Source organism: Populus nigra, chromosome 14, assembly GCF_951802175.1.
Source record: "Populus nigra chromosome 14, ddPopNigr1.1, whole genome shotgun sequence".
Taxonomy (NCBI): domain Eukaryota; kingdom Viridiplantae; phylum Streptophyta; class Magnoliopsida; order Malpighiales; family Salicaceae; genus Populus; species Populus nigra.
Window position 1 is genome coordinate 4,652,753 of NC_084865.1, and position 69,440 is coordinate 4,722,192.

Below are 69,440 nucleotides of genomic sequence, written 5' to 3' on the forward strand. Positions count from 1 at the left end.
TTTCTTGCCAGACCTACAAGCGCTTGGTCTTAGCAATCGGATTAGCCCAACGGTGTTGTGTCCCCACCTTATCTCTGACCTTTCTATTCATTGGCCTTTCAAGAAAGTGAGTTAGATATAAATTATGTTGATCTATCAACACTCATGTTTTTTGTAATTGTCAATACAATTTCTTTTATACTTTTATTTAGGGTTTGGTTTTTGTTTAAATTATGGAAAGAATAAGAGAAATGGAAGTTGAGGGACTAAAAATGCTTCAGTCTTATTGTTTCAATTACTGTAATATTTTTTTCCAACACCTTTAAGTTTCTTATTGTTATTTGTAGAAGAAGAGGCTAAAGTGTTAGATGGAATGCATGGAATTTGTTAAGGAGCTAAAGGAAGAATTGTTAGCAAATCAGCAAAGATATGACCATGATGATTTCATTAATGGTAATTGCAATGAAATGGTAATATTTCTGTAGAATTTGTTATTATTGAGAATGGATTCTTATGACTTTAATGTTTAGTAATAAAATGTTTACTGATGTCAGATATTGAAATCTATGAATTCCAATTAGGATTTAATCCTTTCTCAAACATTATATTACATCTCGTTGTTACTACTAAAGCTTGTGTTGATAAAAATAAAATGAATAGCCACTTTAGATTTGAATGGGGTAATATGAATTCGAGTTCCATAAAGATCTTTTGGAGGTGATGATTTATAGACATAAGAATATTCTTTAATTTTATGGAATGTGCGTTGATGAAAATCATTGACACTTATTTGTGCATGTTTAGTATTGTGGTGCAGGTTACTTTTCAAAAAATGTTTCACTTAAAAATATATGAAAATAATTGTTTACATATTTTTTTATTTTTAACATCAATACATAAAAATCATTAAAAAAAGCATCACTTGATTTTTTAAAGGCAAATGCACTCAAACTAAGGGTTGGCAAAAAAACCAAAAAACCGATTAAACCAATTGGAATTTTAAAAACCGACTGGTTCGGTTTCGGTTTTATAAGCCTAAAACCGAAAAAATCAGCTGAACCAAACCCAAACCAGGAAAAAATGAGCCAAACCAAATCAAACCGAAAAAAACCGAGCCGGTCGGTTTGAACCGGTTGTTTTCCCAAAATAACCGAATTGAAACTAGTCGGTTTGAACCGGTTTTGGTTTTTTTTTTAAAAAAACTAGTTTTGGTTACTTTTTTTATTATAAAAACTGAATCGAACCGAAAATGATCACCCCTAACACAAGCACAGTTGGAAACTCACTCCCAAATAGACATGAAATGAAGGTTTATTTTGTGTTGTAGAAAAAGTGTTTAATGAAATATCACTATAAAAGTTTTAGGTCTTTTCTAATTTTTATCAAAGCTGTAATATTAGCTTGATATCAAAATAGTAATTGTCAGTTTAATAGCAAAGTTCTAATTTTAATATTGTAAGGGTTTTTTAGTCATTGATTAGAAAATAATAGTAAACTTGTAAATAATCCAATTTTTTTGTTGACTTTTCTTTTTATGCTAAAACTTGAGAATGTAAAGTGTTATAAAGATATTAAGTTGACGATATAAATTATAATTTCTCAAACAATGGAGGCAAAGTGAAAAAACATCAAACTATGGCTCAGTATAATTTCCCCTTTTTTTCTCAATACTAGGATAATAACATATTAGATCGACTTAAGATTCACGATTTAGCCCACCAAACTCGCGACTCGTGTCATGAACTCGACTAGATTTAATAATTTTTTTTAAGAAACTTTTTTTACTTAATGATATGATAAAAAAAATATAGATGTTTGCAAAATTAAGCAATAATCAAATAATGTGATGTTTGTTTGAGACTATGATAATTTCATTGAAAGCAAATCGAAACAAATTATAAATACTAATTCAAAATCAACAAAATACCGAAGGGTGAAATTGAAAAAAAAACAAAAAGGATTTAATTGAAAGAAAAAAAAAATTATAAGATGGAATTTAAAAGAAAAAATGAAAATGAAAAAAAAAGTCTGGCTTAGTGGGCCAACCTTTAAACCTCAATATATGATTCCTTACCTAACTCGAGTTTAAAATTAATCTATATAGGGGTTCCTTAATGTGACCTAATGAATTTAATGGGTTCAAAGTCAACCTTGATGATGGGTAAAAAACATGGTTTGAATTTACAGAATTTTAAGATGATTTTCTTTTTAATATTGAGATGACAATATATTGGATTGACTTGAGATTTGTAGTAGAACTTGGGCTTTTTAGCTTAACCTGTCCAATTCGTGACTAGGATTATGGACTTCACTAGGTTAAACAACTTTGTCGTTCTTTTTATTTTATTTTATTTAATGATATGATATAAAAAATGAAAGTTCATAAAATTGAGCACCGACTAAATATCAGGATGTTTGTTTGATACTAATAAAATCTCATAGAATGCAAACTGAAACAAATTATTAATATCAATTTAAAATTAACTAAATATTGAATGATAAAATTAAAAAAAATTCAATGAAAAAAAAATAAAATTATTTTTTAAAAAAAAATAGACAACTTGTAAAGGAGCTAAGTCTCCCCATTCTTTTAGTAGAGAAGTTAATAGACCTAGCAACAAAGTGAGTTAACAGTAAAATAGTTGATCATAACATTAACATTGAATGTTATTTTCATGGGGCTAATGAATTTCAATGGGCTTGGCTTATAGAAATCTAATTATTAGGTCCAGCCATCTAATTGGTGTTGCAATTTGCTAGTTCCATCATAAGCGAAGTTATAGGTTGAGATCTACATAATTTCTTATCTCTAAGAAATAAACCATTTTCCTCCTCCACCTAAGTTGTAATCATAAGCAAAGTTAGAAGTTAAGATAGTTTTTTTGATACGACGATGATAATCACAATTATAAATGATGATGTCACAATCCCATATATGTTAGAAGATGAGGGCCTTAATCGCTTATATAGCATAAAGATCACCTCTCTCGTTACGAGATGCTTTTGCATAGACAAAACATATCAAAGAATTATCCCAACCTAAAAATTTAAGCTAGTAGGTGAGGTTTCAATTTATGATTTATATTATTTTCTAACACATTCTCTCAAGTAAAAGTCTTTTGGGCTTGAAACTTGCACAGATCCATATTACCTTGTGTTATTAATTAATTTTAATTAGAAGAGAGAATGAAGATAATGAGATTCAAACTTATAACTATATATTTGGTCATCAAGACTTTGATATCATATCAAAGACCCATCTCAACCCAAAAGCTTAAGTTATTAGGTGAGGCTTCAATATATAATTGATATTAATCTCTAACAAAACCCCTACATGGATAAATCTACATTAACTAGAACAATATCTCTTGGAGATACTACTGTGTGCGGATTTGGACACACATTATCATTGGTGCTGTCTGTGGGACGCCAACCATACTGTGCTACCCAAGCCCCTTGCTTAAAGGGTTATAATGATGTCACTATCCCACATAGGCAAGGGAACGAGATTCTTAGTCACTTATATAGCATGAGGGTCACCTCTCTCCCCAAGAGACACCATTTCAAAGACAAAACTTACTATGTGGCTGAACCCCTGTTAGTTGGGACAATGCAGATGTGGACACACGTCATTATTCAATTGCTAACATTCTCACATATGGCACCAACGATGATGTGTGTCCACATCCGTATACGATAGACCTTGTAAGAGGTATTGTCCTAACTAATATGGGTTCAACCATGTAATGAATTTTGTCCTTAAAATGGTGCCTCTTAGAAAGAGAGGTGACCCTCGTGCTATTTAAGCGATTGGGATTCTTATCTTCTAATTGATGTGGAATGGTGACATCATTCATAGTTAAGAATTGCTAATGCAGGTTTTCAATCATAATTGCAATTATCATTGTCATAAATCATTAGTAATTCTGGATAAATCATAGTTATTTTTCAAATTATAGATTTACTAAATATATCTACAATTAAACTTGGTAATTAAATATCATATAAAAACATTCATTATAGATATAAAAAAGAGTGAAGAAGTGTGAAAGATAAACTCGGAATACCAAATCTTATTAATAAGCAAGTGATTGCATATTGGATTATTATTTTGACAATAATGATCAATAAAGACTGTTATGTTATTGCTATATAATGGTGTTAATAATCATTATTGTTGCAAATCATTGTTTCCAGTATTATAACACCGAGAAACCACACAAGTTTCCATTGACTCCCTTTCAGGTTCCCGTAATTTTGTTTTGACAAATAGGGAAAACCCAAACCCAACGAAACAAATAAAATCTACTAAGAGAATGTTTGAATTAGAGATTGTGGTTGTTTTTTAAAGTATTTTTTGTTTAAAAATTTATTAAAATAATTTGTTAAAAAATTTATTTTTAATATCAATACCTTAAAAGTATATAAAAAAATTAAAACAAAAAAATTAAAATTTTAAACCCCCTCCCCAAACAGCCCTTAGGAGAATTTATCCCACTGTGCCTAAAATACCTTGTACCAACAAAATCCTTACGCAGACACCCCGTGATCAAATATGGAGTCTCCAAAAAGAATTGTATATCGTTATAAAAACTAACTCTCATTATAGAGATTATTGGCTTCAGATACAATTATTTTTTAAATATAAAAAAATATTTAGATATTGCTGAAGTATTTTGTAGTAGTAAATGTTTTTAAAAATATGTTGGGGTTAATTTGATGTAACTTAATCTATTTGGCAAGTCAAAAAACAATTTGAATGACTAGTAAAAATATAGTTTTGCTAAAAAAAAATCAAGACAACTTTTTTAAAAAAAATTAAAACAACAAGATATTGGATACCTAGATTAACCTGAGTTAATCTGTCAAATTTATATTCTAGATTATGAGACCGTGATAACCATATAAAAAGTAAATTAAAACAAATCATGAAACATGAGTTCCAATCAACCTAATTTTGAAGGATAAAATTAGAAAAATTCCAATTAAAAAAAGGGACAAAAAAAAACTCAAGTCAACCTGTCAAATTAACTTGTCAATCAAATTATTAAGGTTATGAAATCGAGATAACATCATATGAAGCAATTCAATTAAATTATGAAGCACAATTTCTATTTAACTCAATATTGAAAGGTAAAATTAAAAAACAAATCAATTAAAAAGAAAAGAATAAAAAAAAACTAAGTCAATTCAAGTTAACCCGTCAAATACGTGACTCGAGTTATAAAACCAGCATGACCTCGTAAAAAATAAATCAAAATAAATTATGAAACTTAATATTCAATAAATTCAATATTAAAAAATAAAAATAAAGATAAAGATAAAAATAATAAAAAACCAAAGTACTTTTCTAATAAGTCATGCTTTAAGGAGGTAAATAATGAATTCACCTTACAATTTTATTTGAATTTGATGAATATTGATCTAATCCGACCCAAATAAATGAGTTTGTTTCGGATAATAATTATCTTATTCGATGAATAATGAATATTGTCAAACCTGATCTAAAACTTGACTCAAACCTAACCTAATATTTTTTTAATTCAATAATATATATATATATATATATATATATATATTTCAAATATGTATATTATAATTTTATATTTTTGTTGAAAAATAAATAATAATTGGATAATAGATACGTATATAAATACCCGAAGCTTAAGGAATAACATATGAATATTTAAAATTTCTACCTATTAGATAATAAATAAAATATAAATATAAAAAATCTTGACCCAATAGACACCCCTCCTCCTTTAGTTTTTGCTAATTAGTTGTTTTAAAGCGGTAACTTTAAAAACTATGACGAGTTCTAGAATCATCAAACATAATTTTTCATGCGTTTTGCCTGATCCAATACTTTTCACGAGGTGCATCTAGATGTGTTGATTTTTATGACAGAAGGTCCAGATCGATCGAGGGGGAAGTGAAGACAGAGCACTCGTCACGTGACTCGGCCCCTAAAATTGACCTTTATCATCACTTTGACAATAACGTATTTGGACCAAAATTATTATCCAAAAAATCATGCTAATGCCAAAGTGCTTTACTAGCATCTCTACCACTTTCTTTGAGTGACTTTTTTTGCATTAACTATTTTTTTTTATAAAAAAAAATAACATAATCTTTTTTTTTTTGACAAAATATCACAGTTTGGTGCACGTCAAACTTGAAAAACATGGTAACTTAAACTAGCACATTTCAAAACTACGACATCTTACCAAATAAATATTTGCATATCTTCTTATTTCCCTCCAAAATAATCACACCTCAAACCTATTTTCCACTATTTTCACTCGTAGATAAATCAAGGTAAACATTCTATATTACTCTTAATTTTATGGGTTTCATAGTTAATTTGTGATTGTTTGAGTTTTGATTGGATTATTGTTTAGGGTTGAGTTTGATATATTAGGGTGTTTTTTTTTTATTTAAGCTAAATTAAGATTTAGTTAATATAATTAGGCATGATTACATGTAATTGATGATGCATATAATATCAATTAGGTTTTGCCTTGAATTTTGGGACAAATTATCGTAATTGGGTATCTTGTTTTAATTGTGATAAATTAGCTTTGAATTGATACAATTATAATAAATTTCATGGAATTGAGCATGAAAGTAACATTAATTAGCTAGAAATTAGTTCAATTACACTTTGTGTTGAATTTTTAAATTAATTACTATAATTGAATATCTTGTTTTAATTGTAATAAATTAGCTACGAATTGGTGCAATTATGATTCATATCATGCAATTATGCATGAAAATAACATCAATTAGATAAAAATTAGATCAATTAGGTATTGCATTGAATTTTGAAATTGATTATCGTAATTGGGTATCTTGGTTTAATTTTGATAAAGTAGCTACAAATTGATGTAATTATGATTGATTTCATGCCATAGCATGATAATAGCATCAATAAAGTATAAATTAGACTAATTAGGCTTTGCATTGAATTTTAAAATTAATTATCGTATTTGGGTTTGTTTTAATTGTTATAAATTAGCTAAGAATGGATGCAATTATGATTGATATCATACAATTTAGAATGAAAATAACATCAAATAGGTAGAATTTAGATCAATTAGGCATTGCGTTGAATTTTTAAATTAATTTTTGTAATTGAGTATCTTATTTTAACATCAATTAGGAAGAAATTAGATCAATGGATGCAATTATGATTGATTTCATGCAATTTTATTTAAATTATGTCCAAATAATCAAAATGGATTTTTATTTGTAGAATGTCTTATAACATGTTTATGTTATATCATTACGGTTATACTGTTATTCCCGATGTGAACAATAATATAACTTACAATGGCAGAAGCAATGTGTTGTTGAATGCTAATTTAGGCATGTCGCTAGAAGTTATTAAAAAAAGTTATATGTTAAGTAGTTGGGTGGAATTATAATGATGTTGAAGTTGATATTACTTGAAAGTGTCATGTTAGGGAACATTTATATTATCCCATACTAATTTTATATAATGTGAGTTTTGGGACTATTATTGGATTGTTCATCCGATGTGGATTGAACATGATGGAGTTATATGTTGGTAGTCAACCTAAATAAATCAGCTCCTCCTTTAATATAGAGTGTGATCTAACTTTTATCTTCATCTTCATATCTACTCCAACACATAGAAAAGAATCACAATCTTCTAGTCTGTCTAGGACAATAAAAAGTGGATTAAACTTTTTATTGATGCATGATATGCTAAAGATAGGTGATTAAAGTATATTTGAGAACCATATGCTAAGCAACATAGGTATAACTCCTCCAAGCCTAGTAATAATAAAGATGATGATATTTTAGGTTTGGTTGAGACATTAAATAATAATGATGATGATGATGATGATATAAAAGAACTTCTTATTTATGAATTTGAGGATGATACTGGAGTTAATGACATGTTTTTTAATATTTGGACACTTAGTTATAAACATTTAATCAATGGTGCTTATTTGGTGGTTGAACAAATTTTCAACGCTAAGAATGATTTAGTGAATGGTTTATTGCATTTTCACTTGAATATCAAGTTTGACGTTTAACAACAATCTTTATGCAATTACAATGTATTTAAGCACCTGAATGTCAATTGTACTTACATAGGGGATGCCATAAAAGGTCAGATTTCTTTAAGATATAAAAGCTATAAGGTCCTCACACATGTATCACCATATTATACAAAAAGTAATGCACTACACATTATTAGTCATCCTGGAAAAAACAATGATTATGATTGGTTAAACCACTATCATACTTATATATCATAGTGGGTGACACAAATGAATGGAATCTTTATGGAGGTGCATTCTGTAATTATAAAGGAGGATTGTTTGATTTGGTATTTAGGTATAACACATTGAATCATAACACAAGATTTGTCATATATTCCTTCACAAAAGGACATAGAGTATAAACCACATGCATAGTAGATTCAAAATGCCACAAGTATTTGTTATTTTTTCAAAAATTATTATATGATAAATAATGTGTTTTATTTATGGATTAATACATGTATTTTTTTAATTTAGATTGGCTTGTTGTTATGGGAAGGTCGAGAAGCCAACACTGATCTTTGTGATCTCGATTATGATGACCCAAGATATTATTATGCATCTTATTGGTTTATCATTTGCCAAAATGCACTTCCAAACTTTAGATAGATGTTAAGTCATGATGATGTTATGAACATGGATAAGGTTGCCCAAACACGAGAAAGTCGTGCTATTGATGAAGTTCCATTCACTAGTCGATATAGGCACAAATAGACTTGTTTATATATTGTCAGGATATTATGTTGCTTTATTTTGTTAATGAGTTTGTATTTTATTTTACATGTATTTTAGTATACTTGTATAATTGTTTTTATAATTGTTTTAGCTTGGTCAGGTTGATATTTAAATATATAAATTTAAAGTAGTAGAATCTCAAATCAAAATTTTACACGTGGACATGCGAACAAAGACAATAAGGTTGAGTTTTGTTGGAATATTAGTATTGTTGAAGGTTTACCTGTTTGAGAAATTATTAATTTTCATTTGTTCTTGATTTTTATGTTTATGATTTTTAGCATTTAAACTAAAGCATTTATAGGTGACCGAAGTCAACATTGATTTGTTGTATTATTACCAAAACCAATTACTGTTATATAAGTAACAATAGAATAATTTACATGAATGTGCCTAAAAACCAAAGAAAGAAAATAAAAGAAATATTAGTTTAAAATGGGAAAAAATTGTAGTTTTTATGCAATTCACCCTAAATCAAAAAGGAAATTTTGATTATAAACTGCTTAAATTTCATTTGTAATTGGATAGCAAGTTTTAATTGTACATCAACAAGAGATTTTATAATTCTTAATTAGAGATTTTATTTTAGACTTCCATTTATTTATTTTTCTCTTAAAGAATGAAGTGAATGTGACAACTCACACCACACCAACCTTATTGTCCCTACCATATTAAATTACGTGTGTAATCACCTCAAAAATTTAAAGATTTTATTTTGAGGTTTGGGGTTTGGATTTTAAAGTTTAGGGTTAGTTTTTAATATTTAGTGTTTGGGTTTAGAATTTATAATTAGGTTAAGAGCTTGGAGTTTGGATTTTAGGGTTAATGTGAATTTGATATTGTAGTACAATTTGCTTTTTAAAAGTGTTTTTTAATTGAAAATGTATTAAAATGATGTTTTTATTTATTTTTTATATGAACACAGCAAAATCATCTAAAAAACATCAATTCAATGTTTTTCAAGTGAAAAACAATTTGAAAAACACTTTAGAAAGCATATTCTAATGGGAAAAAAATGTCTAATGTTTATTGTTTGGGCTTAGGTTAGGGTTAGGGTTAATTTAGGTTTTAGGTTATTGTTAATGTTTTGAGTTTGGATTGGGGTTAGGGGTTATGAAATTAAAGTTAGAGTTAGGAGCATGGATTACGATTAGGGTATTTTTTAAAGATTGTATTTAGGGTTAGCTTGGTGTTTGGTAAATGTCACAGTTCCTAAACACAAACATCTCTAAATATCACATTTAAGAACCACAATATATTTCAAATTATGTTATTTCATTAATTTTTTTTTATTTGACTAATAGTTTTTTAAATGGTGTTAAAATACCCTAAAACATTTTGATAATTTCTTGAAAACACTTTGAAAATCATTATTTTAATTTTTTTTATTCAAATATATTTTGAAAAGTATCTTAAATGTATTGAAATACTTAAGCATTTTTAACTATCTTGATTTCTTCCACTTATTTGAATTTTACATCAATTCAGACAACTTCAATATTAATTTAGAATCGTAATTAGAATTCCAGGACTATATATTTTTTTTAACTGAAACAGGAAAATTCTACCATTTTAATTTTAATATATTTCCTGAATTCCACATTTCACCACTTAAGGTCGGTCACGTGCATTCTCCACAACTTTGGGTGAACATTAAATGTAGCGAAGCCTAGGGAACTGCACCTAGCCACATTCACTATAAAGCCTAAAGAACACTGTATAGTATTGTTGTACTGTAAAGTTTCACATCTGAACTTCTTCGTTAGCACCAGCCATGGCCTCTCTCTCTGAATTCTTCTCCCACCTCTATACCATGTCCATAGTCTTCCTCAGTCTTCTGCTCGTTGAAATTGTAATTCTATTCCAGTCGGTCATCGGAAGTACCTTGAAGTCCAATAAACCAATAATTAGCACCACTCAGTATCTTAAACACATGGAAGAAAAAAATCCAAGCATTTCTTACAGTGAAAAATTGACGAGGCAACAAGGTTCGATGGAATGTGCTGTCTGTTTGTCCAAATTTTCGGAAGGCGAAAGTGTGAGGAAATTGAATTGCAAACATACATTCCACAAGGATTGCTTAGACAAATGGTTACAGCAATCTTTGGCTACATGCCCACTTTGCAGGGCTCAGGTTTTGCCAGATGAGATTGTAGCCAAGTATGATCGGATGCAAAATCAGATAGGGTATGATGGGAGTGACGAGGAGATGGCGCCCCTTTTGCTATCTGCACTACATGGTAATGGTCTGCAAAGAATATTTTAGTCTGTAATTCGTGTTGAACAAATTACTTGTTCTTATATTTTATAAACCACCATATAGATGCATTTCAATATGAACTTTAGTGGATGAGTTTCTTTAGATTTTCTCCTATAATTTTAATTTGGTACTGTATGCTTATACAGGTAATTAAATTTATTGTGGAAATCAAATGAAGCTCTTTTCAAATGTCCTATGCTGCAAAACTTTTTAGAATAATCTTATGGGAAAGAAAAAGGAGAAAGCTTGGATTTTGATGCGGACCCATATTATTTTTGTTGTTGTTTGTGTGTATGACAATAGTTATGTCTTCTTCTAACTGTAGAAACATTTCTTTGAGGGGGTCTTGGAAAATTCCGAGCATATCTATCCCTTCAATATAAATGGGTTGCAATTTTCTGGTGCAAATTAGATGAAGCTCTATGTCCGTTGGATGCCATCTACCTCAAAACTTTCTATACGTAGCAGTAATATCCTTATAAAAATTACTCTAATATTGTCTTATCTTTTGAATTTTCTTCCAATCTGCAGCAATACGATGGCGACAGATTGGGTACCAACTTATTTCGCATAGCCGAACCCGAAACACCTGTGGGTAGCATAACCTGTTTAACAAAGTATATATGCAACTAAGAATCTAAAATCCTTGATATTAATTAGAAAATATAAGAATGAAATTGTTACTACCATATCGGATATGGTCGTGAAACCTTTAAGAATGAGGTTGTTTTTCTTTTTCTTTTTTTTTTTTAGTTTAACGTGAGTGTCCGGGCCAGTTTGCGCGCACCTCGACTAATCCCACGGGCCCTGAAGTTAACAATCATGTAAGCCTCCAGTGGCCTATAAGCAACCACAGAGCTCGAACCTGAGACCACAGAGGAAGCAAACCTCTTGGTCCCAAACTTTTACCACTGAACCACTAGCATGAGGTTGTTTTTCTTACACGGTTGAGTGATGGTGATAACTAGATTTTTCGATGTACCTTAACAGAGATGGTGACCCTCCGATAATTAATCTAATATGAGAATTAAAGAGTTTTGCCTGAAAAGAAAATGACATGGTAATAGAGCTATATATTAAAGAAATAAGAAGAGAGAGGATGAGAGAGGAGGTTGTTTGCCTTAAATCCTAAGCCGTAATGTTGTTTTATATAGCAACGAGTCTTTAAAGTTGCATGGAAAGAGAGGTAAAACTGATTAAGAGATAAGCGTTTTTAATATGTACCTCGGTAGATGTGTTTAGTGATCAAATTTATGGATGGTTAAGGCAACCAGAGACGCCTGAAGTTGGTGGCAACATTAAGTGTATCCTCCACAATCTCAGTGGCTTTCCCTTGCTTATTCTAGGCCTTTTGGAGCCCAGACAAACAAGAATGCTATGAGTTACAGGAGCAGCAGATCAATACACCATTTATACGATGAATTGAGTCGAAGAAGCTATACTAGAATGCAATGTCTTGTTGCATGATCTTGCTTGATTGGAAATAAGGAAATAATACATACTTCAAGAAATCTGATGGGGGTGTGAGGCACTCTAAAAAAAAAGACCGGCTGTCTTATTTGATGGCGAAGGCTAGAAGAGGGGTGGATGAACACGTTTAACAACGTTCATAAATTTATGGCGCATTTGTTGAAACTTTCAATAGTACATAAACGTTAAATATGTTTCAAGATCGTTTAATTACACCTATCAAAATTTCATTTGCATAAATTGAAAGTCATGTGTTGAAACGCTAAACCTAAAGTCGTTGGTTAATTTGATATTCTGTATTTAATAATCAATTATCACTTACTACTTTTTTCTTTGAGAAGACATCACTTGTGGATGAGCTTTGAAAGCTATATTATTTCTTGTGACGAAGTCAGCTAGAAATCCAACATGTGAAAGATAAACATGATTATTAAACAAATTGTTTGTTTTCCTCTTCTTTCGTTGTCATCTACTGCTTATAAATGCCACCCACTTAGCTGAAAATTCTATATTGGAATGAAGAATCCTCTTGATATCTTGAATGTTCTTCACTCCCCCACTTTTACATAATGTTTAGTATTGTAATAGCTTTTATGGTTGTGGTTCGAAAAATATTATTTTATAAAAAACATTTTTTATTGATGTTGGTTTAGTATTTATATATGTTTGGTTAAAACCGTGGTTGAAATTGAGGTTGAACAAAAAGTAATTTAATGTGTTTGGTTAAAAATATTTTTCAAATTAAGGTTATAAAATAACTAAAAAAGATATATATTAATATTGATGATTTTTAATTTAAATATTATAGATTTAACTATTGCTATTATATCATGAAATAAATAATACTTTATATAAAATATTTTTTATTGTTCCATTAAACTATCTATAATTCTATCACGTACGAAATTCATCCGACAAGGACTACAGTTTTTATTGTTTTTTGAGCATACAACAAAATCAGGTAAAATATCATCATGAACAAAATTAGGATTATGATTAAATTCTGCAAATGTTACGTCATCATGCGATCTCCTTCTAATTTATATAGTGTCATTGAATACTATTAAACACTAGTTTTTCAAATAAAACACAATTAAAAATAAAAAAAATAGATTTTTTTTACTGGGTTGGACCTGGTCCAATGTATTTAGGTTTGGGCCGAACTCGATCCGACCATGAATAGTGAAGACATTCTTCATTATTCAATTTACAAGAGTGAATAGTGGAGAGTGAATCTCCACATACGGCATAAGAAGATAAGCAGCTTGAAGTTGATTTCGGTTAACCTGTATTTTAAAGGCAAATTAAACTGGGTTCCACAAATAGTAAATTATGTTTTATAATTTACCAAATAGTTTTTTTTATGAGTTGCTTTAAAAACAAAAGCAATCACATAAGCATATACCCTCTAAAATTTGGAGGTTTTATCCATGAGAGATACAAGTGTAAAGATATCAAAGGCTCTAGTCCTGCCACATGTCAAAAGATTAGATAATGAAATGGTTAGAAAGAAATGATCACAGAAACAATTTAGCATAACATTATTTTGCCTACAAATAGAATCATGTGCAAAGAATAAGCAAACAATAAACTGAAGAAACATCAACTATTATCAAAAATTCCAAAACTGGCAGATAACAGTAAATTCTGGACTTGTAATGGTTTCTTGTAAGAGTTTAGAGCTGTGTGTTTTTAAAAATCATAAAAACAAGAAATTTACAGTCACCGAGGCTTTTTAGTATGGCCTTCTGAAAATAGCTTTGGAAAGTGACAAAATATTTTTTTTATATTGTGCATATCAAAATAACAGTACAAGACTCGTATATAGCTATCAAACTCAGATTTACAAGGAAGGTAAATATTATATAGATTTAACGATCATGAATCATCTATAATAAACAATATTAAATATGAAAACTAAATATAATTTAATATCTCCTTCAAACTCAGGACAATAAAGTCCTTATGAGCTTAGTTTGAATGCTAAACCTTGAAAGTAAACAATGGGTAAGTACTGTATGAAGATAAATACAAGCTAATCACAGGGGATAAATGTACATTACCACGAGTAATATTTTTTTCAGACAAAATGATAATAATTTCCAATGTATTTCGTTTACTCATGAAAAACATTATTGTGATAAATTTGAATATATAGATATAGTTGCATAATAAAGTTGTATTCCCAAATCTTTTAAAAGCCAATGCAACCAAAGAATTTATGTTGTAGCATACCTAATGACTATAGTTTGCTTCTTACTATGCCAAGAATAAGGAGTTTTTTATTTTAAAAAAAAGAGAAAAATCACTCTAAAATATCTTACTTAAGATTAGGTTATTTGCATTTGTTTTTAAAAATAAATGATACCTAATATGCTTTCATGCTAAGAACTTGTCTAAACTATATGTATTTATTATTAAAGATAAAAGACTATAAAAACCTAAAACAGTGATTTGCAATTAAAGCCCAGCAACAAAGCTTAATCCTTATTTTTAAACTATAGGCATTGGATGTAAAAAGAATAATGGATGATAAGTTGGGCTTTGGCCCATTTCTTTGATCTAAAATGTATCCAAAGACCACTATTCACATGCAACGGGTTTTTATGGTGGCATGTTGACCTAGCCCAATCTTACTTGTAATGATAAGGAGAAGTATATCGGAAAATAAATTGCAAGCATTTCACACATAATAAATAATATGTTCATATATTTATTAGAAAAATATCTATAAAGTTTTTCAAAAAACCAATTCAACCTAATAACTTAAATTATTAGATGAATTCTCAAGATATAATTTATATTATTTTTTAACAAAGTCATATCAACCATCTTTTCAAAACAAACTTTTGATTTTTATGTATGAACAATAAAGTTTTAACTTCTTGAGAACAAGATTCTTATAAGAAATGGATCATTCTTGGATTAACTCTATGATAAAAAACCAAAAATAAAATCCTTTATTTATATTTTTAAAAATGACAGATTTCTAACTTCTCGAGGGCAAGATTTTTATGAGGAATATACTATCCTCAGGTTGATTACTTTATAAAACAAAAACAAAACTTTTTATTTATAATATTTTAAAAATAAAAAGGTTTTTAACTTATATTGATTATTTGATAAAAAAAATCAGCAAACAACCACACCTGGGAAATTAAAAAAATAACATATGATCATATCATTGAAATAAAATAAAAGCACAAATTTTACAAAAACCAAATATACACATTCACAAGTAGAATTTTTCCATTAAAGTTAAAAAAATTATACCTTGGATAATTCAAACTCATCCTCCCAACACAATTATTAATCCCAACATTATCATAGCTTGAAAGATAAATACTCGACGGCTCCTTACCCCCGCTTTTCCATGCAAAAACACAGTTCCCAACCCTTCAAATATTAAACAATACATATAAAAATCAACAACATATTACAAATCATTCAAAATAGACAAATCAATGCATTGGTTTACAAATATGACCTTCGAGAGCTGCTAACTTAGGCCGAAGACTGTTGGAATTGGACTGGAACAATGAAGTTGCGTGGCTTAACGTTCTGTCACTATTTTCGACGTGCGGGAGTACAAAAACAGAGGAAAGAAAAACAGAGGAGAAGAAAAAAAGGCAGAAAAAAAAAAAAGAAGCAGGAGAAGGAGAGATTGAAAGGGAAGGGAAGAGAGAAGAAGAAGGAGAGAGAAGGAAGGGAGGAACGAACCAAAAAGAAGAGAAGAGGAAACGGACCGAACCGTTGGAAACAGCCGCAGCGCCGCCTGGAGCCGCCGTCCGTGAGCCACGACACCGCCACCGGCCTCCGCCACAGCACCGCCAGAAACGCAGCAAGCCGCCGCCTGCTCCGCGCCAGGTAATTTTTCTTCCCCTCCGTTGCTGCATTTGGTTTTGTTTCCTGCATGCAGAACGAATAACGTTCTGCATGCAGGAGGGTGGGGGAAAATAATTCCCCCCGCCAGCTTTGTTGCTGGGCCAGGCTGGTCCTGGCCCAGCCTAATCTTCTGGGCCGGTTCCGGCCCAGAAGAAAGTAATAGTTTTTTTTTTGGGGCCGAAATCGGCCCAGTAAATTTTGGGCCGAAATCGGCCCAACACTTGGGGCTGAGACCGGCCCAACCCAGTTAGTTGGGCCGGCCCAGCCCGATTTAATATTATATATTATATATATTTTTGTTATATATATATATATATAAATTTAAGAAAATTCTGTAAAAATTATTTAAAAAATATATGTTTTTTTGGTAATTTTATTATTGTATTTTGATCACTTTTGGTTTGTATTTTTATGTTATAGAAATACAAAATTCAGTTTTAAAATACCCGGTTTTCGTCAAAACATCAAAGATTTTCAAAATAAAAATGTCTTTTGCTTTCAAAAATTTCCTAAATATCTTTAAAAATATTTGTGATTTTTCTACATATTTTCACCAAAATGGATTAATATTTGGTTGTACTTTTGTACCGTAAGAATACAAACCCGGTATTAAAGTACCCGATTTGCGTCAAAACAAAAAATATATACATAATTAAAAAATGTTTTTGTTTTAAAATACGGCCTAGTCTCTCCAATATATATATATAAATATTACAACATCATATTTTTCATACAACAAAGAAAATTTCAAAACAATATATGTATTAGCATGCATTTTGGCTTTAATAACCAGTTTATTCAAGCCATGAGAACTAGGCCAATATTTCAAAAATTCTAAAAAAAAATCTTTTTGTTTTATTTTTTAGATATGGGATTATGAATTTATACACAAAACTTTTTCCTGATGTTAAATATGTTTTTTTGTCATAGACATTAGCACGGTTAGGTTTTACCCGATAAGATAAGGACCTCCTTATTGAGGAGGACTTTTCTTGAACCATAGATGGACCAACAACTAGGAAACACAACGGGACCTTGATTTTATCAGACAAACAACAAAAGCAGCTTACCTTAGGTAGGGCGTATTTGGGGTGCTAAAACCTTCCCTTTACGCAACCAGTCCCCGTGCCCGATCTCTGAGACCAGTTAGGGTTCCTAGTGACCAAAATACTAGGTGGCGACTCCCACACCATTTTTCACTGCTAAGAGACAAAGAACTCCTTGTCTCACCATATTTACTAGATATATACCCCCCATACACACACCCCTGAGGGTGGACGATCGCCGCGACGTCGCGCACCCCGCGACAGAATGGCGACTCCACTGGGGACCTTGTGGACTAAGCTTTGTTTTTGTCTGATTTGTTTTTGTTTTCGTGTGTTTATTGTTAATATGCCTTTCCTTTTGTTATCTGCTTATATGCTTTAAATATTTTTACACATTGTTCATGCATTTGTATAGAACTGTCTCATACATCTTATAGAACTGTCACATGCCTCACATACTTTGATTATTGAGAGCATACACAAACTTTAAGTTAAGTGGGGGACTAGCAGCTTACCTTACGACTGTTAGTCAAGGTTTAAGTTTGTGTAAACCCCAACTCTTCGCTGAGTGCTTAGACTGGTAATAGTTGGTACATGTGCCATCTCATTGCCTACAAGCCCCCATATTGCCTCCACGAGGGCAATCACTGGGACAGCAAGAGACCCTTTTAGAGACTGAATAGCCAACCTACCCTCGTCAAGCATAAAAGAATTAGAACCGGCTATAGGGTGTATGCTCCACAAAATATTTTTGCATAAGACAAAACCTAACCATAAGGCGTTTGGTTTTCAGGTCTTTTCAGCTCACATCATATATGCATCATGCATTGTTCTTTATCATACATTCATTTACATTTTTCCACGCACGCCAGATCGTGAAACATAGGTCCCACATCCAAAGTCCACCACACCCGGTCTAGATCAAGAATGGAGAACGAAGAAAGAGCTCACTTAGAGTCACATTATCAGACCGAGTTGGAGTCCGTAAAAAATGAAGTTTCTCGGCTAACCGACTTACTCGAGCAGCTTTTAAGAGCTAAGAATGGGGAGGGAACATCAGCACAACATGAAGGAGCGCCAGTAGCTCACATCCCTCAAGCATCTCAAAACCAGGGGGCAAACTCGGCCAATGAACAACATTTTGTGCCTATCACCCCTATCCAGCCAACTCACGCTCCAATCACTGTGGACTTAACAGCGGAGGGAATCCCGGATAATAGGTCTCCTAGTTTGATGGACCAAGACAAGCTGTTTGCTTTGGAAGAAAGATTAAGGGTAGTTGAGGGTAATGACTGGTTTGACCCTATACGAGCATCCGAAGTATGTTTGGTACCAAACATTGCGGTGCCAAAAGATTTCCGGATACCAGAATTCATTAAGTATACCGGTTTGGAATGCCCAAACACTCACCTTCGATCCTACTGCAACAAAATGGCGGAAGTAATCCATAACGATAAATTGCTAATCTATTTCTTTCAAGATAGCCTAACAGGATCCGCTTTGAGCTGGTACATGAGGTTAGACAGTGTCAGGATCAGGAGCTGGAGAGACTTGATGGAGGCTTTCCTTAAGCAGTACAAGTTTAACATGGAAATCGCTCCTGATCGAACAAGTCTAATGTCAATGGAGAAAAGGAGCCAAGAGTCGGTAAGGGCCTATGCGCAAAGGTGGAGGGATGCGGCAATGCATGTCCAACCCCCTTTGATAGAAACGGAGATGGTGACCTTGTTTGCCAATACCTTTAAAACACCATATTATGAGCACCTAATGGGTAGCTCATCTCAGCATTTCTACGATGCGGTACGCATAGCTGAAAGAATAGAGCAAGGGATTAAAGCTGGACGTATAGTTGAGCCATTGGAGGCGAAGGGTTTTATTGGAAGAAAAATGGAAGGTCACATTTACGACTTTGAAGGTGGGTCCAAGGGCAATATAGTGGATTCACTCAACCCACAAATACCTACCTCTCATGTTGCCCACATAAACTTTAACAAACCATTTTCCTCTAATCGAGCAAATAACCAGTCAAACAACCAAAACAACTACCAAAGACCAAATACAAGGTACATTGCAGAACAACTACCGCCATTACCCATGCCTTTGAAGGAAATGTATGCCAAACTACTGAGCATTGGACAAATAGCTCCTATCCCTACATTACCACTACAACCACCATTCCCCATCTGGTATAAGCCCGAGTTGACTTGCGAGTACCATGCTGGTATTCCCGGACATTGTCTTGAAACGTGCTACGCTTTCAAGAACATGTTGTTGAAGCTCATCAAGATAGGATGGGTGTCGTTTGAAGACACACCCAATATCAATTCAAATCCATTGCCTGGTCATGACAAAAGTAATAGGGGATAAAGGGTTGGAAAACCTTGGTCAAGAATCGTCAATAATGAAGAAGGCGAGATCGAAGGAGAAGACAAGGAAACGCAAGTGGGGAAGGAAGATGAAGCATTGCCTCGGTTGACTTTCCATAACGGGTTGACCCAATAACTTCTCGTAGTTTTCAAAATGTAAAACAACTTTATTTGCCTTAGCATGTTTTTGTCATTTGCTTTTGTCATTGCTTTTATTTTCTCTATTTAGCAATCAGGGCTCATGTTTTCAGCCAGATTTTATGTTTGTCTTTGAGCCTACTTTTTTAATAAATGATGAGATTATGCACTTTTTGAACAAGTTTGAGTGGTTATATCATAAAATGGTTTAATATGAAATTTAAGAAAAGCTAACCCTAAAGTACATCCCTACCTCTGATAGCGTAATGAATGGATAAATGATTAAGGGGTCACTTTGTAATCATCTGTAATTGTCTTTATCAACCATAACAATGTGCATTTTGAAAAAAAAATCATCATTATCCCTTCACGCACTAAAAAAGTTTATCATTGGCTGAATGAATAAAAGCCCAGACTAGGATCACACCCCTACACTGGGGGCAAAACGAGTTGTTTTTTGAATTGGTGGGAAGCCCATAGTTTTGAAAATCAAGCTAAAGCATTTGACAAAAGCATGACAAAGAGGCAAATACAAGTCATACATTTTGAGAAAAGGACTACTTGAAGAAAGTCAAAGACTTCTTCTCCAAGAATATGATAGGCAACACGAGAGATGAATTCAGCATACGACTTCAAAAGTAAAGTTCATGTTAAGAGGAAGTCTCATGAACTAGAAGAAGAGGATGGGGCCTATGTTTCAAAACCAGGTACGAATGCATGCATTGCATCTAATCATAAATCATTGCATGTATGTTTTTTTTGGATCGTTACAGAAGGAGATCTTAGCGCATTCCAACAAGATTATGGACAAAGAAAGAATCATTGAGTTGATTCTAGAACAACAAGAAGATAAGATAATGGTTTTCAAACCATGCCAGCAGGAAGAACGACATCGATAGCATTCGGTAAAAAGGAATCGCCAAATGGGATTCCAAGTTGTTAAGATCGCTAGAAGGGATCTCGTATTTCGATGGAGGTCGCCAGAAGGGACCTTAAATTTCAGCTTTTGTATAAAAGGAATCGCCAGATGGGATTCCAAGTTGTTTGGATAAAGGAGATCGCAAGAAGGGATCTTGTATTTCGATGAAGGTCGCCAGAAGGAACTTCATGTTTTAGCTGAGGTAAAAGGAATTGCCCGATGGGATTTCAAGTTATTTGAGATCACCAGAAAGGATCTCGTACTTCGACATTCATCAAGGAAGGTCGCTAGAAGGGACCTCGTATTGAAACTATTTCTTAGAAAAGCATGGAGTTTACTAAGAATTCTTCCCCTTGGGTAGGTCACCCATACAATGAGACCATCATTTTTCTTGGGTTCGTCACCCATACAATAAGACCATCATTTTTCTTGGGTTCGTCACCCATACAATGAGACCATCATTTTTCTTGGGCAGGTCACCCATACAATGAGACCATTATTTTTCTTGGGTTAGTCACCCATACAATGAGACCATCATTTTTCTTGGGTTAGTCACCCATACAATGAGACCATCATTATTTTTCTTGGGTTAGTCACCCATACAATGAGACCATCATTTTTCTTGGGTTAGTCACCCATACAATGAGACCATCATTTTTCCTGGGTAGGTCACCCATACAATGAGACCATTCTTCATATTTTTTTTACCTGGGTAGGTCACCCATAATAATGAGACCACTCTTTCCTTTTTCCATTCGGGCAGGTCACCCGTCATAATGAGACCACATACGTGTTTTTGTATTTGGTTATGGGTAAAGGAATCGCCAGATGAGATTCCAAGTTTTTAGGGTTAAAGGAGATCACCAGAAGGGATCTCGAGATGACTAAATTTTGATCATAGTTTTTGGGTTAAGGAGGATTGTTGTAAGGACAAAGTTTCAGAGCAATCGAGCTCCGGCTAAATCAGTTTCGGGAGCTCAATTTTGGTTTATCTTTATAAAACTTATTGCGCAGAACCTCTGCTCCATAAGCTTTATAAAGAGGGGGCATCTGTTGTAACCCATTTTTGGGTCCCCAGATAAATGAAATAAAATAAATAGCCAAAGGAGGTTAGAAAAATAACAGGAGGCAGAAGCGCTCAACAAATGGTCAGAAAAATCAGTCAAGGAGGTTAAAAATACAAAGATTGGATTTTTGACAGTATATTCTTGAAGGATGAGAGCCCTTTTGAGAAGGAAAATTTGAATTGGAGGAGAAAAGCCCAAATTTGGAAGTTTTTGGATTTAATTGGATTTTTTAAATGATTTTATAGGGGATTTGATTGCAAGAAAAATTGATTTTTAAGTCAATTTGGGCTTTAATTGGAAGAAATTTAAGTTCTGGAGCCAAAATATATTTTTTAGGAATTTATTAAGTCAAATCAGGGGCTTAATTGCATAAATATTGAAGTTTAAGGGCCAATTAGGGACTTAATTGAAGAAATCCGAAACCAGGGACCAAATTGAAGAAGGCGCGTAAGTATAGGGGCTGGAATTAATTGATTCAGGGGCCTAATTGAAGAAATTGGAAGTTATTTGATCAATTAAGGGCTCAATTGCATAATTCAGAGGCCAAGGACCAAAGTGAAAAACGCGGCCAAATATAGGGACGGGGTTCGAATTCGGCAGGGATGCAATTGAAAGGATAAAAGATGATTGAGGGCTGCTTTGTAAATTGACGCGTTTTGGCGTTTTGCAGGTTTTAAATGAAACGGCGCGTTTTCTCCAAAAACGACGCCGTTTCATCCGTTCAAAAAAAAAAAAAAAAAAAGAAGAGGGGCAGAACGGTGTCGTTTTGAACGACACTGTTCATCTTTCTTCTTCCCCCCGAAACAGACAGCGGGGAAGAGGGAAAACGGTGCTTTTTTTTTGAATTTTTGCCGGCCCCCTCTCTTTCTCTCGCCTGGAGCCCACCGACCGAACACAATGGCCGACCACCCACCGCGCACCACCCGCCGAACCTCGACAGCCGCGCCCATGGCCGACCAGCCGGCTGTTACCCATGAGAGCCGAAAAAGAGCCACTCACTTGGCTCTATAAATAACACCGACCCAGCTGCAAGAAGGAGGAGGAGAAACCAGGAGGGAAGGGACTCGAAAGAGGGAGAAAGAAAAAAAACAGAGGGGAAGAAGAACGAAAAAAAAACAGAGGAAAGAAAAACAGAGGAGAAGAAAAAAAGGCAGAAAAAAAAAAAAGAAGCAGGAGAAGGAGAGATTGAAAGGGAAGGGAAGAGAGAAGAAGAAGGAGAGAGAAGGAAGGGAGGAACGAACCAAAAAGAAGAGAAGAGGAAACGGACCGAACCGTTGGAAACAGCCGCAGCGCCGCCTGGAGCCGCCGTCCGTGAGCCACGACACCGCCACCGGCCTCCGCCACAGCACCGCCAGAAACGCAGCAAGCCGCCGCCTGCTCCGCGCCAGGTAATTTTTCTTCCCCTCCGTTGCTGCATTTGGTTTTGTTTCCTGCATGCAGAACGAATAACGTTCTGCATGCAGGAGGGTGGGGGAAAATAATTCCCCCCGCCAGCTTTGTTGCTGGGCCAGGCTGGTCCTGGCCCAGCCTAATCTTCTGGGCCGGTTCCGGCCCAGAAGAAAGTAATAGTTTTTTTTTTGGGGCCGAAATCGGCCCAGTAAATTTTGGGCCGAAATCGGCCCAACACTTGGGGCTGAGACCGGCCCAACCCAGTTAGTTGGGCCGGCCCAGCCCGATTTAATATTATATATTATATATATTTTTGTTATATATATATATATATATATATAAATTTAAGAAAATTCTGTAAAAATTATTTAAAAAATATATGTTTTTTTGGTAATTTTATTATTGTATTTTGATCACTTTTGGTTTGTATTTTTATGTTATAGAAATACAAAATTCAGTTTTAAAATACCCGGTTTTCGTCAAAACATCAAAGATTTTCAAAATAAAAATGTCTTTTGCTTTCAAAAATTTCCTAAATATCTTTAAAAATATTTGTGATTTTTCTACATATTTTCACCAAAATGGATTAATATTTGGTTGTACTTTTGTACCGTAAGAATACAAACCCGGTATTAAAGTACCCGATTTGCGTCAAAACAAAAAATATATACATAATTAAAAAATGTTTTTGTTTTAAAATACGGCCTAGTCTCTCCAATATATATATATAAATATTACAACATCATATTTTTCATACAACAAAGAAAATTTCAAAACGATATATGTATTAGCATGCATTTTGGCTTTAATAACCAGTTTATTCAAGCCATGAGAACTAGGCCAATATTTCAAAAATTCTAAAAAAAAATCTTTTTGTTTTATTTTTTAGATATGGGATTATGAATTTATACACAAAACTTTTTCCTGATGTTAAATATGTTTTTTTGTCATAGACATTAGCACGGTTAGGTTTTACCCGATAAGATAAGGACCTCCTTATTGAGGAGGACTTTTCTTGAACCATAGATGGACCAACAACTAGGAAACACAACGGGACCTTGATTTTATCAGACAAACAACAAAAGCAGCTTACCTTAGGTAGGGCGTATTTGGGGTGCTAAAACCTTCCCTTTACGCAACCAGTCCCCGTGCCCGATCTCTGAGACCAGTTAGGGTTCCTAGTGACCAAAATACTAGGTGGCGACTCCCACACCATTTTTCACTGCTAAGAGACAAAGAACTCCTTGTCTCACCATATTTACTAGATATATACCCCCCATACACACACCCCTGAGGGTGGACGATCGCCGCGACGTCGCGCACCCCGCGACAATAGTGATGAGTAAAAAAAAATAAAAGAGCTATTGCCTTTTGTTTTAGTTGTTTTTGTTATTTCGTATGGCTTATGAAAAGTAACTTTTATTTTAATTCATAATTTTAAAAGTAATCTTTTTATAAATAATTTATAACAAAAATGAGTTACATTATTAGTAAAAAAATCACTAAAGCAAAATTAAAAAAAAGGGGGAGTTGGTAAGTTAGAATCAATAAATTAGAAATTAAGATTTTAATTTCTTATTAAATCAAGAGTTTGTGTCTATTTCATGACAGCCGGTTTGATTATATCAAAACTTACTTCTAACCAATCATATTTATATCTTCTTTTAAATAAAAAAAATTAAAAATAACTTAACTCAATTTACAAACTTCATAGACACTGAACCTAAATTAAATTAGTCAGCTAACAAATAAGAGTTTTGAGCTAGTTAAACTCTTGTTTCTTTTACCATATAACCTTCTCTTTCCCGCTATGTTATATTCTTTTTTATCTGTGGGTTGATTTAATTTACGAAATAATTAAGCAAATCAATTGAAAATGACATGTAGTACTTGAGAGAAATCTCAACTGTGTTTAAAGTGCTCTAATTTAATTTAATTAGTTGATTAATATAACATTTTTTATGTTTTAAAATTTTGTAGCTGACAACGTTTTTAACCACCCATACAATTATATAATTTCTTAAATAACACCTGCTCTAAAATTTTTTATTAATATACAAGCCGATCCAGTCCAGTACTGATTGTATATCTAGTCGTTTCCTTTTTTAGTGAAACAAGGTTCAAATTCAAGTGGTTACTCTTCTTTATTATAAACTATATAACGGCAAAGAGTTATTTCTATATATACCATGTTCGTCTTTGCGTTTTAAAAATATTTTTGAAAAAAATTAAAAATTTTTATGTTTTTCTTTACTTTAAATTAATATATTTTTTGTGTTTTTAAATTATTTTGATGCATTATTATCAAAAATAATTTTTAAAAAATAAAAAAATTATTTTGATGTATTTTAAATGAAAAACATTTTTAAAAACAATTACAACCACATCAAACAGGCCAGCGCTATTTCACTAAAATGGTAAAGAATCTCTGGCAAAGAACTCAAAATCTAGGTAAAGAATTTTTTTTTTTTGTAATAAAAAGAACACCTTAACCACTCAAAATAAATGAAGGAAATGCACATATGAGCATGGTTGTTAATGGGGAAGGCGATGCATCCAGGTTGGTGAAGCGTGGCGGCAACATGAGGTGCAGAACTTAATTTCCATTGACATGTATTTTATATCGGGCACTTAAAAGAAGTGGCTTTGCTTTTAAAGAGAGAAATAATGAAGCATGCACGCCATTTATTAATTAGGAAATATATAATTTTTTTTAGAATAAGTCGATATATTGAAAGGGCTAACAAGAAGATAACAAAAAACAAGATACACGAAAAAAAAACAAAAAAAAAAAGAAAAGAGAGTCACAAAAACAAAAGCAAATATAAAAGGAAAGGAATAGAGAGTTAACAAATACATAACTGAAAAAGAACATCAAGATTGGAGAAGCTGATACACCATGCTTAAAGCCTTGATTTGGTGTTTGACCAATCTATAATACCTTCAGGTCCCATAATTAAAGTAGTGTCAATAGCCATGAAGAACTTATCAATGGACTTGAGCCAATTTGAGAGGCGATAAAGAATTAAGGAGAAACTGTCTTCGAAGGTCGCAGCTCCATCATTGAAGATTACTTTGTTCCTCATAAGCCATATACTCCAGCTAACACAACAAGAGAGCATAGACCAAGCCTTATGCTGGAATTTTCCAAATACTAGGTTGGGCCACTGATGTAAAAGATCATCCACACAGTAGGGAAGGCAACCACTAATACCCCACCAATCCAAGAATTTCATCCATAATTTCCACACTGGTCTACAATGAAGGAGAAGATGATTTGTAATTTCAATCTCATTTTCAAAAAAAATACAAAAGGCTTGATCAACTAAGATTATATTGCAGCAAAGTAAGAAATCCTTAGTGTATAATCTATTCTAAACAGCTAGCCAAAGAAAAGATTGAACCTTAGGAGGGACCCTTTTTTGCCATATCGAAGCCTTAAAAGTTCTAAGCCCTGGATTCACAATTCTGTCAACAAGTAAATAACAACTTTTAACTGTATAACCTCCATCTGTTAAAAAGGACCAAACTTTCTTATCTGAAGTTGTTGCCTTTAGCCGAAAGCTTTCTAGAGATGAGAGAAGGTAGACAACCTACTCAGTTTCAAAGAGAAACAATTGTCTCCTCTAAGATAACTCCCACTTCCATTCCCCTTACTCCCAATTTCCCATATCAGCAATTGTGGCATTCGGTTTAGTGGAAAGAATATAGAGTCGTGGGTAAATGACTTTCAATAGAGAGCTGTTAAACCAAACATCAGACCAAAACCCAGTTAAATAGCCATTTCCTACTACAAATCTGTAATTATTGGCTAAAGCTGAAGAGACAAAGTCTGTTGAAGTCATAAGGGATGAGATGTCCCTCCAGATACAAGACAATCTTCTATTAAAAATAGGAAAACCATTTTCAAATACCGGCTTGAATTTAGTGAATACCATCTTCTTCCATAGCTCATTACCAAGAAGAGATAGCCTCCAAATCCACTTGAAAAGCATTGCTTTATTCTTGGCTATCAATGACCCAATCCCAAGGCCACCCCTATCCTTATCTCTAACAACCACACTCCATTGGACTTTGCAGAGTTTTCTCATTTTGACAGTTCCCGACCATAAGAATTTGCGTTGGATGAAAGTAAGTAAGCAACACACACCTTTTGGCATAAGGAAGATGGACATGAAGTACAAAGGAAGGGAGTTCAACACACTTTTGATAAGGCAAATGCGACCGGCCATGCTCAACATTCTCCCTTTCCACGAGGTGAGTTTCTTTCGAAACTTATCAATGATGGGTTTCCATGTTGAAATCCTTCTAGGATTAGACCCCAAAGGCATACCCAGGTAGTTACATGGAAGAGAATCATGCCTGCAGAAAACTGATTTTGCAAACTCATCCAAACAAGAGTCATCAACATTGATTCCTATAAGAGAACTCTTAAAAAAATTAATGTGCAAGCCTGAGCATAGAGTAAACCATTTTAAGACTCTTTTAACTGACTGAAGGGCATGCAAACTAGCTGGCATAAAGACAAGAGTGTCATCTGCATATTGCAGGTGACTTAAGAAGTTATTAGAGCCAAAATCAATACCCCGAAAGATGTTTGAGGTTGCCGCACGTTGAAAGAGAACAGATAGACCTTCAACAGCAATATTAAAAAGAAAGGGAGATAGGGGATCACCTTGCCTAATACCTCGTTCCACTTTGAATTCTGGGGAAGGAGAGCCATTGCATATTCTAGTGAAACAAGGTTCGAATTCAAGTGGTTGCTTATTTTTATTATAAATTATATAACGGAGAAGAGTTATTTCTGAATCCTGTTTGTTTTTGCATTTTAAAAGTATTTTTAAAAAAAATTAAAATTTTTTTACTTTTTTTCTTTACTTCAAATTAATATATTTTTAAAAAATAAAAATATATATTTTATTTTGATGCGTTTCTAAATGAAAAATATTTTTAAAAACAATCACAATCACACTAAACAGGCCATCGCATCGCTGTTTCACTAAAATGATAAAGAATCTGGAAAGGAACTCAAAATCTAGGTAAACAATTATTTTTTTTTGTAAGTTGACATTTGTATAAAAAGACCACCTTAACCACTCAAAATAAATAAAGGAAGCGCGCATATGAGCATGGTTGTTAACGGGGAAGGCGATGCATCCAGGTTGGTGAAGCGTGGCGGCAAGATGAGGTGCGAAACTTAAGGGTAAGGTTTGAGAACGTGGTTCAACCTGTGTTCTTAAAAAATTTGATTTTTTTTTTGTTAAAATTTAATATGGTTTGTATGTTTTGAATCGTTTTGATGTGCTGATGTTAAAAATAATTTTTAAAAAATAAAAAAACATCATCGACATGTATTTTAGTATGAAAAGTTATTTAAAAAACATATACAATCATGATACCAAACAAACTCTAATTTCCATTGACATGTATTTTATATCGGTTACTTGAAAGGACAAAGCAACAGACGGAGCCGAGTTATAAGAAGTGGCTTTGCTTTTAAAGAGAGGAATAATGAAGCATGCACGTCATTTATTAATTAGGAAATATACAATTGAGGAGGTAGTTTTTCTAGGATGCGTTTCCATACCTCTAACTAGTTGTGATCAGTTCCAAACTGGTCTGAACACGAATGAAATAAGATGTCAGCTCAAGTATATACTATCCCTTACTTATCAAACTTGTAGCTGGTGTAATTAAGAAGTCTATAACATATAAAATAATTTTTTTAGTGGAATATCAGTAATTTTTAAATAAGTGATTACAATAAATAAATAAATATTTATTTATTTATTTTAAAACTCATGTCCATATAGGTTAGGCATGTAGTTAAGTCCAAAAAATTAAATCTAACAACTTGACAAACCCGTTTCGGCTTAAGCATAGAACCAAGCTTGGAGATGTTGGATCTAGTAGTTCAGTAAATTTATACCTACTTGAACTCGACTTGTAACCACATCTAATAATATTAAATCGACTGGAAACGAGCTAGATCCATATCATTTAATCTTGATATTCTTCTAAGCTTAGAAATGTTGGATATAGATACAAACTTCATCCAACTATCAATGAGTTATCATGGTGTTTTTAAAACTTCTAAATAGGACTAGGTCTTTTATAAAGTGCCAAAAAATATTGATCCATAAAAAACTTAAAAATATTTGTAGCGATAAAGAAACACACATGTCGAGATGAATCGGGAAACAATGTTTAAAACTTCTAAACAGGACTTGGTCTTTTATAAAGTGCCAAAAAATATTGCTTCATAAAAAACTTAAAAATAATTGTAGTGATAAAGAAATACCATGTCAAGATAAACCCGGAAACTATGTTTTTTTTAATTAACATGAGTATTTGAATCAGTTTGCATGCATCTCGACTAATTATACGAGTTATGAAATTAATAACCGTAAAAACCTCTAGTGGCTATTATATTAATAAGTATATAGCTTGAAATTGAAATCATAGTACGTAAACTTAAAATCACATAGAAAAACAAACCTTTCATCCCAACCAGGAAACTATATTTGACTTGCCGAGTTGCAAACGAACTATTCTTTGTTTTTTTATGTTTTAACGTCATCATAATTTCCACCTTCCTTAACGTTTTGCTATAAAATTCTTCTATTAACATGAATATCATGTGCATAAAATGTTAATAGTATCGTAGTTTCCGAGAAACTCATGGTTCAAGACAACTCCTTCACGAAATCCTCGAGAAAAAATATAAATATTACGAGGCATCTAAGAAGCAATTATACACACACACACTTGTTTTTTATATGATACTTTTAAGGATAAAACCTTAAGAATATATTTAGTATCAATTATATATATACACACACACACTTGTTTTTTTTTTCAATTTAATTTACCCTTAATTTCTCAGAGATTTTCAATTAAGAACTTCCATCTTTTTTCTAAGGCTTTTCATCTATATTTTTTTTTCAAAATCATATTGTATTTTTAATTAAGAAAAAACATTATTTTGTAGAAAACTCAACAGTTTTTGTTAAGTGAAAGCGAAGAAATCAAAATAATTGATATAAAAATAGTTTTAATATAAAATTGATAATATTCTAATAATATCAAACAACTTGTTGAAACTTCAACTTTCAACAAGTTATTATATGTGTGCGCGCGCCGAACCAAACCAATTTCGCATTGGCCACACAGAGATCCTTGCCATTTAAGCTAGCTTATTAATACTTCTTCCTCTTCTTCTTGTTGTTGTCGTCTTTTCATCAACAACTTCCACACAGCTGCATTAATTAATGAGGAAGGAATAAATTATTATTGTTGCTGCCGCTGCTTTGATGGGAATATCCCAACACTCAGGAAATTCAACCATGGGAGTACATACATTATTAACAATTTTAAAACGACGTAGAGCAGCTACCTATTAGTTCTCCAAAATGATATTTTAGCAGTTGTTGAAGTACGTGGATTCGAATCATTCTATTGAAATTGAAAAGATTCTGCCTGGTTGTCTCTATATGAACTAATAGGAACCGTCAATAATGGAGGTCACATGCCGGTAAATAATGTCTTGTCCATGAAAAACAATTATTAGGGTCTTGGGATTTAACCCAGGACTGTCCTATCTTGCTTGGGCCGTTGACACTGTAGCACACTCTCTTCGCTCAAACCCCTTGTTCTTTGCTGGGAGTCCTGCAAAATGAATATGTAATTCGAGTATTTACATTACTAATTCAATTCTTGATGGCTAATTAGCAAAAGGGTTTATCAAATAAGTGCCAAAAAATCCTCTAAGGTGGTAAAAAAAAACTGCCATCACGTCTTAAAAACCAAGTCCGTGTTGTGGTGCGGTTTCTTTCAATTAAGGTACTAGGTAGTGGTTGGGAATTGCAAATTTGATACTTGCATGGTGGGCTTTAAACAATAGTCAACTTGTATTATTGATTCTCTATAATTCAAAAGGCTTCTCTCAATAATTCGGTATGCCGATTTGTAAAGTTAACAGGAACATTAGATTAATCCGATCTCATGTTCGTGGACTGGTTCGCTGGCTGACTTGAATCACAAGCCGTTTTGTACGTTGACTAGTCGATACCTGGAATAACCTGAACCTGGACCGGTATGCATGACGTTTAGCACTAGCACTACTAGTATATAATCTTTATCAGCCATCCCATTTTGTACTTTCAAATTAATGAGGAGCAGCTAGCCGGCCATGGCAGCTCTCTTGAATGTCTTCCCTCACCTCTACACCATTTCCGTATCCTTCTTCAATCTCTTACTCCTCAAAGCCCTATTTCTAATCCGGTGCTTCGTCCCCGGAAGTGAGGTCGCGAATCCTGATAAACTCTTTCGCATAATTTCCACACAATATCTCAACATCATTGAAAAAACAAATCCAACACTTCATTACCGTGAAAAAATCACCCGGCCGCGATCAAGAGAATGTGCAGTGTGCTTATCGGAATTTACGGAAGGCGAAAGGGTTAGGAAATTGAAATGCCACCACACGTTTCACAAGGAATGTTTAGACAAATGGTTACACCAATCCATGGCTACATGCCCGCTTTGCAGGACTGCGGTTTTGCCAGATGAGATTGTGGTCAATTATCATCAGCTGCGAGATAATATACTGAACGGTGGGAGCTATGATGATACCATTTTCTTGTTATCTGCGTTGTATGGCAGTAGTTTGAAAAAAAATTTCTAGCATGGATAATTCTTTTCCTAACATAGACAGCCGTTGATGTATAGTCATAGACTCATAGATACCTCACTTGTGACAGAGAAATTATTGCAATTATGCATTACAAATTTTGTTGTGGATTGCTATCTATTTTGGGTATAATTTATCTTTGCTAATGCAACTTTTTATACAGTGATTTTGATACGATACTGAGTAAGTTTCCATGTTTTTCTTTTCTTTTCTGTTTTTTTCCAGACATGAGGTAAAACTTCCTTCTCTGTTCTATGGAAGAGGGAAATAGAAAAAGGAAAAAAAATAGCTAGCGTTAAGTATAAGCTGTAAATTAAATTTACTAAAAAGATATATAAGAGTTATATTCCGCTCTCTTATAAAAATATAAGATTTATTATATTTGTAAATTATAATAATTTGTAAATTAATTTTACTAAAAACAGCGAGCGTTAATTATATATGTTCCGCATTACAAAATTTAAATCACAATCCGGATAACCAATAAAAAAATAGCATACTGAAGTGACCTAATAAATAACATATTTCTAACAAAATAATTTTTTTTAATATAAAAAAATATTCAAGTGTTGATAATATATTTTCAATAGAGAAAAAGTTAAAAACTATACAGGGATTGGCTTGAAGTGACCTAGTCGACTTGACAGATTTAAAGATAATCTGGATGACCGATAAAAATATAGTTCAACTAAAAAATAAAGATAAAATTGGTTTTTTTAAATATTAAAACGACAACATATTAAATCGACTTGAATCAACTCAGGTTAACCTACCAAATTTATTACATATGTTATAAGACTCTGATAACCTTATAAGATGCAAATAAAAAAAATTATTTAACACAATTCTCAATCAACCCAATATTGAAGAATGAAATTAAAAATAAAATTCAATTAAAAAAATAACCTTAGTAGACCAAGGTTAACCTTCCAAACATGAATCATGAGACTAGAATAACCTCATAAAAAGCAAATCAAAATAAATTATGAAACTTAAATCACAATCAATCCAATGTTGAAGTACGAAATTTAAAAAAATATATAAAAAATAATAACACAAAAAACCATTCAAGTCAACCAAACAAACTTATGACGCGAGTTATGAGCCCAGGATAACTTCCTATAACGCAAACTAGAAAATATTATGAAGCATAATTCTATGTCAATCTAATATTAAAGGATGAGATTGAAAAAAAAATAAACTAAAAAAAGAAAAATAAAAAAAGTCAACTAGTTTAACCTGCGACTCGAGTTATAAGATCATGATAACCTAATAATAGAAAGCAAATAAAAAAAATATATATATGAAGCTCAATTGTCAATCAACTCAATGTTGAAGGATTAAATTGAAAATAAGATCAAGTAAAAACAAGGACAAAAACAATGACCCGAGTCAACCTAGATAAGAAGACCAAGATAAATCCATAGAAAGAAAATAAAAAATATATATAAAGTCCAATTCTTAATCAATCCAATATTGAAGGATAAAATTAAAAAAAATAATTAAAAAAAAACAAGTAAACCTAACTAACCCGCAAAACTCACCCGAATCATAACCGCAATTCGTGTCATGAAAGTGTAATTTGTGAGGATGAAACTCAATAAAACACAAATCTAATATTAAAGGAAAAGGATAAAACTAAAAACAAAAACATTAATTGAAAAGGAATCAAAGAAGAAGAAAAAAAATTAAACATTATTCTAATGAATAGTGATTTGTGAGGAAGAACATAATAAAGCCTCCTCATCTTTTAGTTTATAGTTAACTAGTCTATTGATCCGCATTCCGCTACAAGTCAAACAAATTCTTTTAAATGTCAAAACAAATGTTAATAGCGCGAAGAATTTTTTGATCGTGTTATTAAATCTGGTTTAATGAGTCAATCTTGAGATCTCACAACTTAACTCTTTGTCTAACTTGAGTTTCCAACTAAACCATGCTTGAGTAACCCGAATTAAATTAATTGATTTTATTAATCCAAATGCAATCTTGATGACTGGTAAAAACATGGCCTAACTTTTTAAAAACAATTCATGACAATTTAAAAAAAATATTATTGAGACAATGACAGATTGGATTGATCTTAATCCCCTAACGACACGTGTCAACCCAAATTGATGGTATTATATTTTTCAATTTGGTCTTTTTTATTTTGATTTTTAAGTTTTTTTCTTAGTTCTTTTGTAAAACTTATTATTCTTTTCAATTTCACCCTTCAATCAAAAAATTATTTTTATTATTTATGTCAATTTTGATTCTCATTCTTTTGATTTTTTTTTATCCTCTTACTAAATTTATTTTTATTTTCAATTTTACCATTCAATTAAATATAAAATTTATTTTGTATTTTGATTTTGATCCTCATTCATTCTAAGCTCTAAAATTGGATCAAATCTTAAAATAAAAAATAAATTAAATTGAAAAAAATGGAAAAAATCCATTATTTATTTATTTAATATAATTTTTAATTTCATCTAATTCTAAAAACTAAAATATTAGAATTTATAATACTATTTGATAGGCCTTTTATTTTCTTATTTATTCTATGACTATATATTAGACATTTGAACTATTTGGAATTTCCTTTGCAAGTGATGTATATGTGAAGTTTATTTCTTGTATATATGTTAGTATTATACGCATTGGATAATATTGAAAGTGCATTATAATTTAAATTGCTTTTATTTAAATGAAATTAATTCATAGCTAGTAATGTAAATGGTAAAATTTAAATATATTGGTATGGTTCTAACGGTATTTATGAAATATTTGGCTATAGTGGCATTTTTAGTTATGGTAAAAGTGGTATCTTTCAAGGCATTTGTAGTCAATGTAAAATGACATTGCAAAAGTCAATGACATTTTCAAATGCCTTGCTTTATCAAATATTTTGCTTTGTCAATATTTATTTTAAGGCATTTGCATAAAAGCTTATAAAATTCTTAGTGACATTTACAAATGCCACTAAAATCTTTCACAGTTGCCACTGAATGTCAATTGTGCTGTAGTAGGGTCATTTATTGCGAGATTAAATACCTATTTATTTTTATATTTAAAAAATATTTAAAAAAAAATTAAATTTTTAATTTTTTTTAATTATTTTAATATTCTAATTTCAAAAGTAATTTTTAAAAAATAAAAAATATTATTATTATATATTTTTAAATAAAAAATATTTTAAAAATCAACCAATATCATATAATCAATCATCACTAAATAAATTATTTGAAGATCAAGCTATGCTCCCTAGGTATTGCGCTCTCTCGTTTACGAGGCTAATTAGTTTGAAGATTTAATTTTCTGTCTGCATGTATACAAATTTGATATACAAAATTAAGCAACCTCGCTAAAAATAAAAGAGTTAATTTAGGTATTTAAAGTAAAAACTTTATATACAATAATTAATCTAATTAAAAAAAAAAAGAGCTAATTGGGTTCATTAATGGGTTCTAGATACCCAGCAGCTTCGTCTTGACCATAGAGGTTACCTCAGATCAGATGTGTGCAGTGTAGTATCTTGATGAACTTCCTTGCTTGTCCTAACTTGAGTTTGGGTTTTAGTTTTTTTTTTTTTTATCTCAGGGTTTAAGATTTTAAGAATTATAAGTTTGAAAAATTAATATAAATTTAAAATATTCTTCCAAATTCATTTAATTTTTTTTAAATAATATTTTTTAGTTGGATTTTTTAAACTTTATTTAATTGGAGATTGAGCCACGTTAATTTTTTTATTTGTTTTATATATAATTTATTTTACAGATTTTGAAAATAGTATTTTTTAATTGATACCTTTTATTTAATATATATTTTTTAAAATAATTTTTTAATTCATACTTAAATTAATATATAGTCATTCTCTCTTCTTTATTTTGTTTATTTAGCCTCTTTTAGATAATGGTTTTTAAATTATTTTGTATATATTTATTTTTTAAAAGATATTATTCTAATTCATCTATAATTTTTTTAGATAATATTTTTAATATATATAACCTTGTATAATATATTTTTTCTCTTTGATTTTATTCAATCAATCTCATATGTTTGTCTATTTCTATTATCATTTGATTAATTAAAAAATTAATTTTGATGAACAAAATTATTAGACACAACTAGGTAAATGACCCGTGCTATAAGGTCAAATATTTTGATTTATATTTGTGTCTTAATTCTTTCATTTTCATCTTTTGCTATCATTAATGATTTTTTTTTATTTATTAACATAAATCATTCTTGATTTATTTAATTAGATGCATCCATAATTTTTTTAATATATATTTTAGAATTTTTTATGTAAATAAAATGTCTGACAAGCTTAGATATTCATTTTTATTTTTTGTTAAAAAAATATCTGACATGTAAAGTATTTTTTTTTTAAATAAAATGTTTTTTTATTTTTTATGTAACGTCAGTCAAACTAATAATATCCTAAACTTTAGGTGCAGCTAGCAATGCTTATGTTCATGTGAAACAGAGAAGAAATAACGTGTGAACATGTAAAGTATTTCAAAAAGAACATCTGAAAATAATAATAATAATAATTGTGGAAACTGGATAAAATGGGAAGAAAGAGGGGTCCATACAGGTAGAGATGATAAGTTATATTTGCTCACTAATTAAAAAAAAAATTGTTACGGTTCTTACGACCAACCTCTACATAATCCTGTGATCCAGAATAAACACAACATATATATATAATTTTCTGTCTGCACGTATACAAATTTGATTTACAAAATTAGACAACCTAGCTAAAACTAGAAGAGTCCATTTAGCAAAATTATCGGTATTTAAAACAAAAACTTTATATCTTATCGTGAACAATAATTAAATTCCAAAAAAGTTAAGTGGGGTCATTAATGGATTGTAAGATACCCAGCGGCTTCGCCTTGACCTTAGAAGTCACCTCCGGTCAGATGTGCATTGTAATACCGTGACGGGCTTCCTCGCCTGTCGTTAGTTGAGTTGTGTTCCATACCAAACATCAATGTCTTAATTTTAATAAATATTGAAAATGGACCCAACAAGAAGCAGTTGTGCTTGAACCCACATTGACTAGTAAAGTAATTGTGTTGTATGAACTTTGATTTTAAGCCCTTCTTTCGTTCTTCATGAGCAACCATGGCATCTCTCTTCCAGCTCCTCTCTTACCTCTACACCATGGCCATAGCCCTTTTCGATCTCCTCCTTCTAAGAGCTGTCCTCCTAATCCGATCCGCCGTGCCGGGAAGTATGGTCACACATTCTGATAAACTTTTTCGCATAATTACCACTCAATATTTCAACCTCGTTGAAGAGAAAAACCCAACTATTTGTTACAGTGAAAACTTGAGGCATCATGAATCAAGAGAATGTGCGGTGTGTTTGTCTGAGTTCCTGGAAGGTGAAAGTTTAAGGAAATTGAAATGCAAGCACACTTTCCACAAGGATTGCCTTGACAAATGGCTAGAAGAATACCTGGCTACATGCCCACTTTGCAGGACTAGGGTTTTGCCGGAGGGACTTGTGGCCAATTATCATCTGCTCAAAGATCATATAGAGAATGGCGGGAGCTATGATGACGCTACCTTCATGCTATCTGCATTATATGGTGATTTTTTACGTAGACTTTTCTAATTTACTTGTTACCTACACTTTTGTGTTTCTTGGATTTTGTTCCATGCTGGGCTTAAAATTTGAGTCTTGCTGGGGTTTTAGGTTTAGATCATTAGAGGTATAGATGAGGATTTAATGTTAGGGAAGGACTTATATTATTTTCGTTGTGTAGTTCAAAATTTATTAGACCTTCCATCATCTTTTTTTTTTTTAATGTATAACAGCTCCTACCAATTGAGAGATTACTATCATTTCATTCTCGAAAATTTTTTTAAAAATAAAAATAAAAAGATTTCTCTTATTTAAAATTTGTAACTTTTCTTCCAAGGTTACACCAATATATTTTATTTAGAAATATATTAAAATAAAAAAAAATTATTTTTAATATCAACACATCAAAATAAATTTAAAATATAAAATAAAAATTATTTTAAAAAAAATAAAATTTTTAAAAACATAATTGACACAAAGTTTCCAACACTTTCTTCGAACTTGCCATGCTTGTTATACTGCCCAGCGAGGCCCAGTTTCTTACAACTACAGACAGAAGGAAAAAGGCCCCACTCAGCAAGTTTTATTGCAAGTCCAACCTTAATAAGGACTAACCGAATGACGTCTTTCGGTCTTTGTAGAAACTGTACCGTTTGTTTCAGCTTTCCACCATTCCATCACAAAGGCTGCCTAATACCATTAAATATTTATTTCGTTTTCTATTGACTTAAAAGTAACATTTTTTCGTGCAACACAACGACTAAGAAAATTATTATTTTTTTATAAAAGAACATTATAACATATGCTAAAATTCCTAGGACAATTATTGTAGCTTTTTTTCTTATTTATTTATTTTTTTCAATGAAATCCTTTTAAGGTCAAATTAATAACAAATTTGTAAAGTTTTCTCAAAGATTGGAAACATTAATGACAGGAAACAAAGTGAAAAACATGAAGAACTATAATGGTCAATCTAATATTCTGAGATAAATTTTATTTTGGTTCAAAAATTCAATTCTTTATTTTATTTTTTTAACTTATTTTTTTCTATCAATCATGTCCTTTTTCTAACCTAATTGCATGAAATAAGACTTGAAATTATGGTAAAAGTATCAAATTAAACATTTGAGCATTAAAAAGTAAAATAAGGATAGAATTGATGGCTACCCACATGTATTCACCAAACTTCATTATGGTCCTAAACATAATTTTGAAACCCGGCCCGGTGGGTCGACCCAGGGCTGGAATTGGGCTGGGTTGAAGAAAAAACAGGAAAAGAAAAAACCCGGTATGACCTGGCTGACTCGACGGGTTGACCCGGCAAGACTCGATCAAAAACTCGGTTGCAACCCGTTGACTTTTGTTTTTTTTACCAAAACGATATCGTTTTGATTTAAAAAAAAAAACAAATTGACCCGGACGTCCTGGAGACCCGGTCAAAACCTGAAACCCTGGTCTTATATCAGGCCAGCCACCAGGCCGGGTTTAAAAACTATGGTCCTAAAGTTTTTTTTTAATCCTTGGATGAGAGAGAAACATAACTTCACTGAAAAATAGGGTTAGAGAGAGAGAGTATTTGGTTTTGGTTGTCGTGATTCAGGCAATCAAAATTATTAAATTTAATGTTAAAATGTTTTATTTAATAAGAAAAGTTTGGCGGTGGTTATTTTAGGTTCTCATATTATCAAAACAAGTAGAAAGATTTGTGCCCTCGTTTGAATTTTTGGTTTTTAACCAATTTTGTTCTACTTAAAGGGCACGCAAGGGTTTATTGAGCTTTGTAGTGTGTCACTCAAGTATTTTGAGATGAAAATTTGATTTAAAAATTAGTTGTTTTGGTTCAAAAACACAAATCAATTTTGTACCTAGTTTTCGACCAATATTCTGCTGAAATCTGGATAAGCGAACAACACTACGTTTTAATTTTCAAAAAAGAAATGCTGGACACATGAGTCTTGCCTTCTCCTAAGGGTTCTGCCACGGTACCCTTCTTTCTTTTTATTTTTTTCTACTTTTTTACTCTCTTTTTTTCAACATAAAAATGTTAATGCACTCACTTTTTTAATTTTGAAATGTTTTTTAAATAATATTATAATTTTTTAGTTTAATTTTAACAATTTTTTCAATTATTATGTATTTGATAAAAAATAATAAATTGCTCAAAAAAATTCAATTAAAATATCATTTTCAATTTTAATTTATCATATATTTACAAAAAGAAAAATTGTCATGGATTTATTTTTGGTCATCTTGAATTTTTTAAAATCAAGATTAAATTATTACCGGTCATTCAAGTTTCTTTTGAATTCACAAGTTTGAGTTTTTTTTTTATGATTTTTTTTATTTTATTGTTAGTATTAAAAAAATTAGTTCAACCCATAACAATAACCTAGTGATTGAGAATTAATATGAGATATAAGCACTTGTTAATAGGTTTCTTTATAAATTTAGTTTGAATATATGACAAAATAAAATTATCAGATATAAAATATAAATATAAAATAAATAATCTTATAACTTCTTAAAGTTAAAAAAAAAAAATTTAATATCTTTAAGAAAAAGGTTTTAGATTCCATTTCTTTTCAACTTGATTGGTATAAATAATTGTTGTGTATAATTTTAAATCCTATAGTTTAGGACTGTGATTGACTAATATAAAGAAATTATAGCTACTAAAATACAATCAAATATTTACAATAATTCTAGCTATTCTAGTCTATCCATATAGTTAGCATATATAACTAGAGACCAATCAAAAGCTTGAATGACGGGGAACCAATTTGGGTCAAGTCTTCATTTATGTATATTTTATTATTTACAGCAAAAAAATATTTCTTTTTAAATTAGCACTCTTAAAAGAACTAGAATACTAGCACAGTTGAAAAATGATTTTGCAAAATAGTACAAGTAAAAAAAATTATAGTCGGGAAGTGTGGTTTGTTGAAAAATGACTGTGTGGTTTTTCAACAAATCACATTTTTGAATTATAGTATATTTTATTATTTTTGAGTTTTTTTTAATATTATCTTTTAACATTGAAATATCTAGTTGTGTTAAACCAATAATTTAATACTAAAAAGTTAAAAATAACAAGATTAGCTTAAACTGCATATTCAAAACCTAATTTAAGAATATTTCAAAGCTCAAATGGTTATAACTACTGTTATTAAACCCGGCCTGGCGGGTTGATCCTGTGGCTGGACTGGTCTGGGTTTAGTAAAAGACCGACTGTGGCAACAACCCAGCCAAACCCGGGCGATCCGGGCGAACCCGGACGAGACCCAGTTTTTTTTTTCAAATGTGGAATTTGAAACTCATTGGTATATATAATCTATGTTCCCAAGAAAAAAATTATGTTTTTTTAATGTGGGATAAAAAAACCTTTTGGTTTAAATACTTCAACTTAAAAGGATAACATAGTATCTTTTTCAATGTGGGATTTGAAACCCTTTCATATATATACTCCATGTTCCCATGAAAAAAGTTATATTTTTTCGATGTGGGATTTGAAACCCATTAGTATATATACTCTATGTTCCCAAGAAAAAAATCATGTTTTTTCAATGTGGGATAAAAAACCTTTTGGTTTAAATACTTCAACTTAAAAGGATAATATAGTATCTTTTCAATGTGGGATTGAAGCCCTTTCATATATATTCTTCATGTTCCCATGAAAAAAGTTATGTTTTTTCGATGTGAGATTTGAAACCCATTAATATATATACTCTATGTTTCCAAGAAAAAAATCATGTTTTTTCAATGTGGGATAAAAAAACCTTTTGATTTAAATACTTCAACTTAAAAGGATAACATAGTATCTTTTCAATGTAGGATTTGAAGCCCTTTCATATATATACTCTATGTTCCCATGAAAAAAGTTATGTTTTTTCAATGTGGGATAAAAAACTTTTTAAAATATTCTTTTAAACTTCATAATATGTATAATCTATATTTATATGGATTTTTTCATATGAAATATTAAAATTTTAATTTTTTTTTAATTTTCCCGGGTTAACCCGGGTTGACCCATGAAACCCGGGACCCGGCCCCTTGGCCGGGTCAACCCCCGGGACGGGTTTAATAACTATGGTTATAACAAGTGAAATCTTCAATAAAATCAGATATTTAAAATCATTTAAAAATTTTAGTCTTAATCAAAAGTTGAATTAAAAATTATAATTTTTTATTGTCAATTTGTAAATATGGCACAACAAGACATCTCAATGTTAAAGAATATATTAGAAAAAAAATCAAAAAAATAAACTGCAATTCCCTATTGTGGTTTTTCAATAAACCATATTTTTCAACAGTAGTTTTTTCTTTTTTGTACTTCTGCTGTTTCACAAAATATTTTTCCAGTTTTTACTGTAGAAACGACACAGTTTTGCACCAAAACTACATCATTTTTGCGAGCTTCGAAGAAAACAGCATTGTTTTTTCACCAGCAAAATCACCGTTTCATTAAATGGATTTTCGTTTTAGAAAGGTCCAACAAATTTTGTATTTGCATAAGGACAATTGTACTATTGTAATTAAGGAAAATAAATGCTACTGAAGTTTTTCAAAGAGCTAAGTGGGGCCAATGAAGAGTCGTGTGATACATGCAGTTTATTTTTCCACAAATTAAATCACACCCAAAAACAAGACAACGCTCACCGAACAAGCTGGAACATCATTAAATAAATGCTACTGATGTCCTAACATGGATCCAATGTCCACGGTTTCACATTGATCAGTGTGTGAGTTGTCATCACATTTAAAAGTTTAGTAATAATTGTTTTTTAAAATATTTTTTATTTAAAAATATATTAAAATAATATATTTTAAAAAAAAAAGTTATTTTTGATATTAGTATATCAAAATAATCTGAAAACATCAAAAGATATTAATTTAAAACAATAAAATAAATAAATAAATTTTAATTTTTTTCAAAAACATTTTTAAAATACAAAAACAATAACAAACATATCAAACAATTGATTACAGCACTGAAAATTTGAGGCAGCAATCAAGACAATTTTTTGAAGTGAAAGTTTATAGAAATTGAAATGCAAGCACTCATCTGGGTGCTCGATGATGGTTATATGCTTATTTTGCAGTATTAAGAGTTTATTTGTTTTTGTGTTTTAAAAATATTTTTGAAAAAAAATAAATATTATTGTTTTATTTCAAATTATTTTTTATGATTTTAAATCGTTTTGATTTGTTAATATAGAAAATAAATTTTAAAAAATAAAAAATATTATTTTAATATATTTTTAAATAAAATATTTTAGAAAGTAACTTATACTGTAATATGAAATCCACCTGAAAGCTACGCAGTGGGAACTTATGACCAATTTTGGTCGGCTAAAAGAGAATGGTGGGTGCTATGATGACTCCATTATCCTCTTCACATGACGATGGTTTAGCTACTATATATTCCTTGCATATTATCTCAATCTGAAAAGAAAAGGAGAGAACTAGTTATTTAAGTCAACCATGTGTAAGTAACATTAATTGTGTTTTTTTTTTTTGGTCAATGAAAATATTGTCTCAATAAAACTTATAAACAAAGATATTTATAATGATTTTTATTTTCAATGTATTTATGAAATAATGAATCTTTCAAGAGATAGAAGGGTTGGGTGAATTAAGTTTGCAAGCATATGATCTAAAAAACTGGTAAATGTTTATTATTAAAAAAGTATATACGTCCCTACTTCTCTTATATAATTAGCTAAGGAGGCCCCTTAATTTTGTTTTTTTTTTTTTTAATACCACTATTATATAGGCCTTTCTTCTTGCTAGGGGCCCATCCCAGGTTACAAGAACCGGGGCCCATAAGCGGCCCGGATGAATCTATGGTATAATCTTGGCAATGGAGTGCTGGAAAGCACTCCATTCAGATTGACTTGAAAAAGAAAGAAAGAAACAAAAGAACAACTTGTGGTGGATTAGGCTACCTGTAAAAACCCCTCTTTAGCTGTAAGAAAAGATTAAACATTGCGACCCATCACAGAGCTTGTGGGAACACAGTAATGGAGGCCGGTAGTTCATACCAGGTCAGGCATTTTCTTCAAGATTCGAAGTACATGGATGGTTCAGAGTATACTTTGATTGGGAGATCCAATCTTTGTCCTTGGCAAGAAAAAGGGCAAAAAAATGGAGTAGAAAACAAAGCAGGGATGGGGAATGATGGGCGCTTAAGCTTATAACTTGAGAGCAATGTGCTGTGTGTACACATGCTAGTTCCAATTCATAATTTTCTCACAAGAATCAACAGACAGAGATTTCCCCAAGTCCAGATTCCAATTCAGGAAACTTGGAACAAGTTTTTTTCATTTATAACTCAAACCTTACAACATGGGATTCTGCACATAAGAAGAGAATCTCCTTCAAAAACACTTTCATGTACAAAATTACAGGTCAAAGAAGGAAATAAAACACAATTTCCTCAGGCTTAGGCAGAAAAGAAGCCATTAGATGCTGCCAGACTCACCTGGCTCCTAGGCTCCAAAACCAACTTGAGAAGCTCCATCTTTTCTTTCCCTATATTATTCTTGATGCTCTGAGCCAAGACAGAAGCGCAGGAAACCCAGTTAATCTCCATGTCTCCTTCTCCACCTGCAGCCTTCCTTGAATTCTTGACCCTCCTTTCATACTCCTCAGCAACCAAAATAGCAATATCAGACATTTCTCTCAAACTCCAGAGGTAATTAACACCTTGCTTCCTCTCACTTTCTGAAAACCTGGATTGGTGGCTGAATTATGGCAGCAATCTCACCTTGGAAACTATTATAGGAAAAGGTGAATCTACAAATGTGGATAAGCCTGACGATTTATTTAGGTTATTTAGCATCTTCTTATATATTATTTTGTCTTAGTCTTGTTTGATGTTTTGGTCGGTCACGGATTAGATGTTCTCACTTTCTATGGATTATTACACTTTAAAATAGAATATTAATTTAATTATGACCCCACTAGTTGAAACTTCAAGCTGATCCCATCAAGCCACATTTTCTTCACCTGTTCATATAAGATTGACTCGTGCCCTTCAAGCTTTGTGTCGCTTGGAGCTCTTGAATTCAACCTAATTTCTTGCTACAACTTGTTCTATACATTATTACATATTTTAACAAATTATTTCTAACAATACCAAGGAACCAATGCCCTAAAAAAAATAATAGAATCATACAAAATTCTAAACTACTTTTTTTAAAAAAAAATTACATAAAAAGTTTTCTTGGATCAAAGCAAATCAATTCAAACTAAGGGTTTGTTTTTAGATAATTTTAAAAAAATATTCAATTATAAACATGGATTGTAATTGAGAAAATACTAATGCTTTCCTACGAAGTAAAGTAATGGGAAAGGGAGGGTAGTTTGGTAATAGGAATAGGGGCAAGCCGTGGCTTTCAGCCGTCGGCGGGCGCCCACCATTTCTCTTGCAGCAGTTTTGGCTTCAAGAAATGGCAGGAGTCCCCTGTTTTTTTATAAAGCCAAGAATAAATATCAAGTTGAACATCATTATTATTGAATAAGTAAATTTCCTTTTTTCAATTAATAATTTTATCCAAGAATTGGGGGATTTTTCCTTTGATTGTGGAAGGTTTAGGAGGAATAATATTTATATCATAAGAAACATTATAAGCTATTGAGTCAATTTTAATTTAAGGAATATAAAGTAAACGCCACTAAAATTAAAAATAATTTCTTTAATCAATGGCAGAAGCAATGATTGTGTGCCCAAGCAAGCCAAGCTCCCAATACAGTTACGTCTTCCCTGTCATTTGTGTATTTTTTTTTAACATAAAAAATATTCAATTATTACCGATTTATTTTTTAATAAAAAAATAATTAAAAAAACATGGTAGATCAACCTGGTTTAACCTGTTAAATTTATAATTCAGTTTATGAGACCGTGATAATTTTATAAAAAAAATCAAAATAAATTATAAAAACTAATTTTTAATCAACCTAATGTTGAAAGACGAAATTGAAAAATAAAATATTAAAATAAAAAAATAAAAAAAACATTATTTGAGTTAACTTAAGTTTACCTGTTAAACCTTCAACCCGAGTCATGAGATCAAAATAACCCTTAGAAAGCAAATAAAAATAACTTATGAAATTCAATTTTCAACTAATTCAATATTTAAGGATAAAATCGAAAAAAAAATCAATTAAAAAAATAACAAAAAAACCTCATACAACTTGAGCTAACCTAGTAAACTCATAATCTGGATCATGAGACCAAGATAACTTCACAAAAAAAATTAAAGCTTCATTTCCAATAAATTCAGTGTTGAGAGTTGAAATCAAGAAAGAAAAAAACTAAATTCATGATATCAGAATAACTTCACAGAAAGAAAATTGGAAAAAAAAAATTGAAGCTCACTTCCTAATAAAGAATGAAATTTTAAAAAAAATCAATAAAAAAGGAATTAAAAAATAAACTGAATCTACCCGAACTAACCTACAAAACCAACAACCTAGGTCATGAGATTAAGATAACCTAATAGAAAGTAAATGTAAAAAAAAAAATAGAAAGCCCAATTTCCAACTAACTCATGTTGAATAATGAAATTGATAAAAGATTCATTAGAAAAAATAACAAAAAATAACTCGAGTTAATTTAAGTTAATTTATTAAACTCATGACTTGGGTTATGAGACTGAGCAATTTTATATATAAAAAAATTTATAAAACTTTATTTCCAACAAATTTAATATTAAAAATTAAAATGAAAGAGAAAAAATATTATTAATTTTACTAGTTTGAAATTTTAAATTCATAAAATCAAAAAAGAAAACAGAACTCTTTCCAATCCCTTAAAATTATGAACATGGATTGTAATTGAGAAAATACTAATGTTTTCCTACGAGGTAAAGTGATGGGAAAGGGAGGGTAGTTTGGTAATAGGAATAGGAGCAAGCCGTGGCTTTCAGCGGTCGGCGGCCGCCCACCATTTTTTGCAGCAGTTTTGGCTTCAAGAAATGGCAGGAGTCCCCTGTTTTTTACAAAGCCAAGAATAAATATCAAGTTGAACATCATTATTATTGAATAAGTAAATTTCTTTTTTTCAATTAATAATTTTATCCAAAAATTGAGGGATTTTTCCTTTGATTGTGGAAGGTTGAGGAGGAATAATATTTATATCATAAGAAATATTATAAGCTATTGAGTCAATTTTAATTGTAGGTATATAAAGTAAACGCAACTAAAATTAAAAATAATTTCTTTAATCAATGGCAGAAGCAATGATTGTGTGCCCAAGCAAGCCAAGCAACTGATTATTATTGAATAAGTTACGTCTTCCCTGTCATTCGTATATTTTTTTTTAACATAAAAAATATCTAAATGTTAATAGTTTATTTTCTAATAAAAAAATTAATTATAAACTTAAAAAATAATGCATATTAGACTCTTTTTTAAATATTGATACAATGAAATATTGAAAGTTATTTTAAAAAAATATTAAAAAAATAACATATTAGATCGACCCAGTTTAACCTGTTAAATATGTGATCTAGGAGACCTTGATGATCTTATAGAAAAAAATTCAAAATAAGTTATGAAAGCTAATTTCTAATCAACCCAATATTAAATAATGAAATTAAAAAATAAAATATTAAAATAAAAAAACAAAAATATATATATGAGTCAACTCAGGTTTACATCCCAAACCTGCAACCCAAGTCATGAAATCAAAATAACTTATAGAAAGTAAATAAAAAAAATTTACGAGACCCTATTTCCAATCAATCCAATATTAAAGGATGAAATTAAAAAAATCAATTAAAAATAATTAAAAAAAACTAGACAACTTAGGCTAACTTGTTAAACTCGCAATCTAAATCATAAGATCAAGATAACTTTATAAAACAAGTTAAAGCTCCATTTTGCAATAGATTCAATGTTAAAGGTTGAAATCGAGAAAGAAAAAACTAAATCCATGAGATCATGATAACTCCATGAAAAAAAAAAAGCAAATATAAAACTCAATTCTCAAACAATCTAATATTGAATGATGAAATTGAAAAAAAAAATCAATTAAAAAAGAACAAAAAAAAATGAACTGAGTCAACCTCGATCAACTAACTAAACCAACGACTTGGGTCATGAGATCAAAATAATCCAATAAAAAGCAAATATAAAAAAAATAGAGAGTCCAATTTCCAACTAACTCATGTTGAATGATGAAATTGATAAAAGATGAATTAGAAAAAATAACATAAAAATTATCTGAGTCAATCTAGGTTAACTTATTAAACTTGTGAGTTGAGTTATGAGACTGAGATAACTTCAAAAAAAATTAAATAAAAAAATTATGAAGCTCTATTTCTAACAGATCCAATATTGAAGGTTGAAATTGAGAAGAAAAAAAAAACTAAATACATGAAATCAGGATAAGTCTATATAAAGAAAATTAAAAAAAAAATTAGGAAGTTTAATTATCAAATAACCTAATATTGAAGAATGAAATAAAAAAAACTAAAAAAAATGAGTTGATGGAGGGTGAAAAAAATGACTAAAAAAATAAATTGAATCAACCTAGATCAAACTTCCAAACCCGCAACTTCGGTCATGAAATTGGAATAACTCCATAGAAAACAAATAAAAAAATACGAAGTCCAATTAAAAAAGTACTAAAACAATGAACATATTTAACCTATCAAACTCGCAACTTGAGTCATGATATCGAGATAACCCCATAGAAAAAAATTAAAAAATAATTATGAAGCCTAATTTCCAACCAACTCAATGTTGAATGATAAAATTGAAAAAAAATCCAACTAGAAAAAGCAGTTACTAATTGAATTTTTTTTTATAAACCCAAGTAAACCTAAATTAACTTGTTAAACTCGCGACCTATGTAATGAGAACATGATAAATTCATAGAAAGTAAATTAAAAAAAATTATAAAGCTTAACTTTCAAAAGATCTAAAGGATTGAATTGAAAGCTACGAGACTGAAGTGAAAATCTCAGGTAACATGAGGGCGAATTGAAAGTTTCATTTAAACATTCATTTTAATCCCCCATATTTTTTAGGTATAAAGCGATCGGTCCCTTGAATTTCAATACAATACATTTTGGTACCTAACTTCATTTTCCTCTTTTTTCAATCCTTTTTTGTTGGGAGGAGAGAGAGGGAGTCGCCGGATTCTGGTCTAGAGAGAGAAAAATGGTCGTTGGGGAAGATTCTGGCCACCAAAATGGTTGATTTTTATGTCAAAATATTCTATATGATGAGGGAGGTTACGTTTAGTTTTTTTTTACCTAGAAACCACCTAAAACAACAGATCTGAGCTCAGGAAGAATTTTATTCCAGGTGGATTTCGAGTTTTCGTGCAGTTTTTTGGTAGTCATGGATTGGTTTAACAAGGTCTCTAGAGTGTTTACTAGGTGTTTTTGGTCACAAATGGATTGAAAATAAGATTTTTAGATGAAAAAATGACAGACCATGTTTTTCCGGCCACCACAGTGACCGGATTCTGAGTTGAAGCAGGAGATGCGTCATTTTTTTTTGAAATATTTGGGCCGAACAATGCGTTGTCCGCCCCATTAAACTTTTTTTTTAAAGGATCGCACTGGGGCCTAGTATTGAAGGCCTAAGTGCAAGTCGTTGCTTTATTGGGCCAGGCGCTAGGCCTGGCTTACCAGGTCCACAGGTGCCTGGCCTGGCTCTTTTTTATATTATTTTTTTGTTTTTTTAAAAATAATGCGTTCTTTGTGTATATTTTTTCAAATAAATTTTTTATTTATGTTTTAATTAGATTGTGATTATTTTTAAATGATATTGGGGGTGTTTAGTTTTTAAAGAAGTGAGTATGATTCATATGTGGTTTTTTCTTAATGTTATATAGATTTTTTTTAATATTGATTTTTTATAAGATTTTTCATATGTGCAGCCTTGCATTGTTATATATATATTGTTCAATAAATTTTATTTGTGTGTTGATTTTTATTACAAATTTTATGTGTTTTTCTGTTACAAATTTATTTTGATAGAAGAATTTATTAAACATAACCAAGTAAATTACCGGTGTTGCGATGTGAGATATCTTGATCTTTATTTTTCGTTTGGTTTTCTTAATTTCAGTTTTGTTTATTGTTGATGATTTTTTTTCATTAATTTACACAATGATTATTGAGTTGTTTCATTAGATGCGGGCGTAAGTTTTTTTATTTATATCTAGGATTTTTTTTTGCTATATATATATATAATCTAGTGGGGGAAACTATTTGACCAATAATTACCCTAGAAAGTTTAAAGGCTTTAAGTACTCTTAGGTTGCTTATACTTGGGAAAAAAAAATATCTTCTAAGATGAGTATTTGAGGTATATACTATACTCATTTTACACACTAAGTCCAGACATATTGATCAAAATAACTCCATACAAAATGAAATAAAAAAATTCAATTGAAAAAAAGACCTTAAAAAAGGACCTAACCTGATAAGACACTCTCATTATTGAATATTTCATCTACCATCTAGCATGCTTTTATGAGACCATCTAACTTCATTGCTAAACTAAGATTCCATCTTCATCTTCTAACCCTGGGGGATAAAGATCCTTCTGTATCTCAATCTATGCAAAGATGTGAGGTGACGTGCAGGATAAGGAAAACAGGAAATAATAGTACTGGAGGGAGCAGTTCCAAATACATTACTTGGGCGAGAATTACCGATAAACCAGCAGTTTCATGTAGAAACAGATATATTTCTTTACAGTAAACAAAATGAAATACATAATTCAGTATTTTTCAGGACGTCAACTTCAAAGCCAAGTTCTTTGGTAAATGGTAAACGGTATATGCCAGAAATATAGCTGATGCAGAGTGATATATTTTCCGGCGGTAATTAATTACAATCTCAAGCGCACCACGCTTTTTGAAGAAAGCCATTGAACACAAGAAAATGTTCTCTTCAATTGATCACAGGCATGAAATATACGATCAAGTCTTTTGTTAGCCATTTCAGGGTGGCCTGTTCAGGTTGTCTTAATTGATGGAAGGTTTGTAACAATACCAGGCAATTTTTACAAATCATCATTCCCAAATTTATATAAGCAGCTGAGCCATCAAAGTGCCTTCGCTATCTCTTACCTTGTAACTGCCTAAGACGTTGCTGTTGATAGATTTCAAAGGCCACAATATAGACTGACATACCAAAACAGAGTCAGTCTGTGTCTCCTGTGATCAATATATCACCCCCTTTAACTCAGAGAAGGCCTAGATTTTTCAGCTGCTGAACATGCTCAGTTGGAAGTGGTGGAGGAGACCAGTCTGATCCCGTCATTTCACCATCAACATCCTCAACAACATATTCCTAACAGAGCATATTAAAGTCATTTCACAAGGGAAACAAGTCATGATAAATATTTAGACCAAGAAACCTGCATGGATGCCAAAAAAGTAAATATTTGATGCAGTAACCAGAAAAAATGTTTCAAGAATGTGATGCAATGATATGCCAAAGTGAAAACATCATCCCAAGATAGATCTTTAAGCCAAGGATGCAATGTATTAAAGCAACCTTTGAAGTTTTCATTGTAAAGGACTTCCGGACCTAATGAGTTGGCAAAGATGGTTACCTGACAACATCTTTTTTCCTTGAACTGACCATTACCTCAATCGAGAGAAATTTGGTATATCAATCAAAATTGTGCTAAGCTTGAGAAATTCTACGGAGCCCTGAATGTTAGTGCCAGACATGTCTCACAGAAATTCACTAGGTCCTTTTATTTTGTTTTGTTTTGTTTTTTTTAACCATTTTTCTACTGGAGCCAATTCCCTCACAAAATTCAGGTAAGATTTAGTGGGCCAAAAAGTATTACGAGTAATACTTTCTTTTTTGGTTGGTGTTGGTGAGACTTACTGCACCGTAGAAATTATACTGAAGCATATTAAAAAAGATAGGAAGGCAGGTGACTACACTCACTTTTGTTAGCATCCTTTTCGCAAGTATATGATAATGCCGCTGCCAAATTCGTTGTCCAACCATTGTGGCCACCAACACACTGTAGAATATGCCAATCACAGTAAATAGTCCAAGCACTATCAAAGCCATTATAAACAATAGTGGTAACCCTGCTTCACCAGCACCTCCTAAGCAACCACATTCACCAGCTGTGCTTGCACAGCTCTCAAAACATGTAGTACAGTCTGTCCAGATACAAAGAGTGCCAGGTAAATGACAATCTGCACACACTCTGCAAGATTAAGGAAACAGACAGATCGCATAACTCATTATTTGATTTAATTTCTCAAATCCAATAACCAAAATGCTAGGTGAAAAAGTAGGAATGAAAAAATTACAAGAGAATGTTTTAGTGTATCATATGTGTTAAAAAGAAAAAAGAAAAAAAAAAATTGAACTCCTGTCCTAATGCCCAGAGTTCGTGTTTTAATACACCACCCAAATGAACTCCAGTGCCAAACCTTGATTTGGCCCCAATTTAAACTTTAAACACCCTTCTAACAAACCAACGAGAAACTTATGGTAACAACCTGTTCTGTTGAATAAAATTTACTTAAACACTCAAATATTAGTTTTCAATCAAATTATCAAAACATCCCTAAGGTTTGGCCTGCTCAACATTTCATCCCTCTTTTTTTCTCAAATCAAACACTAAATCTATAGATGATGAAGAATTATAAAAAATTAAAAAGGTACTACTGTCATATTATATTATATACTAAATGCTATCTGAAACCATTGAAAAGAAGGGAAAAAAAGTCCATTTAAAACAAATGATATAGAGATGATAATTAAGGAAAAGAGAACAAAGTGAAGTTTAGGGGTATTTTCAACATATAAGAACATTTTAAAATTCAAATTTGGCACAGTAGACTTTACAAATGGTAACCTAATGCAAGGATTAAATTGTGTTTGCATTGTAAAGGTCAGGGATGTAAGGGCTTGATTTAGAAATGCAAAGATGTGAAAGTTGATTAGCCCAAACATCAGGGAGGTTTTGGTAATTTAACCAAAAACTTAGGCAGAATCCAATGTCCCAGATAGGGAAAGACTACAATAATCTTTTCCTTTGTTCAATTAGATAAATTGGCGTGCAAACAAAAAATAAATGGAACTTTAATGTAATAAATGACAAGACCTCAAAGTTCAACATGATGCAGGATGCTATTTTTTAATTTTATGGCATAATTATTTTTATGTAATATTCATTTAATTGTTGAGATTTACAAGAATTTGTTTAATTTGGGAATCCTAATGCTAGTTGGATTCTCCTAGTTAGGTAAGTTTTAATACAAATCTTTATTCTATAAGGATTTTAGATCTATAATTAATATAAATAGGGTTGTCTAGCTTATTTTTTAGGGGATATTAATAAAATAAACATTTCAGAGTTTTCTCTACAATTAAGTGTTGTAACCTTAGGGTTTGAGAACCTAGTTTTTTTCTCTACAGTTTTGGGCTGTAAAATTGTAGGGATTGAGGAACCCTAGCTTTTACAAATGACCACAATATAAACATATTGTTCCTAAGGCAAGTCAAGGATTCTACACCACACATGAATTTGCTGGCAGTTGTTTGATCTCAGCTTTTGTGGCCAGGAGTGCTAGCAAATACATCTAGATCAGCAAACTGAGTATTCTCTTTTAAAAATAAATCAATCAAATAGTTCCTTTATGCATAAGTAACCAACAACATTACTAGGTTAAGGTTCCAACTATGTGGCTTCTGACAAAGAAATCCAAGATACCCCGCCTTCAACATTTTTTAATTAAATGAAATCCCTCTAGAATTTAACCCAACATTTTTATTATTGCACCAAGATTTTTTACGTAACATTTATGGTTTTGAGCAAGATTTTTATTATTGCACCAATCAAAGGAGCCTAGCATCTAAGATGTTTTTAAATTCCTCAAGATTTGAAAAGGCTTTTAAATTCCTTATCTCTTCTATGAAGAGGAAGACACGTAAAAGAAAAATCAAATCTCTTAATAAATCACAATTAACAACTCTAACATACATTTTCCTCTTCACATCAAGTAAACCTAACCCCACCACACAATTACAAGGATAACAATATGATAATCCAGCAGTGAGAATAAATATATCATGTGCATCAGTTGTTGCAAGAATATAGAGCAGAGTTATACCCAGGCTGGCAGCAACAAAGACATAACTCCCGACAAGGCTGAGCCAAATCATTACGTACTCTTCGATCATAGCAAGTTATGAAGCACCCGGATAGCCCCAGCAAAGCAAAGAATAATAGTGCTCCTGTCCGACAACATTCTACCATGAAGATTCTATACAAGTATTCTGGAAAAAATAATGCAAAATAACAGACCATGCTTGAATCCTCAATATAAATCTCACATGCCTCCAGACACCAGTTAATCAAACTGTATTTTAAAATTTTAATGTTACCAATTTTTTAAAGTTGAAAAGACAGATGGTATTTTTTTTCTTATACTTTTCATAATATGCTGAAATTAATGGACAAATGGTTCAGTTTCTAAATTAGTAACAGACATTCAAGCAGCCAATTACACAAAACTCCAGAACAATTTGTGTGATTTCATATAAATATGGGACAAATAATCTAACAAGAACTGCCAGATCTACTAGTCAGTTCAAGTCGGCAGCCAATTTTTATGAATAAATACCATTCAAGGTTGCAGACCATGGAGATATGCACCTTCACGCACCAAGAAAAATATGTTTTAGATTATAAAAGAATTGATATCATAAATCAAGTTAAGTTTGATACACTTAAGATGACAAAATGACAGGACCATGAATAGATAAACATGGGCAAGTTGAGCATTGAGATGTGTGTCAATGCATGCATTGAGAGGGATTATGATAACTATCACTCCAGGTTTTTGAGATTACCACATATGTAGTAGAAACTAAGCTCACTATCAAAGCCCCATGCGAGACGAAGCCAAGACTTTTGATAAGTGTCAATTATGTACACCAAATATGCTAGTGAAGCAATTACCTGAACCAAATTAATATAAATAAATAACAATAGAACCTCTGATGCGAGAAGAAAGAAAAAGAACATGAAAGGTATATATCAAAATAACCAAAAGCAGGGTAATGACGACCTACAAGCTGAACAGCCAGAAATATAAACGCAATGTCTCTGGTCACAAAGAACCGAAATTTCAGAGTTCGCCATTTCCTATCAGTAGCAACGTGAACTCTCAAATGGTAAGGAGCCTTGCAGGTTGTGCAATGAGCAAATGCAAACCCTTCCTGAAAAAAATAAACAGATTGTCAGGAGAGAGAAAAAAGTAGCTCAATAGCAGAAATTCCAGGGTAAGAGGGGACAAGTGGCAGGTTAACTTGTTGCATAGATAAAATTAACAACTTATTGCAAAGAGCATCATTTTTTTACGAACCATCAATTGTCGGCAGGAACTTGACAGGAAAAGTAAAGAAAGTGAACTGCTTCATGTAATCAAACAGACTCCAGCGAACATAACTATGACAACCTACATAACCTGCCTCCAGATTTACCATGGAATATCCAAGTTTGTGTGTATGAGTTTACAAGAACAAGTGCAATTGACTAGTGTAAAAAGGAAAAATAACTAAGCATACCCTATATCCAGTATGGAAGCCTCTGTTAAGGCAATCTTGGACTACCAATGCATCACATTAATTACTTAACCAGCTACTTCTTGTCAAGTGTCATATACAGTTTGCTAGCTTGGCAGGCACCAGAAGGGTAGATACACAGTGAATTATCCCAATATAGAGGTGCTCGTTAACACTTTCAGTTCTAGGTCTATTGTCCAGTTTCATAAATTTTCTACATCTTTTTTATAAAAAAATAAATGAAGGCTACCTTGCTGGTAATAGCCTACTTTCACAAAATCTACCAGGTCCAAAGAAACCGCATTCTATGGCAAAGACAACGAATGCAACATTAAAGGAAATAGCAATCATTCTTGACAAAAAAAAAATACAATAGAGAGGGAATAAAAGATCCAAATTTTTAGAATGCAAGTGGCCTCTAAGCCACGAAATTCCACCTCAAGCATCAGTGAAGAAAATGGTATGCAACAAAAGTCTCTGTCAATTTTTAAACCAACATGCAAACATCGAAGGACATTTTTATTAACTTTGAGTGCAACAAAGGGATTGTTCAGTGACCTATCCAAACCCAAATTGGCTATTAGTCAGGTCAAAAGAATAGTTGTATCAAAAGATGTCGCAACATAGAATTCAAGCAACAATGTGGGATCCATAACACAATAACATAACCCATATCACTAAAACTGTGCAAGAAACATGACAAACATCCATACCTTCACTGCTCGCCACTGATCCAGGCATTCACGATGTACATACTTAACCGTTCCTTTGCACTTGCAAGGTGCAATAAAATCCCTACCTGATGAAACGAAAACATAATTAACCTAAGAAGTAAACACAACTAGCCTGAATTTTCAAGCCAGAAATCTAAAGCTTTAACATAAGAATTAAAAAAGAAAAACCAAGTCATACAAAATCTACCCTGTTGCTGATCAGTTAAACCGGGAAAAAAAGTAACTTTCATGATCAAATTATCGGTTCAACAACAGCTAAGCATTACAAAGATGATAATTTTAACTAAATTCAAGGCCAAGCTCACAAACCCCAAGATCTACTATTTCTCTTCAATTTCATAATCTCTACAATCAACAGCCAATACACCAACGATAACAATAAAAATAAACATGAAGTGGATAGTTCTAAAAATGCAAACAGAAACAAACTCTAAATATTTCAAAGCAAAATTCTAAATTTTGGTCAAAATCGCCATAAATAAATTTATTTTAAAAAAAGGCTACAAAAATCCAAGCATCAACAATCTCTAACATCAACAGCTAACACAAATGGAACAATAACAGTAAACAAAAAGTAGGTAAAAAATTCTGAAGTATGCAAGTAAAACCTCCACAAATTATCAAAGTGAACTAAAAAAGAAACAATTTTTAACTCTTTGTACCTAACATTTTCTACATCCTCAATCAAGTAAAAGCTACAAATAAATTTCCAAAATGGTGAACCAAAGTAACGAGTTTTAGAGTGAGTATCAAGCAATTAAAATGGAGAATTACCGTCAGTTTCGAGGCAAATACGGCACTGAATTTGCTCGCCGGGACCGGCTTCAAGGTCGATCTCGCTGGGTTCGGTGATCGGAGACGGGGGGATTAAAGGTGAAGTGTCTGATACATGATCAGCCATTGAAAATCAGAAACAGAGATAGAGAGAGAGGATTAGCTATTTGGTTAATTAATCAATTAAATTAACCAAAAAAAGAAGATTGATTGAGAAATTTGGGTTTTCGTTTCATCAAGGCGAAAACCCTTGACAGTTGGATTATCTACCAGATGATTTTGTTTTTGGTTTACTTTGGGTAATAATTGATCAAACAAGCGGTTGAATTGTTAATGGTGGGATGGTATTCAGTTGGTTCCCAACAATATTCAATTCCTGTTTTCTCTTCCAACTAATCTATAAAACAAACAAATATTTATAAAAAAAATATGGTAAACTGCATTTTCATCCCAGTTTTTCAACGTAGAAATCTTCAATGTAGCTCTTCATGAGGCTATACTCTTAAACTACTCTCTGTATAAAAATTATTAAATTAATATTTTTTATATAATTTTATGAATTGATATTAAAAATTAAAAAAAATATTAATGTATTTTAATATTTAATTTTTTTGTATTGTTTTAAAAGTATTCTCTAATAATAAAAACTAAGTTTTTTTAAATGGTTTTTAAAATGTGTATATTAAAAAGAATTAATAATTCTCTTACATGTTAATCCAAGATTTGAAAATAAAACAATTTAAATCAACCTTTGGAATTATAGTTAAATGTCTAACAAAAGTTTTATTTAGGAAAAAAATAATCCATTTCTTCTCTCTCTCTCTCTTAAAACTTCATATATATATATATATATATATATATATATATATATATATATATATATATATATATATATATATAAAGTTTGAAAACAATCCACCAAAACTATGGATCGTTTAAGGATACAATTGAATAATTGGAAAAAGAAGGGGGAGGAGCGGAAGATTAATAAAAAAAAAGATAGGGATCACGGAAAGCTTATAACCAATATGACTTCAAGATGTCCAAAGCCTGGGTTCGAACCGGGGTTCTCTAGTGTGTGAGACTAGCGTGTTAACCAACTACACCACCCGGTCAGCTTCCAGAAGAGAATTACAGTTTATATATAACAACGTTTTATGTTTTTATCATTTCAAAGGTATTTCGATAAACTGATAAATTAATTATGATGTAATAAATTTTGTATAATCCTATAGATGGAACCTTGCACTCTTCCACGGATCCAGTTTTTCTGAAATCAATTATCTAAAATGTGTGTATTAATAATTTTTTTATATTTTAAAAGTATTCTCCCTCTCTTGGATTGCAAGTGATCTTGCTGGCTAATCTTTACAGGTCCGTTTGAGAGGACGTAGCTTTGTGCCCAAAAAAAGGAAAAAAAGAAAGTTGTGTTGAATTCGTGGTCGTAAATTTTGGGAGAATGAATGAAATAAATTGATTTTAATGTAGTGATATTGTATGTTTATTTGATTGAGTTGATATGAGAAATTATGGTTAAAGAAATAAATGGCATGTATGGAAGTCGGGATTTTTGTTATTTAAAAGGTAAAATTTTGATTGTGTGTATGTGTGATTTTGTTATTTAAAAGGTAAAAAGGTTGGGGTTTTTTATGTTTAGGGGAATAAACCAAAGAGAAAGATGGAATATTGTTAAATTCTGATATTGAAATTTTTAGAAATTAATATGAAAGCCTCAAATATTATTATTAGGGTAGAGATTGTTTGGGATATATAAATTACATGTATGGAAGGAAGTTAAGAAACATATTCAAGTTGTATGGAAAGTTGTTGAAATGGGTTGTATGAAGTGTTTTTGTATGGAAATTAGTATGTTTGAGAAATAAATTATGAAAATTATAACCAATTATAAGTCCGTTTGAATTGGCTAAAAAGTAAGTTTAGAATAATTTGTAAATTTAATTAAATCATATTGATTGTAATGTTCTAATTATGTTTTGAAATACTTGAGTTTTGTGTTGAATGTTTAATGAAGATTGCTAGGAATTTAAATGTTTTGTATTGAATGTATTGGAATGTTGTAATTATAGATTTTGGGTTAAATTAGGTAACATCGTGATAATCTTAATATTTTAATGATGTAAGAATGTTTAAATGTGATTATCATGATCTTAAATTGGTGTTGATGGATAGATTATATTGTTATATTTCGAGAAAGATACGTGCATACGTACTTATATCTATAGAATGAGCTAATTAAATGCACTCTAAATCTTTGAGATAATATAGGAAGGTGTAGGTGTGGAAATTTGGAAATCTTGATGAGTAGATGAGTATGGAACCAAATCAAATTATATTTTTTCTATAATGATTGGCCGAACTGTTAGCTAGAAAGCCTTAGGAAATTCAAGAAGTTAATCATGATGAATAGATTTATTTCATTGTCTTAAATGATATAAAAAAAAGTGTAGGTGATGATTATGAATAGAATTAAATTAAATGAAGTATGTAAGTTTGAAAAAATTGTATATCAAATTTAAATTGATTGTATTGAATTTGATAGGTTGAAAATTTGGTTGTTTTGGATTCTTGCTTATATGGCTGAAAAGTTAAATTGTGAACATGAAATATTTAGAAATTGGGTTTGGTGATATAAGTTTTGTTTTAATTGATGTTGTAATAGTTACATTTATTGTTATTGGGGTGGAATTGGGATTGTTGCATAATTGTGGCCATGTTCTTGAAAAATTTAGGAATTTTAAATCCTAAGGTTGCTGTGTTAATGAGGTGTGTGAATTAAATTGAAAATTTGGAAATGTGAAAGTGCTAAGTGAAGAGTTTATTTTGATGGCATAAAAAGTAAATCATGGATTTTTTTTAATAATTGATTGATATTTGCAATTTATGAAATTATGTGAAATTATAAAAAGTAAATAATAATTAATTAATATTAATTTGGGTGTTGAATGTGAAATTATGTGTTGGATTGAATTGATTATTAGATAAATAGTTGAATATATTTAAACGAACATTAATGATTATTGTTAGGAGTTGTAGAAGAAGCATGCGAAATAAAATTTGACTTATTAGGAGCTTGAACAATAGAAACTCAAGGAAAGGATCGTCTTATTTACTTCTTTAATTGTTAAAATTGCTTTGAATATTGGGATTGAAATAAATCCTTTGATATTATAAACGTATTTATTCTACAATTTACATGTGATATGCATGTATTTCTTATCAATCGCCTTGACCTTAACTGATTACTTTATAGTTTTTTTGTTATAACATTATCTAGGCCTAACTCTGAAATAAATTATAATATGTAGATTTCAGTCGTGTAACCTTAATTTAAGATAATACAATCTTGTATGGAAACAAATGGTTATCTTAATGTATGGATAATTTAAGTAAGTATTGACTATGTAATCTTCATGATTGGAAATTTTTGGTGTGTGACAGTATTTGGTGGAAATGATGAATGATGGTCGAAGGGCATTCTTATGTAAGTGTGAGACGATATGAGCTAAATATGGGTTATATTGTTGTTTATGATGCGGGTATTAATACGAGATAAAAATTTAGGTAGAGTTTTCATATTGGAAAAGCTCTGCCAAATTTTATTAAAATGAATGAATTTGTTATTTAAATGGAAATTCTTTCTTCTCTAGGTGAATTTGGTAGAGAGACTAACTTGAACTTTTCAAATTGAGTCCTTAAACAAGTGATTGGTATGATATCCACTTCAGCACCTTGAACATAGATTGTAGAATGACTTACATGCTTCATATTTTCCAAATTTGAATAGTACATATGTTGATTTGAGAGATGAGAGGAAGAGAGTGTTCCACTGGGCATGCTAGAGATTTGCAAAAATTTCATATATTAAAATATACTAAAATTGTGATAAAATTACTATAATAAATTTGACTACAAGAAAAGGTGGAAACTCTTTTGGAGTGCTTTTTATGTGCAAAAATCTCTAATTAAGGATGACATTTAAATCTTGTTTTGGATGGAAAGATATTCATAGAAGCCTAAAAGCAAGATCTAGATCTAACCATTAATAAAAGGATTCGTGAATATGAAGAGCACTTAAAGCGAGTTTCCACCTTTTCTTGTAATCAAATTCATTAATGTATCTTTTTCACCATTTTAGTGTATTTTAATACGGGAAATTTATGTGTACAAAGATAATTGAAATTTATGTTATCAAAGAGCATCTACGAGGTATGACATTTTCAAAACATCTCTAAGTAAATTAATTTTTTTTGTTATTCATTGATTTTTAATATGTTTGAGAAACACTTGATATGTATTGGGAAATATGAAATCATATATCATCTCGGATATAAACTTGATACATGTACGTAAGGAATTTTAAAGAATTCATACTTTATAAGATGGCTTCTATATCAAATAATATTGATGCAGTTAAAAAAAAATTTGATGGGGTTCATAAAAAAAATCTATTAATATCAATTTCTTTCTAGAGCATGTTTGTTTTTGTGTTCAAAAAGTGCTTTAGAAAATTCATGAAAATTTGTTTTGCTTTAAATTATTTTATTTTTTTGGATTGTTTTATGTGCTGATGTCAAAAGTAAGTTTTAAAAAAATATAAAAATATTATTTTGATGCATTTCCAAACAAAAAATACTTTTAAAAGTAATCGCTACCACAATCTCAAACACTACCTAAAGTTGACAGAGAAATTGGAAAGTTGAAAACACTGAACTCAAGTAATACAAACACTTGCAAGATGAATCTTATATTGTATTTGAGAAATCCTCTAATACTTAAGATAGTATTGACAAAGAAAATAAACCTCAGATGTTGGATTATGTATGTTTACAAAGTTTAAAAAAAGATGAAGATAGTAAAGAATTATATGATTAACCTTTGGGTTAAGACTATTTATATAGTTTTGAATTCGTGTAATTGTGTCTATGAAAAAGACACAATGATTAATGTGCCTATCACCTATAGTTTTGGTCTACTTGGAAATATAAGTCTAAAGTGATAACGAGCCACAACAAAAGTTGCTTGATTTCTTGGTTTTGTGGGTCGTGTACCATTGATGATGATAACAAAACTAATCTATATAGGACATGCGGTCAAGAGGCATGCCTTCATTTAATACATGTGTGTTTTGATTTCTTGATTTTATAAGTCATGTACCATTGATGATGATGATAAGACCAATCTATATAGGACATGTGGTCAAGAGACAAGCCTTTATTTAATACATGTGTGTTATGTTTTCATGGTTTATCACAAGTAAACTAAATTTGATCGAAATGGAATGCATCCAAGGCTAAACAATTGGCTTCGAGGTTGAGTCTATAAAAGGATGATTGAAATGAGCTTTCTATTTGGGGTATATCTTGTTGGGTTTTATAGACACCTGGGTTTTATTTTGAAGATAAACGTGTGTTGGGCTAATAAAATTTCTAGAAAATTGAACTAACCATGTCAGATTTAGTAGAGTAATGAGTCATATGGTATGTATGTCGGGGTTCAAAAGAATGCAATTTACACTAAACCCTAAATGTCTCGATGAACTTTATGGCTCATTAGAATTTTCAACATGTATTTTTTATGAATCTTGCCTCAAATTCTATTATATGAACTATATGATTGGGAATGTAAACCTTAGACCCATCAAAATTAATAAAATAATAAAAAGATTAACAATGATATTGATGTAGCAACCGATCAACAAGTAAAAGTGCAAATTGACTTGATGTTGCACACCTATTTTAAACAAATTAATCAAAATCATTAATTCTCGTGTGATACATTTATTGCATTGCAGCAATCTGCTATAATTTCACCATTACATTATGTAAGGGGCCAATTGATGCTTTTCCAATTTAATTTCTACTAAAATTTGTTATCTGCACCATCACACATTAGTTAACTCATTGTAGTGTTCATTTTTAGCTCTTACCACTCTTTTTATGATGAGATTTTCAGCTTCTTGGATGTCTGTTGATTTCAAAAACTGCTAGCTCGTAGTCAGATTTACAATTTCCAATTATATTGTCAAACTACATGTGTTTTTCCTTCTCAGATAGTAATGGCATATGATTTCATGTTCTAAAGCTCATCTTTGTTTAAAGTTTCGAATAAAATCTTTTCTTTAAGAGGTCAATTATGTTTATCTTGTGTAACTACTTTTACATAATTGCACTGCACTTTATATTTTTGAACGATTTGCTCTGAGCTTGAGGAACAATGTTCATACTTGTTGAGGGATTTTATCTAAGAGATAATGTGCATCATCTACTAGGGATATTTAAAGTTGGGATATTCTTATAGTTTATAATGTTAAGCTAGCTAAATTTGACTCAACCTTGTGAACTCTTTCTCACCATCTTCAATATCTTCATCTTAATCTTCATCCTTCCCTTCCTTATTGTCGTCACTTTCTTTGACTTACCTTGTAAGAAATGGCACCCTTTGCTTCTCTACAAGACATTCGAATTCTTGATATTTTTGGTTTTTTCTTTTTTCATTCTGCTTCTGTTTCAATACTGTAATGTGGGAACATGATTTTTGTCTTCATCTTCACATATATATTTGGATGCTTAATTTGATTTTTTATCATCCATAAACAGACTCAGCGGGTAAAATGAGTATTATCTATTTTATGCAAATTTTGGAGTACTATTTTTTATGTTAAATACTCTATTTTGGTAATCTAACCTTAATGTATGAGGGATTACAAGAGTGATCGTCGTTGAAGGGATCTTTATTTTACAAGTAAAGTATTTGAACCTTACTAATCTATGTTCAACTAGCTCAATTATGCCTAGTATCTAAAAGTTGAGACCCACTTTGGAGGTACTTGAAAGTGTGGTACTGATTGTTTTTTACAGTGTTTTTCATTCGAAAATGTATTAAAATAATTTTTTTTATTTTTAAAAAATTATTTTTGACATTAGCACATCAAAATAATATGAAAACACCAAAAATATTAATTTTGAAGCAAAAAAATAAAAAAAATCATTTAAAAAAAACTTTTAAAATAAAAAAACAAACAAGTTCTTCGTTAAAGATTCTTTCCTTTTATTTTATTCTGTTTTGAGTTGCTTCATGTGATGCTTAGTAATTGAAGCCTTCATTTAGTGTCTTTATTATTTCAAGATTGGCCCATCAAAGTGCAAGTTTCGTTGCTTGTTTCTCTTTTAGTGACTTTGAAGGGATCTTTTATGGAAAAAAGGTTCTCAAGATCAATGCACTGACCACATACTGCAATATGCTCTTAGCTTGTTGCACTTTTCTTGTAAGCAGATCCTGCTTTTCTTTTTGTTTGAGAATCAATATGAAAAAATCCAATCAAATCTTGATTTTCCGAACTATAAATTTACAAAAAAGCAAGTTTGAAATATACCATAACGGTCATGAAGGATTGGTGGGGATCTATTATTTGCTTTTATTAGCTGCTTCATTTGTGATTTTTCACTCAGTTGTGCAATAACTTGTGAAGAAATCTTGCTCAAAAGATATCTTGTAGTACTACTACTGACTGTTCATAATTTAGCCAAGCAAAATCTCAATTGTCCACTGGTGTATCCCAATTCTTGCCAGGGCTGGCATGATTATCTCTAGCAGTTGTTGGAGTAAGGCATTCTCTTGTGTTATTGTATGCTGCGGTGAGCGTTGCCGAAGAGAAGGAACACTTTTAGGTTAGCAGCCGATCAGTGTATTAAGAGCTGAATCTTATAAGATCATTTATATGGTACTCAAGCAGTTCCTTGTGAAGAAATCTTGATATATTATTTGTGTTAGGTCATTTTCCAACAAAGTAAAATCTCGTTGTGGGTTAGTTGAGAGATGCTCAGAATACTTTAGTACTGGTGCTAGGTCCGAATACATTAATGAAAACATGTCATGAAACGGGAGTGGAGATGATTTGTCTGGTATGTTATCAAGCACTTGTTGATCATACTAAACAACTTCTTGATGATTTTCCAGGATGTTGAAGATCTGTACTAAACAATTACTTGATGATTTGCCAAGGATGTTGAAGATCTCTACTAAACAAGATGAGCACAAGAGTTCTGAATTGTATGTATGTGTGTATATATATATATATGAACAAGTTTAGTTTGATATCTATCTGCATTTGTGTGCCAGCTTTGCTGTTGAAATGGAGAGGAGGGAGGGAGTGCCTCAAATAGAATATTAAAATCCAAAGAAAAGTGCCTCGTCCCGTTTCATCTTTGTATTATTAATTAATTATAAACTATTAATTAAGAAATTAACTAAGACAGCTCGCACATTTACTGTGTATTTTTTCTATTCATAGTACTCTTGTTAAAAGAAAGAAAAAACTAAAAGGGATTAAGGTTTGATTGCACACACCGAAACAAAACACTATAAATAGTACAATACAATGATAATTTTGTCTTTCCATGAAAAATTACTAAAGTGGCTGTTGGAGACTGTCAATTCGACACTGTTTGTTTACGCGATTACTTTTGCATTTCATATAAATCACAATAAACCCAGTGTTTGGTAACAATAAAATTAATTTTTTGAAATGTGGGACTCGTATACTTTTTTACGTTTCCACCGCAGGTTATCTGTTTTGGTATTGTGATAGTTTTTATGGTTAAGTTTGAAAAACATTGTTTTATAAAAAATATTATATAAGGATGTTTGTTTACGCAATAGCTTTAACTTTTAGAGCAAACATGTTTGGTAACATTAAAAAAACAATTTATTATTTGTGTGGGACCCATATGTTTTATATTGAAACCATTGGTTCGCACAAAAGGTAAGAGTTGTTTCTCGTGTCCATACTAGGTGAATTAATTCACTTCGCACTGTTCACTTCAAGAAGTGAACAGTGCCCAGGTAAGATTTATTCACATGCACTGTTCACGCTCAAAAAACTAAATTATAGTTTTTATCAGATGAATTTTATACGTGATGAAATTGTAGATAAGTTAATGGAATAATAAAAAATATTTGATATAAAGTATTATTTATTTAATGATGTAATAGTGGTAGTTAAATTTACAATATTTAAATTAAAAATCATCAATATTAATATATATCTTTTTTAGTTATTTTATAATCTTAATTTAAAAAAAATATTTAACCAAACACATTAAATTATTTTTTATTCTACCTCCATTTCAACCATAATTTTAAGCAATTATAAATAAAAAAAAAAACATTATTAACCTGCTTTTAATACATAGAAAAGCCAAAAACCTTATTTACACTTTGCATACCATTGCTTTTACCAATGCAGACCTATTAAACTTTACACTTTCCAAATTACCCCATCATCTCCAGCTAATATCTTTTTTTTTCGAACCGTGCAGATCCAGAATGCTCCCCAATTCCAGTCCAAGCTTCGAACAGTACACACACACACACACACACACACACACCACTTAACAAATCTTAAAACTATTTAATTGAAGTTTGAAATTAACATTTTAAAATTTAAAGAATCATAAAACATTCTATCTTACATTACAAAATATATCTCAACGTTTATAAATCAATCACATTTTATTTTTAGTTTATCTTATGATAATATATATTTAAATACAATAAAAAATAAATTTCCTTCTTTTTAATTTATCTTATGTAAATGTATGTTTAAATACAATGCAAATTAATACATAAATTAGTTGTCCTTTATAGTAATTTAAAATGCATCTTCAATTTCAACCACACTTTTAAACAAACAATTATAACTTATTATTTTTTAAAAAGTATTTTCAACCACAGTTTTAACCAAATACATATTTAAATCAAACACCACAATAAAAAATTATTTTTGAAAACCAACTTTTTTCAAACTTTAACCACAAAAACAAACACACTTTTACACTGTCTGGTTTTTTTTTAACTCATGTTTTCTCAATTTCATCATTCGACATTTATTTCATTTGAAATTAAACTCCATTATTTTTTTTACTTGCTTTTTATAGGATTTTTAATTAATTTTAAAAATAACTGAGGTTATCTCTGGTCTTTTTACTTGTCATTCTTTCTTAAATTTAATTGTTTTAAAAGAAATTTTATTTTTAATTAAATATAAGCATGATATTCTCACTTCATGGTATTTTGTTTGGTTTGATTTCTAAGTCGTTCTAACGACGCATGTAGCCTTTTTTAGCGTCATCGTGCAGCCTTTCACAACGTCGTTAAAACTATCTTTGTGAGCTTTCTCTGGTGGTGTGGTGGTGTTTATGATGGAGCAACAATGAGCCTTCAACAGACTTTTCATTCTTCTCCTCCTAAGTATAATATTGACAGCTCATTTGTTATAGTTAATTATTGTTATTTTTTTTTGCTTTATTTATTGTTGATGCTTTTTTTAATCATATTATTAAATAAACTAATTTTATTGAACCTAGTGAAATCAATGATTCGGGTCTTAAACTTTTCTTGCTTCTTTAAAGGCATTACCATCGCTTAAACATTCCTTTTTATGTTAGAAAAAACTTGACCTAGCTCATGACGTGGCGCAGACCCCCTATCTAGTATATTATTATGAACAGGAGCAATGATAATTTTATTTTTATTATAGTCATTAAAATTTTGTCCTCTTCTATTGTATCCTTTCATGGCCAAATTAATAACTAATTTTGTATAATTTGTTATAAGAGGATAAAATTTAAAAAAAAAAAACAGATGTTCAAAGTGAAACACACATAGAAAATAAGTGACCAATCTCAATTGGCATGTAAAATTACATTTTGGTTCACCTACTTCACATTGAATTCATTTTCAATTTCTTTATAGGCTGTTTAGAACCTTTATGAATTTAATTTAATTCATAATTCACAGGATTTAATCAATTCTTATGTTTGGAGCCTTTTTGAAGATATTGGTTGGAATTCCATGTGAAACTTAATTCATGAAAAGAAGCAAAATCAAATAAGATATGAGACTTTTTTATTTTCTATAGTAATTTCTCTTAAAATAACATTGAAAATAATATTTTAAAAATGCCCACCTCTTTTTCTTTTTTTTTAAGTGGAGGAGTCATGTTGTTGGCATCTTTTTCTTTTTAATCTAATCTACATGAAATTAGTTTTTAAATTGATATGGATTCAGGGGATGAAACTCTATGAATGGGTTTTGATGATGTCACAAAACTCAATATGTTTAGGAATAAGGCTTATATTATTGGATAATAGGTTGATCATATAGTTCTATCAATCTGATCTATTCTCCCTAATCATTATGTCTACTAATTGATGCCTGGTAAGTCGAGTGGCTTAAAGTTGGTACTTGCAAAAGTTTTTTTTTTTATGGATGTGAGAACTCTTAGAGGCATAAGTCAATATTTTTGTAGAGAGAGAAAGTACAGTGGTATTTTTGAGCAATAGAATTTGAAAATATGTATGCTAAAAATATTAAGAATAAAGAGATTGTAAACCTTAAACTTTGTGGATTCATGGGATATTTATAGCTTATGAGTATTGTCCTTTTATAAAGAGGATAAAATAAAAAGTTATTTCACCCCTATAAACTAATATAGTATTTTGAGTTGTATTCCACTCAAAATAATACATATTGGATCAATATAAAATATTAAGAGATGTGTGTATGGGTCCTAAAAACTTACAAAGACACACACGTGGGGTTCTGAAAAAAATTTTAAGAAAATGTTGGGCTCAAGCGAGTTGCCTGAGCCTATTAGGGGTGAAAAATGGCCCAGACACACTGCATGTGCTTGGACAAGTGCACATGCCCAAGCCCATGAGATGTTAGGGACACCGGGCATCTGGTGTTGGGCACATGCACTACTTGAACCTATTGTTATTAGACCTAGTGTTAGTGGGCCCAGGCATTGCCCGAGCCCATTTCCGTTGGGCTTGGCCAAGGGATTGAGCCTAATATTGTGGGCTTAGATTGAAGGGTGGATAGTTAAGGTCACACACGTTGTTTAGGCCCATGTTTTTCAGTACTTGAGCTTTTGAGGGTTTTCTAGCTCATTAAATTTGAATTTATTAGATTTCAAAACCACATTGAAGCAAGAAATATCATGCGCCAATCATCTCTCTATACAGGTTATTTTCAATCCCGAAATTTAAATTGCTTCTTTACTTCATTCTTTCAAAGTTACAACGTATTTCAGTTGCCACCATCTCTATATAGCCTGAAAAGTGGTGGAGAAACCAAAAACTTTTACTAATAAGCAAGCCCTTTCCTGCTCCATGTCAACTAGATGGCAGTCATTGGAGGTATATCAGCATGCAGAAATAAGTTTGTGCAAGACAAATTCTGTATGTTCGTAACTTTTTTTTGTTCCACACCTATGGCTGTCTCCTTTCCACTTTTGTCTGTTCATAAATTTTGTTGCACTTTTCTGATTCAGCCCCTTCTGCAGTATCTATCCCCATTCCCGGTGTTCATTCATCTTTACTGTTTGTGCTGTGATAATTTCTCGTTCTCTAGATGTTATTTCAGGAAAGCCATTTTCAAGAGCCCATGGTGTTAAGGTTCTCGTTGTCTGCTGCAGGCATGCATTCTTCCTTCTCTCAAGGGTGCATCCTGTGCTAATTATGCTAAGTGTGTAAATCAGATTTTGCTGGGCCTCAACAATATGCAGCTACCTTTCTTAATCCAAATCTATTTCCCAATAACTCTTTTTTTCCCTTTCTATACTCTTTCTTTGTTTCTTGCTGTCTTTATTCTTGTGAAATCAATTTTCCATAATCTCAATTGAGTTTAATGTCATTTTTAATAAATATTAAGGTCCTTATAGCAAAAAAAAATGT

General features: G+C 31.1%; 3 protein-coding genes, 1 long non-coding RNA gene and 1 other non-coding gene across 6 annotated transcripts; 2 read left to right on the forward strand and 3 right to left on the reverse strand.

Annotated features, from left to right (window-relative positions):
• Positions 1-10,478: 10,478 nt before the first annotated feature.
• On the forward strand, positions 10,479-11,738 carry LOC133673569 (E3 ubiquitin-protein ligase RHA2A-like). Of its 2 annotated transcripts, none has more exons than XM_062094444.1 (2): positions 10,479-11,029; positions 11,581-11,738. In XM_062094444.1, the coding sequence occupies exons 1-2, from the start codon at positions 10,564-10,566 to the stop codon at positions 11,646-11,648; spliced, it is 534 nt and encodes a 177-aa protein (XP_061950428.1). In that variant the 5' UTR covers positions 10,479-10,563; the 3' UTR covers positions 11,649-11,738. The 2 variants fall into 2 exon arrangements, with proteins under 2 accessions (XP_061950428.1, XP_061950429.1); XM_062094445.1 differs by lacking the exon at positions 11,581-11,738 and adding an exon at positions 11,196-11,316 and having other exon boundaries at positions 10,481-11,029.
• Positions 11,739-15,678: 3,940 nt separating this feature from the next.
• Positions 15,679-16,396, reverse strand: LOC133672509 (uncharacterized). The gene is made up of 2 exons (XR_009834861.1): positions 16,007-16,396; positions 15,679-15,915 (listed from the first exon to the last, which is right to left on the reverse strand). It is a non-coding gene; the product is annotated as an uncharacterized LOC133672509 (long non-coding RNA).
• A 20,740-nt stretch (positions 16,397-37,136) lies between these two features.
• LOC133673319 (E3 ubiquitin-protein ligase RHA2B-like) lies at positions 37,137-37,631 on the forward strand. The gene has a single exon (XM_062094054.1). The coding sequence runs from the start codon at positions 37,137-37,139 to the stop codon at positions 37,629-37,631; it is 495 nt and encodes a 164-aa protein (XP_061950038.1).
• Positions 37,632-50,273: 12,642 nt separating this feature from the next.
• LOC133673484 (uncharacterized) lies at positions 50,274-57,157 on the reverse strand. Its single transcript, XM_062094332.1, has 7 exons — positions 56,683-57,157; positions 55,888-55,973; positions 54,683-54,829; positions 54,461-54,569; positions 53,719-53,842; positions 51,533-51,803; positions 50,274-50,920 (listed from the first exon to the last, which is right to left on the reverse strand). The coding sequence occupies exons 1-7, from the start codon at positions 56,807-56,809 to the stop codon at positions 50,813-50,815; spliced, it is 972 nt and encodes a 323-aa protein (XP_061950316.1). The 5' UTR covers positions 56,810-57,157; the 3' UTR covers positions 50,274-50,812.
• A 565-nt stretch (positions 57,158-57,722) lies between these two features.
• TRNAV-CAC (transfer RNA valine (anticodon CAC)) lies at positions 57,723-57,797 on the reverse strand. The gene has a single exon. It is a non-coding gene; the product is annotated as a tRNA-Val (tRNA).
• Positions 57,798-69,440: the final 11,643 nt, after the last annotated feature.

What these genes read in the sequence shown, in the direction of transcription:
- LOC133673569 (XM_062094444.1), top strand. Translation starts at nt 10,564, where the DNA reads ATGGCCTCTCTCTCTGAATTCTTCTCCCACCTCTATACCATGTCCATA. An exon ending in TTTGCTATCTGCACTACATG is followed by an intron (nt 11,030 to 11,580) that starts GTAATGGTCTGC and finishes TCCAATCTGCAG; the next exon opens with CAATACGATGGCGACAGATT.
- LOC133673319 (XM_062094054.1), top strand. Translation starts at nt 37,137, where the DNA reads ATGGCATCTCTCTTCCAGCTCCTCTCTTACCTCTACACCATGGCCATA.
- LOC133673484 (XM_062094332.1), bottom strand. Translation starts at nt 56,809, where the DNA reads ATGGCTGATCATGTATCAGACACTTCACCTTTAATCCCCCCGTCTCCG. An exon ending in TATTTGCCTCGAAACTGACG is followed by an intron (nt 55,974 to 56,682) that starts GTAATTCTCCAT and finishes TCGTTTCATCAG; the next exon opens with GTAGGGATTTTATTGCACCT. An exon ending in TATTTCTGGCTGTTCAGCTT is followed by an intron (nt 54,570 to 54,682) that starts GTAGGTCGTCAT and finishes AATTTGGTTCAG; the next exon opens with GTAATTGCTTCACTAGCATA.